The following is a 72,089-nucleotide window of genomic DNA, read 5'->3' on the forward strand; positions in this document are numbered from 1 at the left end:
TTTTTACTTAAAACGTGAATGTTAAACAGTAATGTGCTTGTTTTTGGTCTAGTGGCTAAGGTGTTGGGCTTGAGTCCAGAAGATCATGGGTTCAAATCCCCGCCTGACTGGAAAATCACTCAGGGCCCTTGGGCAAGGCTTTTAATCCCCTATTGCTCCCGGTGTGTCGTGAGCGTCTTGTAGGGCAGCACCCTGACATCGGGGTGAATGTGAGGCATAATTGTAAAGCACTTTGAGCATCTGATGCAGATGGAAACACGCTATATAAATGCAGTCCATTTTACTTTAGTAATCCTAATAATCAGTCCAGGCCATCAGAATAAGTTAAAATGTGATTGTTCTAAAAGATATATGAAATCTGGAGTTAAACTTTTTTTCCCGTTGTAGAGCGACGAAGCAGAATAATTCCTGAGCGGAAAGCTGACCGACCTGAGGCAGGATGACGCTGTGGTGATCATTTCTGTTTTGTAGTAACACTGTGCTCAATATGCAAAATACTTTGAGAAAAAAAAGGTTTTAATTATTTAAACATATGATTGCTGATTTTTCCAGACAGATTTTCTTTGTAACCTTTCATCAATAAATAACCTGTAGCATCAAAAGTAATGAAGGTTTTCGCATTTTTTTTTTCCATATTCCTGAAAAAAATTGATGAATTGATGTGATATCTTCCACTTTGTAAGACCACACAATGGCGTTATGGTGTCATGCGGGAAGTGCAGCACATTTGCAGGGGTTTTGAACATGCTTGAAGTTCTTTCTGGTCTCACCCAGATGCAGGTTTGTCATCTAACTGCTCCACACACGCTGCAATATAATCACGGGGTGAGTGGCCAGCTTCAGGATGGTGTCTTGAGCTTTGGAAATTAAACTATAAACAGCTTCACTGCAAGTAATTCAACCACACCTGCTCCTAATTTCCCACACATGAAGAGTATTCTCTACATGCCCAGACGCATCCAGCAGGTGGCAATGTTTAACAGACTGGTCTGTGACTTGCAGATGCTAAACAAAGTTGTTTTTGGCGTGATGCGGTTCATACTGGTGACCTGTATCGTGTATCTGCTGACAGCATTTATTGTTTGTGTGTGAACGTGTTAAACTGATGCAAACACATCTTCAAGAGAAACAGAGCTCATGAAGGGCTGTGAAAGAAAACATCAACACTTCCACAGTGACTGCAGACCATCAGCAGGCCGCATTCGTGTCGGTGCGGATACAACACTTGCAACATATTTACTAAAAAAAAAAAAAAAAAAACGGAGTTTAGCAAGTTCTGGAAATTCTTCAGAGTCCAAAAGGGGTTTTGTCGTCAGTGGTTTAAAGTTCAATGGCGCAGTCCAAAGACAAACGTGGAGCAGGACTTGGCCATGTTTCAGTATCCGCTCATCATGGTGGACTGAGCAAAACCATCAGGACTCATCCAGGTCAGCTGAGTCCAGTTCATTCAGGAACCTGTGGCACTTTGCCATGAGGACTTTGATGGCTTCTGCGACCAGGACGTCTGGGGGCAGGACGCCAGTGGACTCCACAGTGACTGGAAGAAAAAAAGAGGAGGACAGCTTAAAGACCAGAAGACAACACAGAGCTGTGGATGTGTTCAAGTGTCCCCGTGGTCACATCATCTCAGGTTCTTCAAACCTGTTTCACGGACAAGTGCTGAAACTGAAAACGAGATTGTCATTTTAGCTCTTTTAAGAACTACTGGATGAACACGGCCTTCATTATCAGGGTACAGAAGAGCCAGAACTCAACACTTCATCATTAGTCTAAACTAGTCAATACTCTAAATTTAAATATCTGTACTTCAGTTTTAAGATTCAAGCTGCTGTTGTCATTCATGTGTACAAGCTGTTTTAAAGTTATCTACAATTCAGCAGATATCTGCAATAAGGACTGTAAATATCTCTAATTCTATAGTAGAGAAGCTTGAATCTTCGACTGGACTGGGTTGCTTCACGGGAGGACGTTTCGCTTCAAATCACAGAAGCTTCCTCAGCTAAAATTCTTGCTCTGGCAGTCTGACTTCTTTCTTGACTCTTGTAGAGAAGAATAAACCAGAAGCCAAGAAAAGCTGGAGTTTTTAACCTAACCAGACCCCTCCTACTGAGAGGCAGACTGCTATAGGCTAGTGACTAAACAATAGCTCTAATTAACCATCCCTTAGTTATGCTGCTATAGACGTAAACTGCTGGGGGGTTCCCATGATGCACTTTCTTTCTCTTTTTGCTCTGTATGCACCACTCTGCATTTAATCATTAGTGATCGATCTCTGCTCCCCTCCACAGCATGTCTTTTTCCTGGTTCTGTCCCTCAGCCCCAACCAGTCCCAGCAGAAGACTGCCCCTCCCTGAGCCTGGTTCTGCTGGAGGTTTCTTCCTGTTAAAAGGGAGTTTTTCCTTCCCACTGTAGCCAAGTGCTTGCTCACAGGGGGTCGTTTTGACCGTTGGGGTTTTACATAATTATTGTATGGCCTTGCCTTACAATATAAAGCGCCTTGGGGCAACTGTTTGTTGTGATTTGGCGCTATATAAAAAAATTGATTGATTGATTAGCACCTATTGTGCTCTAGTTAGCACTCTCCTAATGATGGGATGGAAGCTTCTCCTGATGGCTCCCTTGACAACTCTCCTGATGACGTGAATGACTCATTACTATGAACAAAAGACTGAAACTGCTTTGACCTGAGTACCCCATTGTAAACAGGGGACAAAGCGTGTCTGAGACCTGCCCCCCCCCGGTTAAGGTTGGGTTTCAACTGTTTTACAAAGAATGCTTCCTTGACACCTCTCTCAAATCATTTCTTCTCTCTGGCTAAGATTTTAACTTCCTTGTCCTCAAACGTGTGGTTAGTGTCTTTCAGGTGGAGATGAACTGCAGACTGAGGTCCACTGGCGCCCTCTCTGCAGTGCTGGTATAGCCTCTTGTTTAAAGGTTGCTTAGTCTCACTTATGTAGTGTTCATTACAGTTTTCCTGACATCTGATATAATACACTACATTGCTCTGTTTGTAACTAGGGATCCTGTCCTTAGGGTGAACTAATTTCTGTCTCAAGGTGTTAACCGGTTTAAAGTAAACTGGGATTTTGTGCTGTCTGAAGATCCTCTGTAGTTTTTCCCCTACTCCTGCTAAATAAGGGAGAGACACTCTTCTTCTTGTCTCCGTCTCCTGTCTATCTGGTCTCTTTGTTCTCTGGGACTTCTGCACTTTGTCCAGGGACCATCGTGGGTACCCACATACTGTGAGGGCTTTCCGGACAAGTTGTTGTTCTTTAGCCCTTCCCTCTGCAGTTGTGGGCACCTGTAGGGCTCTGTGTTGAAGAGTCCTGATCACCCCGAGCTTGTGTTCAAGGGGGTGGTTTGAGCCAAAGAGCAGATATTGGTCAGTGTGTGTGGGTTTTCTGTAAACCCCTGTCTGGACCTGCCTGTTCTCTCCAATCGTAACATCACAGTCCAAGAAGGCTAAATGGTTGTTTCTGGCATCCTCATGTGTAAACTTGATATTGGAATCCACCGAATTGATGTGTACTGTAAAGTCCTCGACCTCCTGTTGCTTGATTTTAACCCATGTGTCATCGACATATCTGAACTAGTGACTGGGAGAGATGCCCGTGAACGACGTCAAGGCTGTCTTCTCCACTCGCTCCATGTACAGATTGGCCACAATGGGGGATACCGGAGACCCCATCGCACAACCATGGAGCTGCCTGTAGTAATTCCCCCTAAACAGGAAATACGTGGTGTTAAGACAGATCTCCAAGAGTTGGCAGATGTGGTCTGGTGTGAGTTTGGTCCTTTCAGGTAGAGACACATCCTCCAGCAGTCTCTGCCTCACAGCTGAGACGGCCTCAGTGGTGGGGATGCAGGTGAACAACAAAGTCACATCAAATGACACCATAGTTTCATCTGCTTCCAGCTGCCGTCAAGGGAGCCATCAGGGGAAGCTTCCATCCCATCATTAGGAGAGTGCTAACTAGAACACAATAGGTGCTAATTAGAGCTATTGTTTAGTCACTAGCCTATAGCAGTCGGCCTCTCGGTAGGAGGGGTCTGGTTAGGTTTAAAACTCCAGCTTTTGGTTTATTCTTCTCTACAAGAGTCAAGACAGAAGTCAGACTACCAGAGCAAGAATTTTAGCTGAGGAAGCTTCTGTGATTTGAAGTGAAACGTCCTCACGTCAAGGAACCCAGTCCAGTCGAAGATTCAAGCTTCTCTACTATGGAAACCACCTGGACAACTGACAGCCTACACAGAAACATCTCTAATTCTAGTTTCACATACCCACAGTTCAATTCTGATAAGTGAAAATTCAATTCAATCTTTAATTCCATTATTTTTTCTTTTTGAAGTTTTAAAATAGGTTTCAGATAAGAATGATGTTGTAGATATCTCAAACTGGAATTATATACAGTTATAATGTAACTGTAGATACCTATACCCAAGTTATTGGTATCTTGAAATAAATTTAAATTTGAGATATGTGATATGACCAGATACTACATCTTTCACTGATGTAGCATATCTAGAGTTGTCCACTGCACGTGCACACAATGCTCAAGATGAAACCATTATTCTGTGGAATTGCGCAGTGGCTGATCTGAATGCCTCTGTGGTGTGAATCTGAAGTTGTGATGGTATTTTTAACAATGTTGGCCTGGGTACATTTGGTATGTTTGTTGTGTGCGTTGTGTTCGGTGTGGTGTTGTTAATTTGTTGTGTTCGACATAAATAAAAATTTGGTCACAAAAAAAAAAAAAAAAAAAAACTTTCATTCTGTTTAGTCAACATATAATTACAGATATCGTGAATTAGAGTTTTGACAAGGCAAAATAACTTCACAGATATCTGTGATGATATCTATTCTGAAAACTGGGATTCTACTGAACATTTTGAAATGCAACACATGGGCACCACAGTAAAAAAAAAAAAGCACATTAAATGGGACATTAGTGAAAGTATGACAAAAATCAAGAATCTTCCCCTGGACCTCAGAAAGTTCAAATGGAAAATATTTGTGGATTGTTCTGTGAATAGTATTTTTTTTAAACCAAAAATGTACGACTGTGAGAGTATTATATAAATAATTATAATATAATAATGATTTAGGGGGGTCTTGTTGAGTACCACTGGGCCTGAAAAAAAATTCTTGGAGAAGCTAACCAGGTGACTGAGTGAGTCAATGCAATACAGTGGGGTAAAAAAGTATTTAGTCAGCCTCTGATGGTGCAAGTTCTCCTACTTAGAAAGATGAGAGAGGTCTGTAATTTTCATCATAGGTACACTTCAACTATGAGAGACAAAATGAGAAAAGAAAATCCAGGAAATCACACTGTAGGATATTTCAAGAATTTATTTGTAAATTATGGTGGAAAATAAGTATTTGGTCAATAACAAAAGTTCAACTCAGTACTTTGTAACATAATCTTTGTTGCAATGACAGAGGTCAAACGTTTCCTGTAAGTCTTCACCAGGCTTGCACACACTGTAGCTGGTATTTTGGTCCATTCCTCCATGCAGATCTCTAGAGCAGTGATGTTTTGGGGCTGTCGCTGGGCAACACGGACTTTCAACTCCCTCAACAAATTGTCTATGGGGTTGAGGTCTGGAGACTGGCTTGGCCACTCCAGGACCTTTAAATGCTTTTTACGGAGCCACTCCTTCGTTGCCCGAGCAGTGTGTTTGGGATCATTGTCATGCTGGAAGACCCAGCCATGTTGCATCTTCAATGCTCTCACTGAAGGAAGGAGGTTTTGGCTTAAAATCTCACAATACACGGCCACGTTCATTCTTCCCTTAACACGGATCAGTCGTCCTGTCCCCTTTGCAGAAAAACAACCCCAAAGCATGATGTTTCCACCCCCATGCTTCACAGTAGATATGGTGTTCTTGGAATGCAACTCAGCATTCTTCTTCCTCCAAACATGACTAATTGAGTTTTTACTAAAATGTTCTATTTTAGTTTCATCTGACCGCATAATATTCTCCCAATCCTCTTCTGGATCATCCATATGCTCTCTGGCAAACTTCAGACGGGCCTGGACATGTACTGGCTTAAGCAGGGGGACACGCCTGGCACTGCAGGATTTGAGTCCCTCTCTGCGTAGTGTGTAGCCTTTGTTACTTTGGTCCCAGCTCTCTGCAGGTCATTCATCAGGTCCCTTCGTGTACTTCTGTGATTTTTGTTCACTGTTCTCAGGATCATTTTGACCCCACGGGATGACATCTTGCGTGGAGCCCCAGATCGAGGGAGATTATCAATGGTCTTGTATGTCTTCCATTTTCTTACAGTTGCTCCCACAGTTGATTTATTCACACCAACCTGCTTGACTATTGTAGATTCACTCTTCCCAGCCTGGTGCACATATACAATTTTCTTCCTGGTGTCCTTTGACAGCTCTTTGGTCTTGGTCATGGCTGAGTTTGGAGTCTGTTTGAAGCTGTGGACAGGTGTCTTTTATACAGATAACAGATATATACAGATAATAAGTTCCAATAGGTGCCATTAATACAGGTAACAGGTGGAGGACAGAAGAGCTTCTTAAAGAAGAAGTTACAGGTCTTTGAGAGACAGAAATCCTGCTTATTTGTGGGTGACCAAATACTTATTTTCCACCATAATTTACAAATAAATTCTTTAAAAATCCAACAATGTGATTTCCTGGATTTTTTGTCTCATTTTGTCTCTCATAGTTGAAGTGTACCTATGATGAAAATTACAGACCTCTCTCATCTTTCTAAGTAGGAGAACTTGCACAATCAGTGGCTGACTGAATACTTTTTTACCCCACTGTAACTACAGGTCAGTGGACATTCCATCGAGTTAACATCAGCACGAATATTAAAATGAGGTGGAACGTACAGATGAAGTGGTCCCGCACTCTGCCGAGCTTCACCATGTTCTTCAGGTCATCATGACGGAGGACTTCACGACTGCACGTGTCCAGGCGACTGTTCACAACTTTAGCAATCTTCTTCCCTGCAGAGAAAAAATCTAGCACAGTTTTAAGAGTAACCACACACTGATGAAAGTTTAAAGTCCAAACCACAACATGGAAAACATGATGGCGTCACAACCGGCTGGAATTTAAATACGTTCCACACACTGTGCTGGAGTCACTGCGTTAAAAGCCAATAAAATGTCTCAATTCAAAGGTTTTTTTTTTGCTGTGTGACGTTGAAAATCAGATCAAGGTCACTTATCACTGAACTCAACAAAGATTGCAGAGGTGCAAAGTTTGTGTCCCTAAACTGAACCCGTTACCATCTGGGAACTGTTAAGTTTGAAGAGGACAGGTGGCGTTAAATGTTTCACAGTTTATTTCATAACTCGGACAAACTCGGGTCAAAAGCAACACAGGAGAGAAAAACAAAAGGCTGAGCTTCAGGATCAATCTGTGTTTATACAAAGAGTTCAATAAGTCCAAGTTCAGCTCGCAACAACAAGAACACACCCAACAGTAGCCCTTCAGAGGGATTAAGCAGACAGGACCAATGATATTCTTAGCCAAATTAGTGATGAAATGCAGAAATATCAGCTCCAGCAACATAAACAGAGGGTAAAAACTAAAACGTCACAAGATATTTGACAAAGGTCAATAGCAGCAGTCCAGAAATCTTAACACAGTCAATAGACATCAACTTACAGAGAATTACTGGCAGCTTCCAAGGGGACCAGGCAACAAGGAACAACACAGATCAGGATCATGGTAGACAACTCATCTAATGATCAAACCAGGATAACTGAGCCAGCAAACGTAAAAATGTACGTGGAAACGAGGAGGAGAAGTAAATGGCAGAGAATGTGGACAAACCGAACGTAAAATGCAGGACACCTGCTGACTGCTGTTTGCAGTGGGAGGAGGAGAACGAAGAACAACAAACCAGGATCGGGAGAAACTCACATAGACTAACCAAGGGGACGTGAAGAAGGACACCAAAGACGTGGAGCACAAAAGCACAAACATGAAAGAACAACGTAAAAGCAACAAAGTGCATCGAAACCAAAAATAAACTGAAGATAAACCATCACACTGCCCCGTGTGCAAAAGGAAAATGAACACGGACAGGACATGAGGTTGCTCTCCACATCAGTGATGAGGAAGAGAAACAAACAAACAAACAATTCAAACCAGTGCTGCAGGGAGAAACACGGGAGACGTACAACAAACGCACCGGGCCGGGGGAAACAAAACTAATCAGAAACAAAAAACAGGACCAAGACTTTCACTCACCCCATGTGAACACAGATCATGACAAAACCTGTGCAAAGGTATTGTGAGTACTGCATTTTACAGTCTTTTTGCTCTGTGACCTTGAACATGAGATCAAGGTCACTCAACATCAAACCTGAAAAAATCCTCAAGAGGTGCATTTTTGCTGCAAATTTGGTTTCCCTGTCATCAACCTGTGGAAAGTTATTCCCAGTACTCTTCTGGACTAGACGGACTGGCAGGTGCAAGCACACAGACGATAGTGTGAACGCAGCACACGAAGGAGTGTCGGACTGTGCACTCTGCTGTGCATGTGTGTGAGAGCGAGAAAAGAAGCAAGAGAATGTTGTACGTTCTTTAGAGAGCTTGTAATCTATCTGGAAATTATTACTCTGCTTTGACATTTTTTGACCTGCCCCGCCCGTGCCCACAGTATCAGGTTTACCTCTGCATCCAAATGGAATATGGGAGATCTACAGCAACCAGACTCAGAAAGTTGCTGAGGATAGAAGTGAATGGAAATTACAGTTTGTACAAATGACTGTGGGGATTCTCAGTCACCCTGGTCATGCTACTCAAGCAGGTGGAGTCAGGTCACCTGGACATGTTTGGCTCCTGGAAAACATTTCAATAGTCATAAAGAGAAGCTTCATCGGGTCGAAGTTACAGGTGTGAGAGGCTCAAATATTTATCCTCTGTTGGGTCAATGATGCAAACAAAGGTGTTAAGAGTCACCAGAGGTTACTTCAGTTCAGGTGTGAGTTACCATTGTTCTTAGCTTCAATAGAGTGGGCCAATAAAATGTTACCACTTTTTAAATTTGTACAATTTCCAAAATAAAGATTTCTTTTTCATTTTCAACATCCGTCAAGAATTTCGGAGAATCCCTCTTGAGATGTGTGGCAATGTCATCACAAACTTCAATGTGCGTGTTGCAGCTGTAATCCAAAGAGGAGGAGCGTGGACTGAACATGACATCAATTATTGAACTGTGTGGAAAACAAGAGACAAAGTGGGAAACGTCTGGTATCAATGTTAATTTGATGCTTCTGTTACAAGTCTGTAAATAAAAGTTTCGAATAAGTTCTCATTTCAAAAACTTGTGTACGATCAAAAACTGGTAACATTTTATTGGCCCACCCTGTGTGTGTATATATTTATATATGAGCTATGCCATACAAGTTCATTTGTTACCACTGACGTCGTCCAGGTGGATAACTCCCTTTGAGAAGCAGCGTTTTAGGCGCTCTGCCTTCTCCCCCTCCACTGGTTCCAGCAGGGTGATCTCCGGCAGGAGTCTGTAACTGGCCGTGGCCACAGGAGAGAACTTGGCATGGTCCTTACCTGAGCAGAGAGCAATGTTTCAGTCTCAAGTAGAAAGTATTACTACGTCAGGTATTGGTGTTGTGAAAGTTACATGCTTTCATAACGGTTATAGACTTTATATAAAAAGACACCAAATTGTCCCCTTTAAAATTGCTCCCTCCACTCGCAGTTGGCCATTAGGGACACAGCCTGTTAATTTGTTTCCCCCCTCATCATCATCTTCAACCATTTATCTGGGACTGGGTCACAGGGGCAACAGCTCCAGCAGGGGACCACAGACTTCCCTTTCCCAGGCCACATTGATCACCTCTGACTGGGGGATCCTGAGGCGTTCCCAGGACTAGGTGTGGAGATATAATCTCTCCACCTTGTCCTGGGTCTTCCCCGGGGTCTCCTCCCAGATGGGCGTGCCTGGAACACCTAGCTAGTGAGGTGCCCAGGAGGCATCCTTACCAGATGCCCAAACCACCTCAGCTGGCTCCTTTCAACATGAAGGAGCAGCAGCTCTACTCCGAGCTCCCCATGGATGACGAACTTCTCACCCTATCTCTGTTGTCAGGTGCGCTGTCCCATGGGTGGCAGTGAAAGTTGAGGGCCTCAGCGGACCAGACCTGGGCGGCAGGGGCTAGCTCTGGGGGTGTGGAACATCACCTCGCAGTGGGGAAGGAGCTGGAACTTGTGCGGGAGGTGAAGTGATACTAGTTTGATCTGGCAGGCCTCACCCCCCCACACACAGCCTCGGCTCTAGAACCACTCTCCTTGATAGGGGTTGTTAATTTGTTTCCTCAAAAACAATTTTCTGTATCATATTTAGATGAGCTTTTATGCACTAAGTAACAAAAGTGAGCTTTAAAAAAAGTTCACCCATGAGCCCATGTTTATAGTCTTATGTAAGTAAGTAAGTCCCTTCGGCTGCTCCCTTGTTTGCACTCAGGGTCGCCACAGCAAATCCAAGGTGGATCTGCATGATGAATTGGCACAAGTTTTACGCCAGATGCCCATCCTGATGCAACTCCACATTACATGGAGAAATGTGGCAGGGGTGGGATTCGAACTGGGAGCCTTCTGCACCGAAGCCAAGTGCACTAACCACTTGGCCACCACCCCTAATCTTATGTAAAACCTTTGAATAGTTTGCACAGTGCTTTCGTCTTGTATTTGTCAGACATCAGTGGTGATTAATTGTATTCATTGTTAATTAATTATATTAACTGTATTAATTGATTAGATTGTATTGATTGATTAGATTATATTGCTGAGTCATTGTGCTTATTCCCCCTTTTTCTTTATTATCCAAATGCATAGTGTAAAATTTCAAAGTTAGTAGGGATGGGTATTGATATCGATGCCATCATCGATCAGCTTCCTCATCGATTCCCTTATTGATACCTCCTGTGAATTTTCTGTGTACTAAAAACATTTGTCTTATGCCGTGCTCACACCGGGCGTGACCAGACGCCACAAATTTGCCCGGTGTGTCGCTCTGCTTTCGCTGCAAAAATTTGCCCCAGTGCGTCATCAAATAGGAGGACTTTCAATTCTGCTCGCCGGCTCCAGTTGTCAGTCAAGTTAACATGACGGAACATTACCTTGAGTTGCTGTGCTCTTAATTGTTGTCACCTGCAGCACTGTCCTCAGGTTCACAACATCCTCATGAGGCGTTCCCAATTCGGGGAGTTTCATTATTTACTGCAGGAGCTGCGTCTGGATGACGGCTGCTTTCAGCGGTCCTTCCGCCTCTGCAGGACCCAGTTTGAGGACCTCCTGTCCTGTTCATGTGCGCACATGTAAACAATAAAAATAAATAAATAAATAAAAAAAACTCCGCTGCCCCTGCCGTGGTGCTGCTCCTCGCTCTTCCCCCAAAAACTCTGTCATAATTGTGTTTATAAACCACTCACCATTTGTTTTATTATACATCTGTGTAGTTAATAAATAAAATAATCTTCACAGACGATTCGCTCACGCGCGCACGTGACAATGAAAAAAAAAAAAAAAAAAAAAACTCCACTGCCCCTGCTGCTGCTCGCTCTTCCCCCAAACTCTGAACTCTGTCATAATTGTGAAATAAAGGACAAAAGGCACATAAGTCCTGCTCACAGGCTGGTTACCAGAGACAGGACATGTTCACATCCAACTCAGTCAAACTCCAGACATCTTGACGTCACTACATATTCAGTCCCTGATTGGTCATCGTGGCGCGACAAGACGAAAAAGTTCAGATTTTTCAACTTGGGGAGGAGGGCAACGCGACATGATGCAATATTGCACCACAAACACACCAATCGCTCAAAATCGCTTCACTCGCGTCACTTTATTCACGTCCATCGCGTCACGTGGCTTGGCACCACAACACCTCCTTCCATAGGGATTATATGGCAACCTGTTGCTGCTGTCGCTCGCATCGTGCCCGGTGTGAACGTGGCATAAAAGTAAATAAATATGAAATTGGTCACTGGATCCTTAAGCTCTGGACATAAATAAAAATAAATAAAATCTAGTTTTGTCAAAAGCATTTCCTTTCAGACATTTTGGCATGAATGTTTCTCCGTACCTCTGAGCTGAGCTCAGCCGGCTGCTGCACGTCAGCACAGGACGTCTCATTTTGGGAGTAAGAAAAAAAAATTTTGATCGATTGCAGTTTGTTTGTATTACAACATTTGTAAAGAGGTGTCATTTGATTTAAACAGCGTTTCGCTTTGAAGTTATTAATTCCAACTGGACTCGATCATTCTAAGTTGACCGGGCAGAGAGCCGCGCAGCGTTTGGAGCTGTGTGAACAGAACGGAGGACGACTCTCGTTTCTTTCTCTCAACAAGAGTCCCAGTTAGTGACTTTAATCCGCACAAAAGTGACTCACGATTGACACATTCAGGGATAAAAGTGATGAAAAACAAAAAAAAGCTGAAACCCAAAATTACCCCCAACACCACCCGGATGAAAACGTTTGAATTCTAGAAGCTCTGAAATGCAATCTGGGACTATTCCAGACAATAAACTGCAGTGAGAGCAGCATCCGTTTATTGAGAAAAAAAAACAACAACTTTCCTTATTCAAATTCATTCCAGTAGTATTCTGTATAACTGCTCTCACAGTTTTCTAGTTTGGCAGAATTAACATATAACATAACATAAATTAAAAATATGGTTTGACCAAAACAAATTGTCATTAAACTTAAATAAGACAGGGATGAAGTGGAGGTGTAAGAGTCACTAGGTGTTCACAGGAAACATTTATTTCTATATTTAGTTATGTTCATTGTTAGTTGGTTTTATATTTTCTGTTGTGTTTTATCGGGTTCTTTTTCTCTCTTTCTCTAAAATTCTATTGTAACATTATTAGTTATTATTACTATTATTGTTGTTGCTATTATTAATATATAAACAAAAATACATTTAAACAATATTAGTTTGTAATACATTTGACTCTTTTACGACAACAAATGCTGAGCCATTAATTATTATACAGAAAACAAATGCACACAAACGTGCTGAGATGCGAACAGCTTAATGCTAACTTTAACACTGAAAGTGCCATAGATGGTCCCGTTTTTAAGTTATAAAATATATCTATCGACTGTTTCAGAAGACCATAACAGGTCGCTTTAACAAAAAAAGGTAAATATTACTCAGACATATGCTCTTTAGGGTTTTAGCGGGGAAAAACTAAGATAAAGCAAAACAAAACAAAGAACCAACGAAGCAGATCGAAGCACTGCTTCACTGATTCAAGGCTCAAAGCAAAGCCGCACTGCATAAACGGTTGATTACAGACCCGCTGCAGGGCCTGTAACCAATGTAGAGAAATGATCATTTTCCTGCCAAACAGCCCCAAAAACAACAGTCACTCTGAAGGACTAATAAGGGAATCGTTAAGCAAAAAGACTATTGATGCCGGTGGATCGAATCATTTCTTAACGATACCCTAAAAGAACCAGTTCCCGACCCAACCCAAACCTAGTCATGGGTGATCTTTTTCGATCAAATACACAAAAAATAAATAAATAAATAAATGAATAATAATAATAAAAAAAAAATCTTTGTTTTCTAGCAAAAGCTCATCAGAATATGAAACAGGACTATGGGGTTGCAAAAAAAGGTGTGTCCCTTGTGTCCATCCTCTTCCATCAGACTTGAAGGCTTCACCGTAAGGCTGCTAAAATCCTCCAGAACTCCTTCGTTACCCTCCATGATCTTGAGTGGGAGTGTTGTCATGGTGAGTCTTTCCCACACATGACTCTTCTTGCCCAGGATTGATCCCATGAGGTGCTGGATGATCTCCTTGTAAAAAAAAACATTGTTCTATGTGCATCTTGAAATTTTTTACTATTTTTTGTTTTTCATAACATTAATACTATACTTGTGTGATAATATGATTGTGGCATCACAGTTACATCTATGTAATAGAAAGATAAACTGAGAAATGCTTGTGCAACTAGGGACTGTTATGACAATACAGTAAAACTTGCATATACTGGATTCAGGTGGACCAGTGAATTTTGTCTGTTACAATCGAAATCCGCTATATGTATAAAATGGACAAAATTCGCTACACGTATTAAACGGACAAAACCCATTATATGTATGTAACGGATTACTTACAGTCAGGAGGCGCTGAACGATCTATGGGGAATCCCCAGCACCAGTTAGGCTTACGTTTTTTTTCCTTGATTAAATGCCTGACCTTGAATCGGGACCTGCCTCATTTAATGACCGGGTCATTAAATAAAATGAAAATAAACGCCGGCCTTAAATAAGCGCCGGATATTATGTGCATCAAAAAGATTACATTTGGTCGAGTCACTCTTTTTTCCTCAGTTGGCTATGGAGTGGTACCTTAAAATCCCAAAGCCTGATTTATGCTTCTACAACTCTGCCACCACGCAAGGACGCTAACGTGCGTGTGATCCTTTAAAGTTCTCCGTCGCATCTTTATGAAAAGTACCGCAGGAACGGTGGTTTTTTCTGGATTAATTTGTCCCACAATGAGCTCCACTTCTTCATACAATCATCAACCTCCAAACCAAGGGTACAGTACGTACAGTTTCCCTCCATGAGTTGGAGGTCATTTGAGCGTGTTTTCTGACTCTGTGTTGTAAAGTTGGTGATATTTTTGGACTTTTCTGCCAAATGTATTTGATCCTTGATCGAAATGTATTCAGCGTGCGCACTGCAAAAACTATTAAAATATGACGGGAGAGGAAGGAGTGATACTGTAAAAATGACAAATCACAGCCTGTGCAGTTTCCGTTATTTATCAGGTGCACGTCCGGGTAAGGGGAGAGTTTGTGGCCTCGCAGAGGGCTCTGATCTAAAGTGGTTTGGTTCGTCACACCCAGGGATGTGTGTACAATAACACCATATTACAGTGCAGGCAGCAAGCAGCATCTTGTTAATAACCACCGGTCTTAGGTCCCGGGTCTGAGCACAGTCTGAAAAAATATAAACAGCTGGTCTTTTAATCAAGGAAATACAGTACCTACTTTCCTCGAATCGGTGACTGTCAGTGCTGAACCTCATTTCGTACCTCTGTTACTGGGCACGTACAGACTGCTGTGTCCGGTACGTTTTATCTGATGCGAGAGAAAATCTGGTGTATAAAATCCGGTATATACTGTGTTTATTACATGGAAAACCAGACAAAAACACTGGGACGTCTGCTTTTGAGTATGAATATGTGGTTTACACAATGACGATTTGGCGAGTATTACTGCAGTTGTACAGAATTTTCAATTTCAAATTATTTTAATTTATAGAGCACCAAATCAAAACAAAGTTGCCTCAAGGCGCTTCACACAAGTTAGGTCAAAATGAAGGGGATTTGTGGGCTTCAAATGATTTTATATATATATATAATTTAAAAACAAGATCATTTCAGTGGTGTTGGGTTTGCGTCTGTTCCTCTTCTCTCCAGTTTTGTGGAAGAGCCTCTCCCCTCCCTATGTCTCCTATCCTCACACTCTCAAACACTCACTACAAACTATCACTGTTGTGTGGGCCGCTGAAGAGGAGGTACTGCTGGCCCACCACCACAAGATGGCGCCCTGCTTGAAGTGCGGGCTTCAAGCACGAGAGGGCGTCGGCTTTGCTGGAGGTGACAGCTGTCATTAATCAACACAAGCTGTCACCCATCACCACCACTACAAAGACCGGACTGCAACTCCACCTCCTCGCCGAGAAATCAACTACCATTCAGGTAATTTCTCTGCTGACTGACACTTTGTGTGTAATAACCTGAACTTCTGTTGCACCCGTTTTCCTGGAGTGTGTCCTTATCTGAGGGATTGGCGTTTGGTGTGACAGCGACGGCTTCGCCTCACACCCCAACCCAGATAAGTGGTTGACCAGGAGCTGCACGAGTGTGTGTGATTGGAGGTGGAGGTTTTCCCTCCTTTACTTAATACAGACTGTGGATTACTGAGTGTGCGAACTCACACTCATCTGGACTGTCTCTGTTCTCTGCCAGCAGTACCGGGTCTGACTGCTGAAGACAGCGGCCACCTGGGGCGCAGGGCTTGGCGGCTCCGGTGTTCTTCAGTTCCGTTGGTGTTGGAAGCTGTGTGGGGATCCAGCTCTTCTCTCTCCAGGCGTCTTCTATCGTCGAGCCTGCCCGCACGTCACCTGGTGTATGATTGACAGTCCACCATATTGTTATTGTCTGTACGTTGTTGTGCGATTCACAACATTAAATTGTTACTTTTTGGCTTATCCATTGTCCGTTCATTAACGCCCCCTGTTGTGGGTCCATGTCACGACACTTTCACAACAATCACACAAACACTGTCTAATGTTTCCACACTCACTTTACATTTATCCACTAACTAACCTATTAATCTTTCTCTGGATATGTACTTGATATGTGTCAATGTGAACAGAGCATCCAGAAAGTATTCACAGCGCTTCACTGTTTCCACACTGTTATGTTCAGCCTAATTCTAAATGGAGTAAATTCATTTTCCTCAAAACTCCACACACAATACCCCATAATGACAATGTGATTTTTTTTTTGTTGAGTGGACCAACATTCCACAGGCCACAATTGACAACCTGATCAACTCTATGCGAAGGAGATGTGTTGCACTGCATGAGGCAAATGGTGGTCACACCAGATACTGACTGGTATCCCCCCAATAAAACAAAACTGCACCTTTCAGAGTGGCCTTTTATTGTGGGCAGTCTAAGGCACACCTGTGCACTAATCATGGTGTCTAATCAGCATCTTGATATGGCACACCTGTGAGGTGGGATGGGTTATCTCAGCAAAGGAGAAGTGCTCACTATCACAGATTTAGACTGGTTTGTGAACAATATTTGAGGGAAATGGTGATATTGTGTATGTGGAAAAAGTTTTAGATCTTTGAGTTCATCTCATACAAAATGGGAGCAAAACCAAAAGTGTTGCGTTTATATTTTTGTTGAGTGTATTATAAGGGTATGTAGGAAGGAATACTATAGTAAGATATTATATAATAACAAAAATAATATCAAAGGAATATGGGATATATTAAATAGCATTATTAAAAATGGTACAAAACAGCAGAGCTATCCTCAATATTTCATTGATAACAATATCAGAAAGGAGAATATGGATGAGGTGGTTAATAGCTTTAATCATTTTTTTGTAAATGTTGGACCTAACTTGGCAGAAAAAGATTCCTGATTCATTGTTATCTGAGGACTGGAATGATAATCTTATAGAGAGGAATCCCTGTTCAATGTTCCTCACAGCAGTGGAAGAAAAAGAAATCATAGATTTTGTTAACAATTGCAAATATAAAACATCAACTGATTTAAATTAAATTGACATGATAGTTGTAAAACAGGTCATTGAAGGAATTTCAGAACCATTAACATATATTTGTAATTTGTCATTTCAAACCGGAAAATTTCCCAATGAAATGAAAATGTTGTGAAAGTGTAGGTACACGGACCCACAACAGGGGGCGCAATGAACGGACAATGGAGAAAAGTAAGAACAAGTTTTACTGTTGTGAAAATAGCACAACTGATACAACAATTAGCAATTTGTAAGCCGAAATCTGCTGGTGTCTTGTGGGCAGGCCCGAAGGTAGGAGACGTCCGTCCTAGTTGAACCGGAACCACCCAGATCTCCTCTGCCACCGAAACCCAGAAGTACTGGAACCGCCAAGTCCCGAATTCCCAGGTGGCCACTGCCTCCGCTCGTCGGATCCGGTACTGCTGGCGGGAAAGAACACAAACACACAGGTTGGGATGCGACCGCACCCAGTAGATGAGAGGGGCAAAGCCGCCTCCACCTCTTGTCACACTGAAGCAGGAAAGGTGAGTACTTATCCGAACACTTGGCCTTCCGCTGTCCTGAAAAGTTTATAATGTATCGTCACAAAGATACAGTATCTGTTGCAGAGGTGATTACCTTAAACTCAAGGTGATATCTCGGCACTGAGGTGGAGACGCTGTCCTGCTGATATACCTCCGTACTGAGTGAAGTCAGCTGTGTCCAGTAATGGTGACAGCTGTCATCCTGGCTGCTCTCATCAGGCGGCGGCGCCCTCTGGTGCCTGGAGCCCGCACTCCAGGCAGGGCGCCCTCTGGTGGTGATGGGCCAGCAGTACCTCCTCTTCAGCGGCCCACACACAACAGAAAATAGCCAAAGTTGTACCGCTGTATAAGACTGGGGATAGACACCACTTCACAAATTATAGGCCTGTTTCTCTGCTTCCACAATTTTCCAAAATATTAGAAAAATTATTCAACAATAGATTAGATAAATTTAGAAACAAATATAAATTACTGATTGACAGTCAATATAGATTTAGAGCAAATAGTTCAACATCACTGGCATTAATAGAATCAGCTGAGGAGATCACAAATGCCATAGATCATAAATTACATTCAGTTGGAATATTCATAGACCTTAAAAAGCTTTCGACACAATCAATCATGATATATTAATCAATAAACTTGAACGTGTGGGATCAGGGGATTAGTGTTGCACTGGGTGAGAAGTTATTTGAGTAACAGAAAACAATTTGTGAAGTTGGGGGAATATACATCATCATGCTTGGACATTGCTTGTCGTGTCCCACAGGGGTCAGTATTGGGTCTGAAACTCTTTTTACTTTATATAAATGATATTTTTAATGTGTCCAAGATATTAAAATTAGTATTATTTGCAGATGACAAGTATTTTTTGTTCTGGGGAGATTTGCAGAAACTACTAAGGAACATCACTACAGAAATGGGAAAGCTGAAAATGTGGTTTGACAGAAGCAAATCATCATTAAACTTAAGTAAAACAAAATATATGTTATTTTGCAATTGTAATAAAGACATACAAGTACAGTTACAAGTATGGGGGTGGATATTGAAACAGTATATTAAACTAAGTTTCTTGGGGTGATAACTGATGATAAAATAAACTGGAAATCTCATATAAAACATATACAGAGCAAACTGTCAAGAAGCATTTCAGTTATGAACAACGTTAAATACATTCTGGACCACAACTCACTCCACATTCTCTACTGATCACTGATCTCACCATATTTACACTATTGTGCAGAAGGAGTGGCAATAATTATAAATGTACAACACAACCATTATTCATACTGCAGAAAAGAGCTATAAGAATAATTCATAATACTGTTTAGAGAGACCACTCAAATTTACTATTCTTAAAATCAAAAATTTTTAAATTTACTGATCTGGTTCATTTTCAATCAGCACAAATCATGTATAAAGCAATAAACAATTTACTTCCTGGAAATATTAAAAACATGTTCTTTAATAGAGTAGGGGATTATAATCTGAGGGGGGAGTTTAACTTAAAACATCAGTGGGCACGTACGACATTAAAAGGTTTTTGTATTTCTGTTTGTGGAGTGAGGATGTGGAACAGATTGAGGGTGGAGCTCAAGCAATGTCCAAGCATGAACCAGTTTAAGCAGCGGTATAGACACATGGTTTTTTCTAGGTATAAGGAGGAGGAAGGGTGTTGAGGGTTAGGGTGTTTTGTTGATCATTGTTTAGTTGTGTGCACTTTGTTTTTCTATCTTGTAAATATGTAGTATAAAATCACACGCATTGCATATGTATGTAGGTATGTGTGTATGTAGGTATGTGTGTGTATATGTATATATGTATGTATCTACACTGGAGATGTTTATGATGACGGGACTTGAGTTTGTGTTGTGTTAAATGTGTTTGTATCATGGCCCAAGCAGAGGGTCACCCCTTAGAGTCTGGGCTGCTTGATGTTTTTTCCTCAATACATCAGAGGGAGTTTTTCCTTACCACCGTCGCCTGTGTGCTTGCTCTGGGGGTTGGTAATGAGTATATATGTATGTTTGTATGTAAATAAGGGGTGGGCATTTATAAGCTTTGCTTCTGCTCACCCCCTTTTGGTCACACATGTCACGGTGGAATTGTCTTGTGTATCAGTTTTTTGTTACTGTTGAGTTTGTGTGCCAAATAAATTCATTCATTCATTCATTTTGGAGCCGCCATGGCTTGCTCATGCCGGACGGCCTTCACCCAACTGGGGAAGGCGCTGCCATCTCGTCTGCAAACATAGATAGAGCTCTACAGGGAGGGTAACATTAGTATTTTACATCAGGCCACAGAGCAGGTGATTAGAGACCCTGCAAGGCTTATGACAAATGTGGGTGTGGAATCCATTAGCTTAGCAGGGAAATTAGTGCAGAAGATCCACTATGGTGATGGTGCAGCTTATGTAGCAGGGAGGGAAATTTGTCCAGCTGAGATTGTGGCCTGTTTCCGCAGACATGTGCATAAAAATCAGAGGGATATGCTTTGCAAACTTAATACCCATTACTACATTGGATGACACTGAAATTGAAGATGGCCCACTGGCTGTTCCAGCAATATCAAATATTTTGCGTTTGCTACATACAACCTGCATGGACTGTCTCAAACCTAAACCTACTTTCAGGCATCTTATATATACTACTCTGGAACCACCCTGAAATCCAAACAGTCTGTCAACCCCACTGAGGTCCTTAGTCTGGGTCTCATTAACATAAGATCACTGTTCTCAAAACCACTGCCGAATAATGATCTAATTATGGATCATCACTTAGATATGTTTGGGTTATGTGAAACCTGGCTTAAACCTACAGCTGTCCTCCCCTTAAATGAGGCCTGCTCACTGGCGTACACACTGAGTCACATCCCGCATGATGCGAAACAAGGTGAGGATGTTACTCTTATTAATAAATCTAGGTTTAGTTTATTAGCTGTTGGGGACATAAATATAATTTGTTTGAACATCTGATTCTCCGCTCTGCCCACGATGCCAAGGTCACAAGAATAAAAATCAGCCATATTACTTTGTCACTATATATACGCCCCCTGGCCCATACTCTGAATTCTGAGATGAATTTGGTGAGTTCATCTCTAACTTGTCAACTAGCGCATATAACATTCTGATTATCGGTGACTTCAACATTCATATAAATAAGACATCTGATCCCCTCTGCAAATAATTTATGGAAATTATGGATGTATTAGGATTCCAGCAATACATTCAGGATTTGATGCACATTTGTGGAAATATCCTGGATTTGGTTCTCGCACGTGGTATTGCTGTCACAAATATTACCATCATGCCTCTTGCATCGGTGGTCTCTGATTAGGTTTACAGTTTCGCTGCTGTGTTTAGTGGAACAACAACCTTATTTATCACTGTGGCGAAGCATCAACTCCTCAACTATAACTGAACTCTAAGCCAGACTGCCTGATATCTTAGCTTCACGTTCGGAAAATGCCCAATCAGTAGACAGTTTTGCGGATAGCTTAAACTCAGCGCCCAAAAGTACACTTGACATGACTGTGCCACCTATATTAAAACCATGCCCCCCCACAAAAAACACAGTCACCTTGGTTCAATGATTACTTGCGTGACCTCAAGCATAAGGCTAGAGGTCTAGAACAGAAATGGCGTAGTTTAAAATTAGAAGTATTCCACCTTGCCTGCCTTGATGATATCTTAGACAATAAGCATGCACTACTGGCTACAAAGTGGACCGATTACTCTGATGTGATCAACAAAAACAAGCATAACTCAAAGTTCTTGTCCGACATAGTAGCAATACTTATTCGTGGACAACCACCTGTCAGTCGCTCTCCTTTTACAGCACAAGATTTCTTGGATTACTTCGAGGAAAAAATAGACGGCATTAGGTTAAACATATCCCAGCATGCCTTAACCCAGCCACAACACCCTGCTATTGAGATGGGTGTTATTACTGAGTTATTACCTTGATTTACAGAATTTGATAGTATCTCACTAGGCATGCTGATGAAACTCATAACGTCTATAAAAAGCATAATCTGCTTATTTGATCCTATACCAACAAAACTGTTTAAGGACCTGTGGCCCACTCTTGGGCCGACTGTGCTGGAAATTATTAATCTCTCATTAACTTCTGCATCTGTTCCTAAATGTTTCAAATCTGCAGTGATTAAAACATTACTTAAGAAATCTAATCTTGACCCAAGTGTATTGAAAAACTATCGGCCGATATCAAATCTATCATTTGGCTGTAAAACTCTGGAAAAAGTGGTGTCACGGCAGCTCGTAGACTATCTTATTGAGAATAATCTTTTTGATTATTCAGTCTATTTGATTATTCAGTCTATTTTCAGGGTTACCACAGTCCAGCATTAGGGGTCTTCAGCTGGTTCAGAACGCTGCCGCCAGACTTCTGACACGTAGCAGAAGGTCTGAACATATCACACCCATTTTGGCATCTTTGCACTGGCTCCCTGTCTCTGTGAGAGCAGATTTTAAGGTTTTGCTATTGATTTATAAGGTTGTTCATGGACTGGCGTCATCTTATTTGGCTGATCTGGTGGAACTCTACGTGCCGGCCCGGGCTTTGCGGTCACAGGATGCAGGACTTCTCTGTGTTCCCAGGGTGAAGACGAAGTCAGCAGGTCAAAGAGCCTTTTCGTATCGTGCACTCACCCTGTGGAACAGTCTTCCTGCGACCGTGAGGCAGTCTGAGTCCGTGGACATTTTTAAGTCAAGACTCAAAACCTATTTTTATTCTCTTTCTTATGGATAGTTTTTATTTTTATTTGTTTTATTCTTTTACTTCTGTTTTTATTTATGTATTTGAATTTTTTTTATTCATTTTTAATTATTTATTCAATTTTATGTTTACTTGTTTTATGTAAGGCGCCTTGAGACGGCTTTTGCTGTGATTTGGCACATTATAAGCTAATTAAATTAAATTAATTAAATTTTTCTTTTATCTGCTGGTATGGGTTTTTAAATTTGAAAAACAAAAACCGCCTGGATCGTACTGTAAATGAGTGCAACAAGATTGCTGGTGTTTCCTTAAACGACCCGCCATCTATATATAAAAACAGATTAATTAAGAAGGTGAGGTCGATCTTGGACGATTCCAGTCACCCCCTGTACCCTGAGTTCACAATGCTTCCATCTGGTAGTAGATTTATGTCTAAGAAATGTAAGACCAATAGGTACAAGAACTCTTTTATTCCCACTGTTATTAGATTTTTAAACACTATCACACAAGTGGTTTTTAACTAGGTTTTCTTATTATTGAGTTATTATGTTTACTGTGTGGTGAGTTTTCATGGTGAGTTTTTATGCCATATTTTAGATCATGTTTATGTATGTCCGAATGTGTTCTACTGCTGGCTGCACAACAAATTGCCCCTGGGGGGCTAATAAAGTCTACTTGATAATGTTGGACTGCGGTAAACCAGAAAATAGAACACTGCAGTAGTCCAATCTAGAAGAGATAAATGCATGGATCAGGGTCTCAGTATCAGCCATAGACAGGATGGGACGAATCTTCGCTATATTTCGCAAGTGGAAGAAAGCAGTCCTCGTAATAACGTGAAGCACCTTGAGTTGCCTCAAGGCGCTTCACACAAGTAACGAGGTAATGTCACCAGAATGTTCTGGCAACCAAAAAGAAACTGCCCTTAGAAACATTCCCAGAACATTACGCCTAATGTTCTGGGAATGTTTATGCTAACATGACTGATTTCATGAAGAAAAAAACAAAACTTTCCTCTGAAACATTCTGAGAACTTTACAGCTAACATTCTGATAATAATTCTTATAACATTTTAGGAAGTTTATTTTGTTAGCTGTGTAGGGACCTTATTTGTGTGTAATGTTCTGGAGAACACTTTGAGACTTCTGCATAGTATGAAAGCTTGTTATTATCATAATCGCTTTGCAATTTTAAAGTTACAGCATATATAGGAAGATGTCACTGAACAATAAGCTAATTTTATTATTTTAGATGATAATATAATGAACTTTGTGATAGAATTCAGTGAATGCTATTTTGAGTTATACAACCACTGGCAAAAATTATGGAATCACCGGCCTCGGAGGATGTTCATTCAGTTGTTTAATTTTGTAGAAAAAAAGCAGATCACAGACATGACACAAAACTAAAGTCATTTCAAATGGCAACTTTCTGGCTTTAAGAAACACTATAAGAAATCAGGAAAAAAAAAAAATTGTGGCAGTCAGTAACGGTTACTTTTTTAGACCAAGCAGAGGGGAAAAAAAAAAAAAAGGAATCACTCAATTCTGAGGAATAAATTATGGAATCACCCTGTAAATTTTTATCCCTAAAACTAACACCTGCATCAAATCAGATCTGCTCGTTAGTCTGCATCTAAAAAGGAGTGATCACACCTTGGAGAGCTGTTGCACCAAGTGGACTGACATGAATCATGGCTCCAATACGAGAGATGTCAATTGAAACAAAGGAGAGGATTATCAAACTCTTAAGAGGGTAAATCATCACGCAATGTTGCAAAAGATGTTGGTTGTTCACAGTCAGCTGTGTCTAAACTCTGGACCAAATACAAACAACATGGGAAGGTTGTTAAAGGCAAACATACTGGTAGACCAAGGAAGACATCAAAGCGTCAAGACAGAAAACTTAAAGCAATATGTCTCAAAAATCGAAAATGCACAAGAAAACAAATGAGGAACGAATGGGAGGAAACTGGAGTCAACGTCTGTGACCAAACTGTAAGAAACCGACTAAAGGAAATGGGATTTACATACAGAAAAGCTAAACGAAAGCCATCATTAACACCTAAACAGAAAAAAACAAGGTTACAATGGGCTAAGGAAAAGCAATCGTGGACTGTGGATGACTGGATGAAAGTCATATTCAGTGATGAATCTCGAATCTGCATTGGGCAAGGTGATGATGCTGGAACTTTTGTTTGGTGCCGTTCCAATGAGATTTATAAAGATGACTGCCTGAAGAGAACATGTAAATTTCCACAGTCATTGATGATATGGGGCTGCATGTCAGGTAAAGGCACTGGGGAGATGGCTGTCATTACATCATCAATAAATGCACAAGTTTACGTTGATATTTTGGACACTTTTCTTATCCCATCAATTGAAAGGATGTTTGGGGATGATGAAATCATTTTTCAAGATGATAATGCATCTTGCCACAGAGCAAAAACTGTGAAAACATTCCTTGCAAAAAGACACATAGGGTCAATGTCATGGCATAGGGTCAATGTCATGGCCTGCAAATAGTCCGGATCTTAATCCAATTGAAAATCTTTGGTGGAAGTTGAAGAAAGTTGGAGCCAGATTGATGAAGAGTACTGTTTGTCACTCATTAAGTCCATGCCTCAGAGACTGCAAGCTGTTAGAAAAGCCAGAGGTGGTGCAACAAAATACTAGTGAAGTGTTGGAGCGTTCTTTTGTTTTTCATGATTCCATCATTTTTTCCTCAGAATTGAGTGATTCCATATTTTTTTCCCTCTGCTTGGTCTAAAAAAGTAACCGTTACTGACTGCCACAATTTTTTTCCTTATTTCTTATAGTGTTTCTTAAAGCCAGAAAGTTGCCATTTGAAATGACTTTAGTTTTGTGTCATGTCTGTGATCTGCTTTTTTTTTTTACAAAATTAAACAACTGAATGAACATCCTCCGAGGCCGGTGATTCCATCATTTTTGCCAGGGGTTGTATATATGTGTGTGTGTGTGTGTGTATATATATATACAAACTAGCAGGGGTGGTGGCCAAGTGGTTAGTGTGCTTGGTTTCATTGCGGAAGGTTCAAGCCCCACCACTGCCATATGTCTCCATGTAATGTGGAGTTGCATCAGGAAGGGCGTCCGGTCTAAAACTTATGCCAAATCAGCATGAAGACCGACCTTGGATCTGCTGTGGTGACCCCTAATGAAAAGGGAGTAGCTGAAGGGACTTTCTTTACCTATATATAGTCCAAGCACAAACATTCTGCAAATGTTTGGCTGAACATTCTCAAAATGTTTCTACTAATGTTACATCAAATGTTCTGGGAAACAAAAAGAAACTTGCCAACGTTCTGATAACATTTGACAAACATTCTGATAACATCTTGGGAACTTTATTTTGTTACCTGGGTTCTTTTGCACATTTTAAATGGTAAATGGACTGCATTCATATAGCGCATTTCCATCTGCATCAGACACTCAAAGCGCTTTACAATAATGACTCACATTCACCCCGATGTCAGGGTGCTGCCATACAAGGTGCTCACTACACACGGGGAACAACTAGGGGATTAAGGACCAGGCTGGGATTTGAACCGAGGATCCTCTAGTCTCAAGCCCAATGCTTAACCACTAGACCATCACCTCCTCTATGATAAGTCATTTTCATCTTTTCTTTGCCTTTAAAGCTCTTGAACGTTTCAAATTTCACAAAACTGAGAAAATGTGGGCTCTACCAAAATCCAAGCATTATAATGTCGGGTTATTTTTACATAAAGCAAAAGTACAGCTCATTTTAATGAAGAGCACATATTCATCTGGGGGGAAATTCCATAGTGAATATTGTCTTTTCCTTCATTGCCATCATGCAGATCAAGTACAGGAGGAAGGTGGACAGGTGTGGACATGGGTGAGTTTTAGAAATTACCTGTGACCCATCTTATATTAACATGCGTAAGACTTCTTATAAATCACTTCAAAAATTGCCAAATGTTGGTCATAGCATCTGCTCCTTTGAATTTCTGCCCCTCAGGGGTTGAAATTCTAAATGGTTTCCAGACAGCATGAATTTTTGATTATGAATCCCTTATCTAAAGAATAAAAGTGGTGCCAAAGAAAATTCTTATCATATCACAACCTACATATTTGTTTGATCATATTACTAACCACAAGAGCTGCAATCATTTTCTTATTTTTGGCTTCCCTCATCCTAACTGAACTGATTGATTTTAAAGCAGGAACTCCAAACAGACCCAGTAATGCTGAGCTTAGACATTACATTATAAAAAGATATTGCTTCACACTGAAGACAGTTCCTAAAGAGAAGAAGTCTTTTCTTGGGAGACAGACTCTTACCGATCCCTTTCACACAGTGCATGACGATGTCCAGCTCCTGTCCCGGTCGTAGCTGAGCTATCAGGATGTCGTCGTGCACGGGTCCAATGCTGGTATCCGCAAACACATCTGCCTGGTTCCTGATGGGCACCCATTTTATGTCTCCCGAATAAACTGAGAGGAGATGGACGATAAGTCAGAACAAAAACATGCAGATTGGTTTTTACTGTGGAAATGTGTTCCACAGTTCTAGTTCAGGTTCCTGTCTTTGTGCTGTGACTCGGAAAACTCCAACAGGACGTCCTGGTCTGGTTAAGATCTGTACATGTCAGTAATCTGATATCAGAATATTCCACGTGCCTTAATTAGATTGTTGCCAACTCCGATTATGACTATAGATGCACCGATCTGATCCCTGAATTTGGATATCTGCTGATACGGACACTATTCTGATACCACAGCTCTGTTTGCATTAATATTATTATTGTTGATTTTATGAGGATATGTTGTATCTACAGTTATTCAGCTTCATGAAGTGTTTAGAGCAGGATTTCCTTCAAAAGAACACCTGAAAGTTCAGCTACAATTTACCAGAAGGTAAATCTGAGATGCAAGCCTAGATTTGATGTTTTAGTGAAAGAATTAAGTATTTTTATTTATTTTTTTGGCAGTTTCTTGTGGCATTTTGGAAATGTACCTTCCTCAAAACAGTGCATGTACTTGTATGCAATTTTCTGGGGTGCCCCTGTGAAAAAAAACAAATCAATCAACTCTTGATTGATGAAAAATGGCAGGTCTTGAAAAAAGACTTTATAGAGAAAAGACACCACCAGACAGAGGGCGTGGACGACATCAGGACATCCTATCAATGGTGAGACAAGACGGGACAACAGAGGGGCCAGAGCTCCAGACAAAGCTGTTTTTAGGAGGAGCTCTGTCGCCTCCTACTGGAAATTTTGGGAACACAAAATTTAGGGGCCTCAACATTAAATCATCCTGCAACTTAATTATTCACATTTTACCACTTTAACTGCATGACTGATAAATGCAGAGGTAATAAATAAACTCCCATCAGCCAATTCTGTTGGAAACATTGTTTTCTTGTGACCGTAATTAACATATTCAAACATGACATTTACATGTGCAAAAACAAGAAGTTGTAAGTTATCTAACTGAATATCCAGCTGTGCTCGTCTCCGTCCTTCTGGGCAGCTTTACTATCTTAAAACTCAAGAACTGTAAAACTGCATGTCTCCGCCGCAGGGACGCCATCTGAATTCAGGCTCAGGAAAGTCCTTAAGTGACGCTGGGCGGAGCTCAAACGCACAGAGGAAGGCAACAACACAATCATTTTAAGGCCCCGCCCCCTGAACACATTCAGTCACTTGAAATAAAAAAAAAAATAAATGAGTGAAAAATCCGCAGTTTCAGACTGTTATTGTTCTGCCAACAGAGGCACACAAAAGGCATCCTGATCTTCAGACGGAGGTGTGAAGATGATCTGTCTGATCCGTGTGTCCGGTCCGCGCATCTGATCCAAGTGTGAAGTGTGAGAAAGTAACTAAATGAACACTGGTGCCGGGTTTCAGCCGTCTGATGCTAATAAACCTCTGATGTGGTTCAAAATGAAGAAAACAAAGTTTAACAGCATTTTTCCATTAACCTTATTTCTGTCTGAATGTGAAACCAACTTCACCATAAACGGTGAACTGATCATTCAAACACACCTGATGTTTACAACCACTGATATTTTCTTTTCTTTTTTGTCAGGTGGCGTTCTGTGAATTGAGCCTCTTTTTAAACAGAAGCTGCAGCGCGGTGACCAACGCCTCTGACAATATTTTCACATTCGCCGCCATCCCTCCAATATCTGGGACGTGAATAACATCGATATCAGAGCCGGTACAGATACCGGATCAGATCGGGTCAGCGTGCGGGCCGAGCAGTTAGTGCGCTTGTTTACAGGGTGAAGACTTCCTGGTTGAAGCCCACCTCTGCCCGTTCTGCACATAATGTGGAGTTTCATCGTGAAAGGCATCCGGTGTAAAACTTGTGCCAAATCAACATGCAGATCCACGTCGGACCTGCTGTGGCGACTGAAAAAAGGAGAAGCCGAAAGACGTTACGATGATGTGCTGGATATAAAGTAAACTGAAGTCAGACGCGGTCTTCATTTATGAGTGATGCTGGATGTAAATTATAATGACAGTTTAATAACATAATCTGATTTATGTGAGAATCATAAAATGAAATTCATAAAATAAGCATGTACGAGGTCTATTAGAAAAGTATCCGACCTTTTTTTTTTTTTTCAAAAACCATATGGATTTGAATCACGTGTGATTGCGTCAGACAAGCTTGAACCCTCGTGCGCATGCGTGAGTTTTTCCACACCTGTCGGTTGCAGGCTTCGAGTGAGGAGTGGTCCAGGCCCCTCGTCGGATTTTCATTGTCCGGAAATGGCGGAATGATTTGGGCTTTTTTTCCATCAGAATTTTTTCAGAAACTGTTAGAGACTGGCAGCTGGAAACCATTAGAAAAATGTATCTGGCTTTCGGTGAAAATGTTACGGGCTTGGTAGAGAATAAGGAGTGTTACTGTCGCTTTAAGGACGGCCCCCAGCGGCTGTGGGGCGTGCCGCGCTCCAAAGCCGCCATCGACAGGCTGAACAACTATTTCATTTCTAAACGGATGGCTGTCTGGATCCGTGACCATCGTGTCCCATTTCTCTGGTTATCACAAGAGCTGGACATCAACCATTTTCTGGCAGATTTCACTTTTAACAAGAGAATTTGTCATGGAAAGCCGAGCGGAGGCTTCGCGCATCACGATGGATTCGCTACTGGAGCGAGACAAAACCACCTCCGTTTTGGTCTCACAGGACGGCTTTGAGATGGCGTTCAGACAGCTGTCGGTGGTTTTTCCATCGAGTGATTATCCGAGAAATTGTGGATGTGCCTGGACATGCCAGAACATGTCCCGTGAGGCTTCATCACGGCGTTGCTGTGCGCCATGCGGCACCGCTGCGATGCACGGAATTCCTCTGCACGTCTGTCTCAATGTGCAGATGTCCACGTCTTTTCACAATTCCTGTGCTAGTCAGACGATGTCCCGAATAAAACACAGCGTCCAGTTTGGAAATGAACAGCACATTCCACTGTTACAGGAGTTTTTGTCATGGAAAGAGGAGCGGACGCTTCGCGCGTTGCGGCGGTGCCGCATGGCGCACAGCAACGCCGTGATGAAGCCTCACAGGACATGTTCTGGCATGTCCAGGCACATCCACAATTTCTCGGATAATCACCCGATGGAAAAACCACCAACAGCTGTCTGAACGCCATCTCAAAGCCGTCCTGTGAGACAAAAACGAAGGTGGTTTTGTCTCGCTCCAGTAGCAAATCCATCGTGACGCGCGAAGCCTCCGCTCGGCTTTCCATGACAAAATCTCTTGTTAAAAGTGAAATCTGCTGGAAAATGGTTGATGTCCAGCTCTTGTGATAACCAGAGAAATGGCACATGATGGTCACGGATCCAGACAGCCATCCGTTTAGAAATGAAATGGTCATTCAACCTCTCGATGGCGGCTTTGGAGCACGACGCGCCCCACAGCCGCTGGGGGCCATCCTTAAAGCAACAGTAACAGTCCTTATTCTCTGTGGAGCCCGTAAAATTTTCACCGAAAGCCAGATAAATTTTTCTAATGGTTTCCAGCTGCCAGTCTCTAACAGTTTCTGAAAAAATTCTGATGGAAAAAAAGCCCAAATCATTCCGCCATTTCCTGACAATGAAAATCCGCCGAGGGGCTGGACCACTCCTCACTCAAAGCCTGCTCACAGGCGAATGACGCAACCAACAGGCATGGAAAAACTCACGCATGCGCACGAGGGTTCAAGCTTGTCTGACGCAATCACACGTGATTCAAATCCATATGGTTTTTGAAAAAAATAATAACGTTGGATACTTTTCTAATAGACCTCGTATTTAAAAAAATACTCTATAATGTCTGGACTTTGGTATGAACTTGTGCAGCTTGAAGCACCTCAGTGCTGTAGTGTGTCACTCCAAGAATTCAACGGGCCCATCTGGTGCCCCACAAAATATTTTCTCAAGCCGCCACTGGTCAAAGGTAGAGTTGCAGTAGTATTGTGTGATACTTACCTGCGGGGTTGAGGTAGAGCTCCTGTGGGTCCGAGGAGTCTTTGCTGGCTTTGGGGTTTCGACTGCATTTGATCTTCAACTGGAGCTGAATTGTGTCTATTTCAGAGACGCCCTCCTCTCCAGAGTCGTCCCCTAAAACACCAAAAGCAACACTCTGCTGACGTCCCCGAGGCACCCAGCTTTACCAACACATCAAATATACACTGCTGGTTTCCACACTCAGGCTCCAAAGTAACTGGACAGTCTGGAGTTGTGTAATGTTGCCTCGCGGTATGACCATAAACAGCCGGTGCGTGTGCGCGTTTCACGTGTTGCAGTGGATCAGGAACCCTATACTCCCACAGCAACCCCCACTGTCCCCCCAATATCCTTGCAAACATAAAGAGCTGGTCCACTGTTCCACGACCAGGACGGAATGCACACTGTTCCACCTGTATCTGAGGTTGGACTAACGGTCTAAGTTTCCTCTCTTGTACCCTGGCAGAGGTTTTCACATGCAGGTTGAGAAGTGCGACTCCTCCATAACTGGAACACAGTCTCTGGGCTCCTTTTTTGAAGATGGGGTCCACCACCCTAGTTTGCTAATCCAGTAGTACTGCCTCCAACTTCCACGCAACATTGTATAGCTGTGTCACAGAAGACAGCCCAACAATATCCAGAGAACTCAGCATCTCAGGGCAAAACTCCTCCACCCCTGGCAACTTGCTAATGATGAGGATTTTTTTTTTGACTACCTCAGTGACATCTGCTAGGGTGATGGCACCAGACCCGCCCCCAGTTTTCCATCCCTGCCTTTTCAACTTCAGTGTGGTTTGAGGAGATGTTCAACATGTTCTTTCTACCGCCTGATGAGATCTTTAGTCCAGGTTAGCAGCTCTTCACGCTTACTGAACACAGCCTGGGAAAACAGCTGGCTCCCTTTCCCGAGTCAACTGACAGTTTGCCAAAACCTCTTTGTGGCTGATCGAAAGTCATTCACCATGGCCTCTCCAAACTCCTCCAACACACACACACACACACACACACACACACACACACACACACACACACACACACACGAGTCTTTGCCTCAGCCACCACTAAGGCTGCAGTCTGGCCTGCTGGTACATGTCGGTTCTGTGCCAACCAAACATGAAAGGTCTCCTTCTTCAGGCTGACTGCTTGCCTCATCGCAGGTGTCCACCAGTATGTTCTTGGGTTTCCACCACAACAAGCAACGACAACCATCTGGCCACACCTCAAAGCAGCTGCTTCAACAATGGGAACCTTGAACATTCCATTCCAGGTCCTCAACCTCCCTCGGGATGGTGACGAGGTTTCTTCAGAGGTCTAAGCTGAAGGCCAGCTGGACAAGCTCTTCCACCAAATGTTCCCATAAAAACCTCACAATGCATTTAGACCTTCCAGGTCCATTTGATGCTGATCAGCTGACAGCTCTGTATCTCTCTTCACCTGAGTGTCCAAGACACAGTCACAGGTCTGACAGCACCATTAACAAAACCTCTGAGCTAGGGTGGTCTGGTACCAAGGGTACATAGGACTAATAAACAAGATAGGGCCTAGTTCAAAAATAATGAAGCCAAAGTGTGACATAAGCATCAAAATTTAAAAGTGGTCTTTTTTGTGAAATGTTATTTTAGGCATGGTTATACAACCCCTGGCAAAAATTATGGAATCACCGGCCTCGGAGGATGTTCAGTCAGTTGTTTAATTTTGTAGAAAAAAAAAGCAGATCACAGACATGACACAAAACTAAAGTCATTTCAAATGGGAACTTTCTGGCTTTAAGAAACACTATAAGAAATCAAGAAAAAAAATTGTGGCAGTCAGTAACGGTTACTTTTTTAGACCATGCAGAGGGAAAAAAAAAAAAATATGGACTCACTCAATTCTGAGGAAAAAATTATGGAATCACCCTGTAAATTTTCATCCCCAAAACTAACACCTGCATCAAATCAGATCTGCTCGTTAGTCTGCATCTAAAAAGGAGTGATCACACCTTGGAGAGCTGTTGCACCAAGTGGACTGACATGAATCATGGCTCCAACATGAGAGATGTCAATTGAAACAAAGGAGAGGATTATCAAACTCTTAAAAGAGGGTAAATCATCACGCAATGTTGCAAAAGATGTTGGTTGTACACAGTCAGCTGTGTCTAAACTCTGAACCAAATACAAACAACAGGGAAGGTTGTTAAAGGCAAACATACTGGTAGACCAAGGAAGACATCAAAGCATCAAGACAGAAAACTTAAAGCAATATGTCTCAAAAATTGAAAATGCACAACAAAACAAATGAGGAAAGAACGGGAGGAAACTGGAGTCAACGTCTGTGACCGAACTGTAAGAAACCGCCTAAAGGAAATGGGATTTACATACAGAAAAGCTAAACGAAAGGCATCATTAACAACTAAACAGAAAAAAAACAAGGTTACAATGGGCTAAGGAAAAGCAATTGTGGACTGTGGATGACATATTCAGTGATGAATCTGGAATCTGCATTGGGCAAGGTGATGATGCTGGAACTTTTGTTTGGTGCCGTTCCAATGAGATTTATAAAGATGACTGCCTGAAGAGAACATGTAAATTTCTACAGTCATTGATGATATGGGGCTGCATGTCAGGTAAAGGCACTGGGGAGATGGCTGTCATTACATCATCAATAAATGCACAAGTTTATGTTGATATTTTGGACACTTTTCTTATCCCATCAATTGAAAGGATGTTTGGGGATGATGAAATCATTTTTCAAGATGATAATGCATCTTGCCACAGAGCAAAAACTGAAAACATTCCTTGCAAAAAGACACATAGGGTCAAAATCATGGCCTGCAAATAGTCCGGATCTTAATCCAACTGAAAATCTTTGGTGGAAGTTGAAGAAAATGGTCCATGACAAGGCTCCAACCTGCAAAGCTGATCTGGCAACAGCAATCAGAGAAAGTTGGAGCCAGATTGATGAAGAGTACTGTGTGTCACTCATTAAGTCCATGCCTCAGAGACTGCAAGCTGTTATAAAAGCCAGAGGGGGTGCAACAAAATACTAGTGATGTGTTGGAGCGTTCTTTTGTTTTTCATGATTCCATCATTTTTTCCTCAGAATTGAGTGATTCCATATTTTTTTTTCTCTCTGCTTGGTCTAAAAAAGTAATCGTTACTGACTGCCACAGTTTTTTTTTCCTGATTTCTTATACTGTTTCTTAAAGCCAGAAAGTTGCCATTTGAAATGACTTTAGTTTTGTGTCATGTCTGTGATCTGCTTTTTTTCTACAAAATTAAACAACTGAATGAACATCCTCCGAGGCCGGTGATTCCATAATTTTTGCCAGGGGTTGTACTATATATGTGCTAGAGCGTAACGCTTGTGACAACAGTTAGAGGTATCTTCTTTAGTCTGCAGAAGCCTGAAACAAAGAAATTCTGTCCATTAGTTCCTGGTATTATTGAACAAGTAATATAATTATTCTATTGAAGCAGAGTAGGAGATATAGCTAAGGTTCTGACACAAATAAATCAAGGGCTTATTCTCAGTGTTACGCTTGTGACAGTTTTACCTTGCTTTAGAAACATGATGTTTTTCCTAGGAAATGACATTTCTACCTTTACAAAAATGTATTACTCTGTGTTAGTATGAAGCACAAACAAACTGACAAAATACAAGGTGATTTCTTTAACATTCAACTTTAAATGATAATGCTAAACATTAATGTCACACAAAACTGATGAAAAAAGTGCTACTTTTGCGGTAAATTTCGTGCATATCTCTGGAACCGAGCAGAATTTTTCCATGAAGTTTTCAGTACCTGTCAAACAGACTATAGGCAACTCACAGATAAATCTGGATGGTGCTAAATAAAATAATGGCTTGTTCATGACAAATGCAATGCAAATCAGCAGTTAGGCTTCATTATTTTTGAACTAGGCCATAGATGTTATGGACAATTCATGACCAGCACAGAAGTCTAACAGCAAAACATCACTCTGATTCACTCACCTACAAATTTCCCCACAGTTACCCTTGTGAGCACTGAAGTTCTCTGGCAGAACTAAGGAGTCTCTAGCAGGAACCTTTTCCAGGATCCCACTAACAGTCTCCAAGAAGGCTCAGTACTCTAAACTGCTGTTTGGTGCTTCTGCACAAACAACAGTCAGATTCCTCTGTGACACACAGCTGCATCAAGGCAGCCCCCTTGTTCACTGGGCAAAACTCCAAAATAACAGCAATCAGCCAGTAACTTGTGATTATTCCCACACTCACCCACCACAACTCTAGAGAGAGTCCAGCACCCCGTGAGGAGTTTGGGTTCAGAGCCCATGCTGTGCATGTAGGTGAGCCCAACTATTTCTAGTTGGCATGGCTCAACCTCCCAGAGAAGCTCAGGTTCTTTCCCCACCAGAGAGGTGATGTTCCAAGAGTTAAGTACATTAACCGACTGTCAGTCCATGTGGACCTTGGACCCTGTCACAACACACCAGACTCTTTACACTCTCCTTGAATGTGGTAAGTCCACATAGAGGCAGAAACATGTTTTTTTTTTTCAGGCTGAACCTGACTGAGCCTCAACTTTTAACAATCATCCTCATGGTTATAATTATGTTACTTTGTCCTTTCACTTGAGGGCTCTAGACACTGAAAACATCTGGAATCCCTCAATGGTAAATGTGATATTTTTGTTTAACCCCTTGAAATGAAGCTGACGGTCTGAGTTTTAACTCCATGTTGGTGGTATACAGAAAAAAAAAAAACTGTCACTGTCCAAATACATATGGACCTGAGTGCATGCAGCAGCAGACAGACATGGACAGGATGAAGGTGAGGGAGTACATACAAAATGAGGCACAGGGAAGCAAACATATGTTGGCAGAGGTGAAATGTACCACTTTACCAGCATTTCTGTACTCAAAGAGGCGAGGATCAGCTTTGATGGGGATCAGGCCCAGTCGGTGTGCAAGGACCTCATCCTGGATGATCGAAGTGTTGTTATAGACAAACACCTTCTCCACAGCCATAGTAGGAACCTGGAGGGAACAGCACAGACATGTCAGAAGACAATCATCTCAAAGTGTCCATGTGTGAACCTTCATACAGTGAGGAAAATAAGTATTTGAACACCCTGCGATTTTGCAAGTTCTCCCACTTAGAAATCATGGAGGGGTCTGAGATTTTCATCTTAGGTGCATGTCCACTGTGAGAGACATAATCTAAAAAAAAAAAATAATAATAATAATAATAAAAAATCCAGAAATCACAATGTATGATGATTTTTTTTAATAATTTATTTGTATGTTACTGCTGCAAATAAGTATTTGAACACCTGCGAAAATCAATGTTAATATTTGGTACAGTAGCCTTTGTTTGCAATTACAGAGGACAAACGTTTCCTGTAGTTTTTCACCAGGTTTTCACACACTGCAGCAGGGATTTTGGTCCACTCCTCCATACAGATCTTCTCTAGATCTTTCAGGTTTGGAGTTTCAGCTCCCTCTAAAGATTTTCTATTGAGTTCAGGTCTGGAGACTGGCCAGGCCACTCCAGGACCTTGAAATGCTTCTTACGGAGCCCCTCCTTAGTTGCCCTGGCTGTGTATTTGGGGTCATTGTCATGCTGAAGACCCAGCCATGACCCATCTTCAATGCTCTTACTGAAGGAAGGAGGTTGTTTGCCAAAATCTCACAATACATGACCCCATCCATCCTCCCTTCAATACGGTGCAGTCGTCCTGTCCCCTTTGCAGAAGAGCACCCCCAGAGTATGATGTTTCCACCCCCATGCTTCACGGTTGGGATGGTTTTCTTGGGGTTGTTCTCATCCTCTAAACATGGTAAGTGGAGTTGATTCCAAAAAGCTCTATTCTGGTCTCATCTGACCACATGACCTTCTCCCATGCCTCCTCTGGATCATCCAGATGGTCACTGGTGAACTTCAAATGGGCCTGGACATGTGCTGGCTTGAGCAGGGGGACCTTGCTTCCCTGCAGGATTTTAAACCATGACAGCATCATGTGTTACTTATGTAATCTTTGTGACTGTGGTCCCAGCTCTCTTCAGGTCATTGACCAGGTCCTCCTGTGTAGTTCTGAGCTTTCTCAGAATCATCCTTACCCCACAAAGTGAGCTCTCGCATGGAATCCCAGACCGAGGGAGATTGACAGTCATCTTGTGTTTCTTCCACTTTCTAATAAATAATCATAACAGTTGTTGTCTTCTACCAAGCTGCTTGCCTGTTGTCCTGTAGTCCATCCAGGTAAAGAGTGCAGAATAAGAGGGCTTCTTAAAGAAAAATTAACAGGTCTGTGAGAGACAGAATTCTTGCTGGTTGGTAGGTGATCAAATACTTATTTGCAGCAGTAACACATAAATAAATAAATCACACATTGTGATTTCTGGATTTTTTTTTTTTAGATTATGTCTCTCACAGTGGACATGCACCTAAGATGAAAATTTCAGACCCCTCCATGATTTCTAAGGGGAGAACTTGCAAAATCGCAGGGTGTTCAAATACTTATTTTCCCCACTGTACAACAGAAGCAAAGTCCAAACCCTCGTACCTCTGAGAGTAAGATCCTTCTGAAGGCATTGGCAATGGCAGCATCTATGCCCACCATGTCAAACTCCAGGCAGCTCTCATCCAGATGGACCACATCAATTCGAAAGTTCTGCAGGGACAAAGAAGAACTTGAGTTAAAAAGTGTCATGAAAACCTGATGAAAGTTTAAAATACATATGAAGACAGTTTTCCCAGTCAGGTTTCTGTTGCTCTGTGAAGCTCACAGACTAAACTCTGAGAAACTGTTTGGTTTGTTTCAGAGCTCTGGGGTCTAAATCTCTGTCATGTTCTCAAACCCCAGCATGCCGTGATACGCAAAGATCAAAACTGCTGCCATCACCGCCGAAGTGCACCCACATGCTCAACACCGTTACAATACATGAGGTTGGACACTAAAGTTTAAGATGTGTTTTTGTTTGTTTTTCATAGAGGCACACTTTAAACTGGTAGATTAGCAGTTAGCACTGTTGCCTCACAGAAAGAAGGTCATGGGATGAATTAGCGCCTGCTCCTTTCTGTGTGGAGTTTGCATGTTCTCCCCGTGTTTGTGTGGGTTTCCTCCGGGTGCTCTGGCTTCCTCCCACATCCACAGACATGCAAGTTCGGTGGACTGGAAACTTTAAATTGTCTGTAGGTATGAATGCGTTTGTTTGTCTGTATTTGACCCTGTGACAGATGGGTGTGCTGTCCAGGGTGAACCCGCCTCACGCCCTATGCCTGCTGGGATAGACTCCAGCCCTCTGTGACCCTTAACTGGAGTAAGTGAGTGAGCACATTTTACACTTTTGTCCTTCGAGGCGAGCCACAGACGGCAGTCGACCGTCTATTTTTCTGTTATTAGCAGCACACAAGACCTTAATGTCATTTTTGTTTTATGTTACTTTGTTTTGAGATGTTGGAGCTCCCGGAGATCACCTGACCTGCATGATTTCTAACTCTATCTGCTCCACCCACTGCCATTAACTCAGCCAATCAGGAGCTGGGTGTGAGTGGAGCAGGTGGACAGGACCAGGTCCTCCAGGAGAGGATCTGGTGAACTCTGGATGGATCTACTGTATGTGTACGTGCTGATCAGCTAACATCTGCCACCTTCTTCTGGCTGAAGGTAAAACTGAAGAGTTACCTTAATGTCTAAACAAGAAAAAAAAGATGTCTTACCTTCTGAAATGTCTGCATGTCCCAGGTGTCGTCATAACCGTGGTAGTTTCCAGGAAAATCTGTTGTGTGAACCTAAAGGAATAAATACGATAAATAAACTTATTGTGTTTAAAGTGAAGGAGTGTGTTGGTGTATTTTTAATGAACACATGGCGCTATGTTTCAGTCTGCTGGCTGCTCTCCACCTTGCAGACGAAGCCAAAAGACGCACACTTTATAAAAAAAAAAAAAAAAAAAGAAATTTGTGACGTTTGACGCAGAAAGTTAAAAACACTCAGCCCAAAACAATCATCTTTTAAAGAAACACTTCCTGACACTGATCAACTCAAGCGCCACACTTACAACAACGTTTAACGACAAAAAACTCCCTGAAGAACACAAACTGAACTTACATTTTTCACGTTAAATTCCTGTAAAATCACTCGATGACGGACTTCATCCACGTTACTCAGAGAGGTCGCCATGCTGCTCTTCTTCTACCGCTGAGGTCAGGCGGCGAGCACAGAACTTCACCGCGCCTTACCGCCACCTTCTGGCCTGGAGTCAATCTTTTAAAATTGCACACGCGCAAAACTGTGACATCTGGCAGTATTAAATGTGACGTCAAGACCAAACGGTTTTACGGGAGTCGGTGCCTAACCTGGCAGGGGGACTTGCAGACTTGGACACGACTGGGGATCAAAGCCAGTTTTGAGTTTAAGTGCCACAGGGGCTGCTGGGTAAGTTGAAAGGTCAACTCACATAAACACTGCGCATTCCAGGGCCTTGGCGGTGAATTACGGACAAATTGTGCCTGTGGAAATGGGAAAGATTACAACGGTTCCTTTGTGAAAGGGGTTTGGCAGTGAGAGGGAGAGCGGAGGGGTTTGAGCTCTAGAGTTAAGGGCTCAGTTCTTCAGCGCACCACGAAAACCCACAGCAAAAGAGTAGAACCAACTCTGAGCAGATCAGGATCAGAGTTTACTTACAGTCAAAGGTGTCATCTTACCCGAACTGTCTGCCGACCTCCCGTACGGTTGGTCAGGTAAGTTATTATTAGAGACAGATGAAGGTTATCAGGTGTGTAGATGATTAGGAAGATTCTTTGATTGATGATTTAGAAGAAGATGATTTGAAGGTCCAGTTCTGATAAACTGGTCCTTCAAATCTCGGTTGTCGTCCTGCGTCCTTGTTTTGTCTGTGTGATTATTGTTTTTCTGTGCTGATGGGGTTTTTTTTCCTCATTGCTGCTGTGTAACGCAGCGGCTATGAGGGGGTTTTTTTTCTCCTTTTTCCCTCGTGTTTGCTTTTCAATATATGTTTATGTACCGGGCCGGCCTATGTGTGTTGTGTGTTATGTGTGTGTCGTTTGTTATGGGTCGGTCTTGGGTTGCTCAGCCCTGCTGTTCACCAAGGCAGGGATGTACATCTGGAGCTGGTCCCCGGGCGCCTAATGGCGACTTCTGCTCCTAATTGGCAATTAGGATGGTTAAATGCAGTAGACACATTTCATTGTGCAGGGAACATGTTCTTTTGTGCATATGACAATAAAATTCTTTTGAATCCTTTGAGAAGATAGAAGATTCCAAAACCTCACACGCATGTCGTGGCCGATGAAACACAGAAAACTACACACCAGGACACGGCTGTCTCTTTTACTGGGAAGGTCATCAACTCACAGACATTTTCAGTTTCAGTTGGGGGAGGTGATGGTCTTGTGGTTAAGCGTTGGGCTTGAGACCAGAAGATCCTCGGTTCAAACCCCAGCCTCAGTGGAAAATCACTAAGTGCCCTTGGGCAAGGTCCCAGTTGCTCCCGATGTGTAGTGAGCACTTGCATGGCAGCACCCTGACATCAGTGTGTATGGGTGAATGTGAGGCATCATTGTAAAGCACTGTGAGCGTCTGATGCAGATGGCGAAGCACTTTATAAATGCAGTCCATTTACCAACATCTTCTGAAATCAAAGATCGTAACAGTCACTGTTCAGTTTGCATCTGAGCCAGACCGTACGTACACGGTGACAAACACCAGACTTCAGTTCATCCTTTCATATGTGGACTGATAAATCAGTGTTTCTGAAAACATTCATAAGCTATATCGTGTGTATATATATATATATATAGATAGATAGATATATCATCTATATATAGATAGATGATAAATCAGTGTTTCTGAAAACAATCATTGTTTTAATCATGTTCATTACTTAGTGACTCAAAATTTAATAAGCAGTATCGTGTGTATATATATATACACCCCAGTGTCATCACATGCACCCCACTGCAACTCCCACTCCCCCCAATGGGCTGTGGCACTCTGGGCCCCACAAGCCCCAGAGTAAGGCCACGAGACCACAGCAGAACCGGACAGACAGACCACCCCGACCACACATGCCACACTCACCCTACCTAACAAACCACCCTTGTTATTATAATTACTCTCCCTCGATGTGTGTGACCCCCTGAGTGAGCAAGGATAAAGTGTTGCATTAAAACCAGGGCAGGAACGGCAGGTGGCAGGCTGCCATGGGAGGCCGTGGTACACTGCTGCACCACAGCCTGCCCTGCAAACCCACCACCGCCAAGTGACCCCGACTCTAAATTGGTGAATGTGTTTACTAAATGTGTAGGAATAAAGTGTGTGCATTAAAATGGCAGGGGAGGAGCGGCAGATGGTGGCTGCTGTAGGAGGCTGCAGCTCACTGCTGCACCACAGACTGCCCTGCAAACCCATCACCAATACCTGACTGCAAACCTATATGAACCCTATAATGTGCTACTTAAAACCCAATATAATGTGCATGCAAGTATTGAGCTAGTGAAGTGCATTAAAATCGTGTGACACATGAGGCCTAACCCCAAGCAGCTGGCGGAAGGGAGAGGGACGGTGCAGGGAGCGAGGCGCACACCAGCCCCACCCCCAGACCCAAGGGAGGCGCCAGGGCAACCACGAGATGGGGAGGAGGCAGGCATTCCCGGAGGAGCACCGGAAGCCCAGGGGGAGAACAAACCAACAGGGGGAACTGGAGGCCAGGCAACTAGAGAAGGATGAGCCACCCCGCAGGTCGGTCCCCCAGTGGAAGGTGTGAGATGACCCTCAAGAGCAGCAGGGGCAACTGAGGAGCCAGAGGGAGGCAGGCGGGCCCTACAAACCAGAAGGGAGAGCCAGGGCCATGGAGGGCCATATATGCGCTGAGCTCCGGGGAGAGGCCCCACCCCCATCCAGGCACCAGACCCAAGCCCTCCCACGGCAGAGCGTACAAAACCCCCACACGAGAAGGAACGCTGGCCACCAAATTGCAATTCAAATTTAACAAGTTGATAAATAAGGATTATGTTTTGTTAAATTGTGGTAATTGGTTTCTTAATGAAGCGGATATTTTTCATGGAGCCTCTAAACAACTCTCAAATGACCTGAAAACAAAGATTGTTCAACATCATGGTTTAGGGGAAGGATACAAAAACCTATCTCTGTTGTGTGGGCCGCTGAAGAGGAGGTACTGCTGGCCCACCACCACCAGAGGGCGCCCTGCTTGGAGTGCGGGCTCCAAGCACGAGAGGGCGCCAGACCCAGAAGAAGTGACAGCTGTCACTCATCCTCTGCACCAGCTGTCACTCGTTCATCATCACCACCATAAAAGCCGGACTGCAACTCCACCTCCCTGCCGAGAAATCCCCGCCTTGGTAATTACCATTACCAAGGTAATTTCTCTGTGAACTTAAGACTGTGTATCTGTCTAAACTCTTCTTTACAGCTGTTTTCCTGTCGGTGAGACTCGTCTGTGGAGGTGGCGTTTGAGGTGTTCAGCGACGGCTTCGCAACACCTCCCACCCAGATAAGTGCTCAAACAGGAGCTGCACGAGTGTGTGCTTGGAGGTGGAGGCGCTTCCTCCCTCGTTAACTGTGGATTTACTGAGTGTGCGGACTCACACTCACTCATCATATTTCTGCTTTCTGCCAGCAGTACCAGGGTCGACAGCCGAAGACAGAGGCCACCTGGGGACTCGGGACTTGGCGGCTCCGGTGTTCTTCAGACCGTTGGTGGTGGAAGCCGTGTGGGACGCAGCTTCTCTCTCGTCGGGGGTCTTCTATCTTCGAGCCTGCCCACACGTCACCTGGTGTTAAATTGACTGTGCAGATTACAGTACGTTTCGTTGTGTATTATCGCAACATTAAATTGTTACCTTTTTGGCTTATTCATTGTCCGTTCATTTGCGCCCCCTGTTGTGGGTCCGTGCTACGACACCTTCCCAACAGGATTTCTCGGCCATCGTCACGGATTCCGAGGGGCGTCAACCCGAGCTTGAACGGCCAATGGAAGAGCCAGGAGCGCAGGCGTCAGCGGGAGGCGTGTTGAGTGAGCTGCAGCATATCTTAACCGCCTTCATGGCTCGGTTAGATTTAGTGACCGAGCAGAGTGTCCTCCTTAATCGGAGGGTGGAGGCTCTCACCGCCAGGGTGGAAGCGCGCGATCAGGGCGCTGCTGCAGCCACTCCTCTGGCTGGTCCTGGGCCTGTATCAGACGTTCCACTGGTCGTTTAACGAACCCCCCCACCGTCCCCTGAAGCATACATAAGCCCTCCGGAACCGTACGGGGGCTGTGTCGAGACGTGCGCGGACTTCCTCATGCAGTGTTCGCTCGTCTTTTCACAGCGCCCTGTCATGTACGCATCAGATGCTAGCCGGGTGGCTTATGTTATTAATTTGCTTCGAGGAGAGGCACGCGCATGGGCTACGGTGCTTTGGGAGCAGAATTCACGGCTCCTAACGTCTTATACTGGGTTTGTACGGGAGTTCAAACAAGTGTTTGATCATCCCAACAGAGGCGAGACCGCTTCGAACGTGCTGCTGTCGATGAGACAGGGGCGCCGTAGCGCAGCCGAGTATGCAGTCGACTTCCGCATCGCGGCGGCGAGGTCCGGCTGGAATAACGTTGCGCTCCGCGCCGCCTTTGTAAATGGACTGTCCCCGGTCCTTAAGGAGCACCTACTGGCTAAGGAGGAACCGCGGGATTTTGACAGGCTTGTCGATTTTAGTTATACGCTTAGACAACCGTTCAAACGAGCATCATCGGGAGCAGGCCGGGGGGCGTGACCGGGCACGAGCCGTCCCTCCCCCTTCTGGTTCCGACAAGGTGACGTCGTCCCCACGCTTCACTGCCAGAGAGCTCCGTGTGGCTACAGCTCCCCCTGCTGAGGAGGCTAGGGACACGAGCAGGGCCAAATTAAGATCAAATATCAGACAAAGGAGGCTGGCCCGCGGGGAGTGTTTTGTCTGCGGCTCTTGCGAGCACATGCAGAGGGACTGCCCCCAAACGGTCACACTACAATGCCCGTCCTTAGAAACTGGGCTAAGGGTGGGCCATAACACGCACGCGGGAAAACCCCGCAAATCTGCATGAATCCCAGTAACAATCCTTTGTGGGGATTTAACCCTTCACGCCCCAGCACTGGTAGACACGGGGTCTGAAGGGAATCTGCTGGACAGCAGATGGGTAAAGGAAGTAGGGCTCCCTCTGGTGGCTCTGCCGACACCATTGCGGGTGCGAGCACTAGATGGCACCCTGCTTCCATTAATCACACATCAGACACAACCAGTGACTTTGGTTGTGTCTGGGAATCACAGGGAGGAGATAGTGTTCCATGTAACACCTTCTACCTCCCGAGTGATTTTGGGCTTTCCATGGATGGTGAAGCACAATCCCCGGATAGATTGGCCGTCCGGGGTTGTCACGCAGTGGAGCGAAACCTGCCACCGGGAGTGTTTAGGATCCTCGGTCCCTCCCGGCACTACGGCTAATGAGGAGGTCAAAGTCCCCCCCAATCTATCGGTGGTGCCAAAGGAGTACCATGATCTTGCTGACGTTTTCAGCAAGGATCTGGCGCTCACTCTTCCCCCGCACCGACTGTATGATTGTGCCATCGATTTGGTCCCGGGCGCTGAGTACCCGTCCAGTAGGTTGTACAACCTCTCACGTCCGGAACGCGAATCAATGGAGACCTACATCCGGGACTCCCTAGCTGCCGGGCTGATCCGGAACTCCACCTCCCGATGGGTGCTGGTTTCTTTTTTGTGGGTAAAAAAGACGGCGGACTCCGTCCATGCATTGATTACAGAGGGCTGAACGAGATCACGGTTCGCAACCGATACCCGTTACCTCTGTTGGATTCAGTGTTCACGCCCCTGCATGGAGCCCAAATTTTCACTAAATTGGATCTTAGAAACGCGTACCACCTGGTTCGGATCCGGAAGGGAGACGAATGGAAGATGGCATTCAACACCCCGTTAGGTCATTTTGAGTACCTGGTCATGCCGTTTGGCCTCACTAACGCCCCCGCGACGTTCAAAGCTTTGGTAAATGACGTCTTGCGGGACTTCCTGCATCGGTTCGTCTTCGTATATCTGGACGATATACTCATCTTTTCCCCGGACCCTGAGACCCATGTGCAGCATGTACGTCAGGTCCTACAGCGGCTGTTGGAGAACCGGCTGTTTGTGAAGGGCGAGATGTGCGAGTTTCACCGCACTTCTTTGTCCTTCCTGGGGTTCATCATCTCCTCCAACTCCGTCGCCCCTGATCCGGCTAAGGTTGCGGCGGTGAGAGATTGGCCCCAACCAACAAGCCGCAGGAAACTACAGCAGTTCCTAGGCTTTGCAAATTTCTACAGGAGGTTCATTAAAGGTTACAGTCAGGTAGTTAGCCCCCTGACTGCCCTGACCTCCACCAAGGTCCCCTTCGCCTGGTCGGATCGGTGCGAAGCCGCGTTACAGGAGTTGAAACGCCGGTTCTCGACTGCACCAGTTCTGGTGCAGCCTGATCCTGATCGCCAGTACATACTAGAAGTGGACGCCTCTGACTCAGGGATAGGAGCCGTGCTGTCCCAGAGCGTGGAGGCTGATAAGGTTCTCCATCCTTGTGCCTTTTATTCCCGGAGGTTGACCCCCGCTGAACGGAACTACGACGTCGGCAATCGGGAACTTCTTGCGGTGAAGGAGGCTCTTGAAGAGTGGAGACACCTGCTGGAGGGGGCATCGTTGCCCTTCACGGTTTTCACGGACCATCGGAACCTGGAGTACATCCGGACCGCCAAGCGGCTGAACCCCAGGCAAGCCCGCTGGTCTCTGTTCTTTGGGCGCTTTGACTTCCAGATCACGTATCGCCCCGGGACCAAGAACCAAAAACCAGATGCATTGTCCCGGGTGCACGAAGAAGAAGCCAAAGCGGGGCTGTCGAACCCCACCGAGACCATCATCCCCAAGTCCACTGTCGTGGCCACCCTCACCTGGGACGTGGAGAAGACCATCCGGGAGGCCCTGACAAGGAGCCCGGACCCGGGGACTGGCCCCAAGAACTGACTGTACGTCCCACCAGAGACAAGAGCTGCCGTATTGGACTTCTGTCACGGGTCCAAGCTGTCCTGTCATCCCGGAGTGCGTAGGACTGTGGCAGTAGTCCAGCAGCACTTCTGGTGGGCGTCCCTGGAAACCGACGTCCGGGACTACGTCCAGGCCTGTACCATCTGCGCCAGGGGCAAGGCAGACCATCGGAGGACCTCGGGACTCCTCCAACCCCTGCCGGTGCCTCATCGCCCCTGGTCTCACATCGGCCTGGATTTCATCACGGGCCTCCCGCCGTCCCAGGGCAATACCGTGATTCTCACGATAGTGGACCGGTTCTCCAAGGCGGCCCACTTCGTGGCCCTCCCGAAGCTCCCGACGACCCAGGAGACGGCAGACCTCCTGGTCCACCACGTCATGCGGCTGCATGGGATACCATCGGACGTTGTATCAGATCGTGGTCCCCAGTTCTCTTCACAGGTGTGGAAGAGTTTCTGCAAGGAGCTGGGGGCCACCGTGAGTCTCTCGTCCGGGTACCACCCCCAGACCAACGGCCAGGCAGAGCGGGCCAACCAGGAGTTGGAGCAGGCCCTTCGGTGTGTCACCTCCGCGCATCCGGTGGCCTGGAGTCACCATCTGGCCTGGCTCGAGTATGCCCACAACAGCCAAGTTTCGTCTGCTACCGGCCTCTCCCCTTTTGAGGCATGTTTGGGGTACCAGCCCCCATTGTTCCCGCTGGTGGAGGGAGAGGTCGGTGTGCCCTCGGTCCAGGCCCACCTCAGGAGGTGCCGCCGGGTGTGGCGGGCCGCCCGCTCTGCCCTGTTAAAGGCCTGGACGAGGGCCAAGGCCCATGCGGACCGCCGGCATTCCCCGGCCCCCACATACCAGCCCGGGCAGGAGGTGTGGCTCTCGACCAAGGACATCCCTTTGTGTGTCAATTCCCCAAAGCTGAAAGACAGATTCATTGGACCTTTCAAAATCCTCAAGATCATCAACCCGGCCGCAGTGAAGCTTCAACTCCCGGCTTCACTGCGGATTCACCCTGTCTTTCATGTTTCCCGTCTCAAACCACACCACACCTCGCCCCTCTGTACTCCGGGACCTACGCCGCCTCCTGCCCGGCTCATTGACGGGGAGCCTGCCTGGACAGTCCGCAGGCTCCTGGACGTCCGTCGTAAGGGCCGGGTGGACTGGGAGGGGTATGGACCTGAAGAATGCTCCTGGGTGAAGAGGAGCTTCATCCTGGACCCGGCCCTCCTGGCCGAGTTCTAAGCGAGACATCCGGACAAGCCTGGTCGGACGCCAGGAGGCGCCCGTTGAGGGGGGGGTCCTGTTGTGTGGGCCGCTGAAGAGGAGGTACTGCTGGCCCACCACCACCAGAGGGCGCCCTGCTTGGAGTGCGGGCTCCAAGCACGAGAGGGCGCCAGACCCAGAAGAAGTGACAGCTGTCACTCATCCTCTGCACCAGCTGTCACTCGTTCATCATCACCACCATAAAAGCCGGACTGCAACTCCACCTCCCCGCCGAGAAATCGACTACCATTACCAAGGTAATTTCTCTGTGAACTTAAGACTGTGTATCTGTCTAAACGCTTCTTTACAGCCGTTTTCCTGTTGGTGAGACTCGTCTGTGGAGGTGGCATTTGAGGTGTTCAGCGACGGCTTCGCAACACCTCCCACCCAGATAAGTGCTCAAACAGGAGCTGCACGAGTGTGTGCTTGGAGGTGGAGGCGCTTCCTCCCTCGTTAACTGTGGATTTACTGAGTGTGCGGACTCACACTCACTCATCATATTTCTGCTTTCTGCCAGCAGTACCAGGGTCGACAGCCGAAGACAGAGGCCACCTGGGGACTCGGGACTTGGCGGCTCCGGTGTTCTTCAGACCGTTGGTGGTGGAAGCCGTGTGGGACGCAGCTTCTCTCTCGTCGGGGGTCTTCTATCTTCGAGCCTGCCCACACGTCACCTGGTGTTAAATTGACTGTGCAGATTACAGTACGTTTCGTTGTGTATTATCGCAACATTAAATTGTTACCTTTTTGGCTTATTCATTGTCCGTTCATTTGCGCCCCCTGTTGTGGGTCCGTGCTACGACACCTTCCCAACAATCTCAGAGATTCCAGCTGTCGGTTTCCACTGTGAGGAACATAGTGAGGAAATGGAAGACCACAGGCACAGTTCTAGTTAAGGCCTGAAGTGGCAGGCCAAGAAAAATCTTAGATAAGCTGAAGCAAAGGATGGTGAAAACAGTCATAGTCAAGCCACAGACCTGCTCCAAAGACCTACAACATGATCTTACTGCAGATCGTGTCTCTGTGCATCGTTCAACTATACAGCGCACTTTGCACAAAGAGATGCTGTATGATTCTGTAATGCAGAGGAAGCTTTTTCTGCGTACATGCCACAGAATCTGTTAAGGTATGCTAAAGCACCTTTGGACAAGCCAGCTTCATTTTGGAATAAGGTGCTGTGGACTGATTAAACTAAAATTGAGTTATATGGACATAACAAGGGGCAGTATGCATGGCTGAAAAAGAACACAGAATTCCAAGAAAAACACTTGCTACCTACAGTAAAATTTGGAGGTGGTTCCATCATGCTGCGGGGCTGTGTGGCCAGTGCCAGTACTGGGAATCTTGTTAAAGTTGAAGGTCACATGGATTCCAGTCAATATCAGCAGATTCTTGAGAACAATGTTCATGAATCAGTGATAAAGTTGAAGTTGTGCCGGGGCTGGATCTTTCAACAAGACAATGACCCTAAACACTGCTCAAAATCTACTAAGGAATTCATGCAGAGGAACAAGTACAACGTTCTGGAATGACCATCTCAGTCCCCAGACCTGAATATTATTGAAAATCTGTGGTGTGATTTTAAGCGGGTTGTCCATGCTCAGAAACCAACAAACCTGAGATGTTTTGTAAAGAAGAATGGTCCAAAATACCTTCAACCAGACTCCAGACTCTCACTGGAAGCTATAGGAAGCATTTATAGGCTGTTATTTCTGCAAAAGGAGGATCTACTAAATATTGATGTATTTTTTCTGTTGGGGTGCCCAGATTTATGCACCTGCCTAATTTTGTTTAAAGAATTATTGCACACTTTCTGTAAATCCTATAAACTTCATTTCACTTCTCAAATATCAGTGTGTTTGTCTGCTATATGATATATTTAACTGAAATTTCTGATCCAGACAAACAATGATTTATAAAGGAAAATCATGGAAATCATCAGGGGGGCCCAAACTTTTACATACAACCGTAGCACTATAACTGTAAAACCTCCAATTTGTAGCCTACATTGTTTATAAATGTAAGTTTTAAATTCTTTCTAACATTTTTGTAACATTTAAATTGTTAGATATAGTTGTGTGTTTATATACCATTTTATTATTTTGTATTTTTTTTCTATTTGTTTTAGTATTATGTAATTACTTTATATAAATGGTTATATTCTTAGGTTGGTATATTTTTAGTCTGTTATTTGTCTAAACGTGCATGTTGAACTGGACAAAATTGGTTTTACCACTTAGAACAAAGAGATTCAAGTTACAATATAAATCATATGTCCTGTTATTGCGCAGGTTATGGGCAGGGGGCTGGACCTCCCTTGACTGCTCATGGGGAACAGTAAGGGAAGGATTTTGGGATGTAGGGAACCACATCCCTCCCCCCATGCCACCTTTCCATCTGGATTTGCCACTGGTTTGTAGTCTGACCAGGAATGTGTATTTATGCAGAAAACATGAACACGAGATTAACAAGTAAGAATGTTTTTTCAGCATTTTTTACGTAATGATGTCCTCAGAAAGAGACTTTTGGTGCATTTGGGTGGAAAAAGTGTAGAAAAAGTGTGTGTGCAGTATTTGTTATTAATGCATCGTGGATCTTCAGGTGATTTTAGTGAGGAGACACACAGAGCAGCACATGGTTTTAAAGAAAAAAAGTGTAAAAATCTCTTTGTAAAGCCCAGTGCAGGAGTGCTGCTGTCACCACGCTTTAAGAGACGACAACTGTTTTTTTCAACTCGGAGCTGCTACACAAAACTGCAGATGAACAGCTCGCAGCATCAAACGCTAAAAGTGGGTGAAGTGGGCAGCTCAGCCAAACCCCTGACCTCCCCCTGCCCACAGGCCAGTTTCAATGCTGCAATCAACCCACAATACAAAAATAACAGTAATGCACAGTGACTTGGAGAAGTATCTTAAATCTAATTACTGCTTTGGAAATTATGCATTACTGAAAAGAGCGGTCAGATTAGGTAAAGGGTTACTCTTGGTAACTCCTAGGTACTGGGTGTGACATCTGGAAAGTGGAAGGAAGACAAGGAGACTTGGTGGTGGAACAAAGATGTCCAGGAAAGCATAAGGAGAAAGAGGTTGGCGGAAAAGAATTGGGATAGTTGGAGAGATGAAGAAAGTAAACAGGAATACAAGGAGATGTGGCATAAGGTGAAAAGAGAAGTGGTAAAAGCTAAGGAAAAGGCTTATTGTGAGCTGTACAAGACGTTGAATAGCAAGGAAGGAGAAAAGGACTTGTACCGATTGGCCAGACAAATGGTCAGAGCTGGAAAGGATGTACCATGGAAATATAGACTGGAATGGACGTGTGCACCTCAATCTATTAGCGTCGCTCGGGACAGGAAGGCACCATTACTAAGGGTGGAGATGTGCAGATCATCAGTAATAAACTGATTGCTTTTTTTGCACTAGCGTCACTATTTCTTAACAGATTTTAATAAATGTAGGCTTGTTTTAAAGCCATTTGAAAGCTCTTTCCAATGAACCTATGCATGTGTGGGTGAAAAAAAAAACTTTTATGTAAAATGCAGAAATTTGGGGAAATTATGACAAACTGTGCTGCTTTTCTCTCTCTATTGTCACTATTTGTTAACAGATTTTAATAAAAGTAGGCTTGTTTTAAAGCCCTGTAATTGCTCTTTCTAATGAATCCACACATGCCTGGGTAGAAAAAAAAAATGTTTTATGTAATGTGTGGAAAATTGGGGGAAAATATTCCATTCTGTTCATTTACTATGATGGTTTTTTTTTCCTGTCATCATAATTCTCGATGGATTTCTATAAATGAAGCCTTGTAAGTTGTATTCAAGCTGATTAAATGAACCCATACATGTCTGGATAAACAATCCTTATGTATTAAAATATAAATCTGAAGTATGCCTTGACATTGTGCTCATTTATCTTGCTGCTTTTTCCACTGTAATATTACTGCAAGTCTTTTAATGACAACAACATATATATGATTTTTACTAACATTTTATTACAAGTAGATATAAAGCCATTCAGAATTTATGACTTTTGACCCTCAGTCAGGGTAAAAAGTACCTCCTCCATCCCCTCCAACCACACTGTTCAAATTTAAATGCTGCCTGTGACCACCATGTACACATCATATTAAACAACACTGCAAGTATATATATAGACATAAATATATTTAAACATTTTTGTTTCCATATCTGTATGCATGTGAACGCAGCTTAATGAAAAGAACTTAGGCGTTGAGTTATAGTCTCAGTATATCGATATTAAATTGCAACATAACGACTTTAAAATAGACATTTATTTTACATTAAGGCTCTTGTTCATTTTAGTTTTGGAGAATTTGATTTGTAGTTGGTGCAGTTGATGGTGAAGCACTGGCTGCCTTTTTTCCTCTCATTTCACTTCTTATTAACTAGCTCAAGGTCTCTCTCCACCCTTAGTATTGGCCGCCGTGCGGCACGCCGCTAGTCACGTGATGTCCATTCCAGTCTATATTTCCATGGGATGTACAGCAGGTTAGGGTGGTAATAGATGCAGATGGTAATGTGCTGACAAGTGAGGAGAGTGTGTTGAGAAGGTGGAGGGAATATTTTGAGGAGCTGATGGATGAAGAAAATGAGAGAGAGAAAAGGCTGGATAATGTGGAGAGAATAAATCAGGACGTACAAGGGATAATTAAAGATGAAGAGAGGGCAGCTATGAAAAGGATGAAGAGTGGAAAGGCAGTTTGTCCAGATGACATTCCAGTGGAGGCATGGAAATGTCTAGGAGAGATGGCAGTGGAATTTCTAACCAGAATGTTTAATAAAATTTTGGAATGTGAGAGGATGCCTGAGGAGTGGCGACAACGTGTGCTGGTTCCTATTTTCAAGAACAAGGGTGATGTGCAGAGCTGCAGTAACTACAAAGACATAAAGCTGATCAGCCACAGCATGAAGTTATGGGAAAGAGTAGTAGAAGCTAGGCTTAGAAAGCAGGTGAAGATCTGTGAGCAGCAATATGGGTTCATGCTGAGAAAGAGCACTACAGATGCAATGTTTGCTTTGAGAATACTGATGAAGTATAGAGAAGGCCAGAAGGAGTTACATTGTGTATTTGTGGATTTGGAGAAAGCTTATGACAGGGTACCAAGAGAAGAGTTGTATTGCATGAGGAATCTGGAGTGGCAGAGAAGTACTGTATGTTAGGGTAGCGCAGGATATGTACAAGGATAGTGTGACAGCGGTGAGATATGCGGTAAGAATGACAGATTCGTTCAAGGTGGAGGTGGGATTACACCAAGGATCAGCTCTGAGTCCTCTCTTGTTTGCAGTGGTAATGGACAGGTTGACAGATGAGATCAGACAGGAGTCTCCATGGACTATGATGTTTGCAGATGACCTTGTGATCTGTAGTGAGAGTACAGAGCTATCATTTTGGCCTGATCTGGGCGTTGAGCCCATTTTTCCCCCTTTCTGTTCTCTTTCTGCCCCAGCTTTGAGTTATTAGTTGTTTGTTTTCATCCCGGTTTATTGTCTGTTATGTTGTTACTTTTTACTTTGGCCTTTCGTCCTGTTCTAGTTTTCTTCAGTCAGTTGTGTTTTCATTAATTTATCATTTCATTATCAACTGCTTATTTTTGCTGTTCCCATTTCTGTTATCTGTAATGTTTTCAGTCTCTTTTACTTATAGTTTATTTCTCAGTCTGTTCCAGTTTAGTTTTGTCTTAGTGTTTTATTTTCTTTCAGTTTTTGTGCAGTTTATCTTCTGTGTGTTGTGAAAGTGTCGTGACACGGACCCGCAACAGGGGGCGTAAATGAACGGACAATGGATAAACCAAAAGTAACAATTTAATGTTGTGATTCACACAACGACGTACAGACAATAACAATATAGTGACTGTCAATCATACACCAGGTGACGTGTGGGCAGGCTCGACGATAGAAGACGCCTGGCAAGAGAAGAGCCAGATCCACACAGCTTCCACTGCCAACGAAGCTGAAGAACACCGGAGCCGCCAAGCCCTGCGCCCCAGGTGGCCGCTGTCTTCAGCAGTCAGACCCGGTACTGCTGGCAGAGAACAGAGACAGTCCTGATGAGTGTGAGGTCGCACACTCAGTAATCCCACAGTCTGTATTCAGTTAGGAGGGAGCACCTCCACCTCCAATCACACACTCGTACAGCTCCTGTCTAACCACTTATCTGGTTGGGGTGTGAAGCGAAGCTGTCGCTGATCACACCAAACGCCAATCCCACAGATAAGGACACACCACAGGAAAACGGCTGCAAAGAAGTTCAGATTATTACTCAATGTTTTGAGTCAGCAGAGAAAATGACCTGATTGGTAGTTGATTTCTCGGCGAGGAGGTAGAGTCGCAGTCCGGCCTTTATGGAGATGGTGATGAGTTGGCTGAGTGACAGCTGCTGCTGATGAAGAGTGACAGCTGTCACTCCCAGTGGCTCCGGCGCCCTCTCGTGCTTGAAGCCCGCACTCCAAGCAGGGCGCCATCTGGTGGTGGTGGGCCAGCAGTACCTCCTCTTCAGCGGCCCACACAACAGGACCCCCCCCTCAACGGGCGCCTCCTGGCGTCCGACCAGGCTTGTCCGGATGTCTCGTGTAGAAGTCGGCCAGGAGGGCCAGGTCCAGGATGAAGCTCCTCTTCACCCAGGAGCGTTCTTTGGGTCCATACCCCTCCCAGTCCACCAGATACTGGAACCCCCGGCCCTTTCGACGGACATCCAGGAGCCTGCGCACGGTCCAGGCAGGCTCTCCATCTATGATCCGGGCAGGAGGCGGCGCCGGTCCGGGGGTGCAGAGAGTCGATGTGTGGTAGGGTTTGATCCGTGAGGTATGGAACACTGGATGAATCCACAGTGAAGCTGGTAGCTTCAGCTTCACTGCGGCCGGACTGAGGACTTTGGTTATGGCAAAAGGTCCTATGTACCTGTCCTTGAGCTTCTGGGATTCCACCTGCAGGGGGATGTCCTTTGTGGATAGCCAAACCTCCTGCCCGGGCTGGCATGCAGGGGCCGGGGAACGCCGGCGGTCTGCATGGGCTTTAGCCCTCGTCCGGGCTCTGAGCAGGGCAGAGCGGGCGGTATGCCACACCCGACGGCACTTCCTCAGATGGGCCTGGACCGAGGGCACCCCGACCTCTCCCTCCACTAGCGGAAACAATGGGGGCTGGTACCCCAAACACACCTCAAACGGGGAGAAGCTGGTGGCAGATGAAACTTGGCTATTATGAGCGTACTCGATCCAGGCCAGATGGTCACTCCAGGTCGATGGGTGCGCGGAGGTCACGCAGCGGAGGGCCTGCTCCAGTTCCTGGTTCGTCCGCTCTGCCTGCCCGTTCGTTTGGGGGTGGTACCCAGACGAGAGACTGACGGTGGCCCCCAGTTCCCTGCAGAAACTCCTCCAGACCTGGGAGGAGAACTGAGGACCACGATCCGAGACAATGTCTGCTGGAATCCCATGCAGACGCACGACGTGGTGGACGAGGAGGTCTGCAGTCTCCTGGGCCGTCGGGAGCTTCGGGAGGGCCACGAAGTGGGCCGCCTTGGAGAACCGGTCCACTATCGTTAAGATGGTGGTGTTGCCCTGGGACAGCGGGAGGCCCGTGACAAAGTCCAGGCCAATATGAGACCAGAGGCGACGAGGCACGGGCAGAGGCTGGAGGAGGCCTTGGGCCTTGTGGTGGTTGGCTTTGCCCCTGGCACAGGTGGTGCAGGCCTGGACATATTCCCGGACGTCGGCTTCCATAGACGCCCACCAGAAGCGCTGCCGGACCACTGCCACGGTCCTTCGCACCCCTGGATGACAGGAGAGCTTGGAACCGTGACAGAAGTCAAGGACTGCAGCCCTGGCCTCTGGTGGGACGTACAGCTTGTCCTTCGGACCTGTCCCCGTGTCCGGGCTCCGTGTCAGGGCCTCCCGGACGGTCTTCTCCACGTCCCAGGTAAGGGTGGCCACGACAGTGGACTCGGGGATGATGGTGTCAGGGGGGTCTGACGGCTCGGTCTTGACCTCCTCTTCATGCACCCGGGACAGGGCGTCAGACCGTTGGTTCTTTGTCCCGGGGCGGTAGGTGATCCGGAAGTCAAAACGCCCGAAGAACAGCGACCAGCGGGCTTGCCTGGGGTTCAGACGTTTCGCGGTCCAGATGTACTCCAGGTTCCGATGGTCCGTGAAAACCGTAAATGGTACTGATGCTCCCTCCAACAGGTGTCTCCACTCCTCAAGAGCCTCCTTCACCGCAAGAATTTCCCGATTGCCGGCGTCATAGTTCCGTTCAGCTGGGGTCAACCTGCGGGAAAAGTAGGCACACGGATGGAGAACCTTGTCGGACTCCCCGCTCTGGGACAGCACGGCTCCTATCCCTGAGTCAGAGGCATCCACTTCAACAACAAACTGGCGCTTTGGATCGGGCTGCACCAGAACCGGTGCAGTCGAGAACTGGCGTTTCAACTCCCTAAACGCGGCTTCGCACCGATCCGACCAGGTGAAGGGGACTTTTGTGGAGGTCAGGGCTGTCAGGGGGCTAACTACCTGACTGTAGCCCTTGATGAACCTCCGGTAGAAATTTGCAAAACCGAGGAACTGTTGTAGTTTCCTACGGTTCGTTGGTTGGGGCCAATCTCTCACCGCCGCAACCTTGGCCGGATCAGGGGCGACGGAGTTGGAGGAGATTATGAACCCCAGGAAAGACAAAGAAGTGCGGTGGAACTCACACTTCTCGCCCTTCACAAACAGCCGGTTCTCCAACAACCGCTGTAGGACCTGACGTACATGCTTGACATGGGTCTCAGGATCCGGAGAAAAGATGAGTATATCGTCTAGATATACGAAGACAAACCGATGCAGGAAGTCCCGCAAGACGTCATTAACCAATGCTTGGAACGTCGCGGGTGCATTGGTGAGGCCGAACGGCATGACCAGGTACTCAAAGTGACCTAACGGGGTGTTAAATGCCGTCTTCCACTCGTCTCCCTCCCGGATCCGAACCAGGTGATAAGCATTCCTAAGATCCAATTTTGTGAAAATTTGGGCTCCATGCAGGGGCGTGAACACTGAATCCAACAGAGGTAACGGGTATCAGTTGCGAACCGTGATCTCGTTCAGCCCTCTGTAATCAATGCATGGATGGAGACCGCCGTCCTTCTTGCCCACAAAAAAGAAACCAGCACCCATCAGGGAGGTGGAGTTCCGGATCAACCCGGCAGCTAACGAGTCCCGGATGTAGGTCTCCATTGATTCGCGTTCCGGACGTGAGAGGTTGTACAGCCTGCTGGACGGGTACTCAGCGCCTGGTATCAAATCAATGGCACAATCGTACGGACGGTGCGGGGGCAGCGTGAGTGCCAGATCCTTGCTGAAGATGTCAGCAAGGTCATGGTACTCGGCTGGCACCGCCGCCAGATTGGGGGGGACAAAAACCTCCTCCTTAGCTGTCACACCGGGTGGAACCGAGGATCCTAAACACTCCCGGTGGCAGGTTTCGCTCCACTGAACCACAGCCCCAGACGGCCAATCAATCCGGGGATTGTGTTTTAACACCCATGGAAAACCCCAAATTACTCGGGAGGTAGAAGGTGTTACATAAAACACAATCTCCTCCCTGTGATTCCCAGACACCACCAATGTCACTGGCTGTGTCTGGTGTGTGATTAGTGGAAGAAGGGTGCCATCTAGCGCCCGCACCGACAATGGTGACGGTAAGGCCACTAGAGGGAGCCCAACCTCCTTTGCCCATCTGCTATCCAGCAGATTCCCCTCCGACCCCGTGTCCACCAGTGCTGGGGCATGAAGGGTTAGATCCCCACTCAGGATCATGACTGGGATTCGTGCAGATCGTCGGGGTTTCCCCACATGGGTGTTGTGACCCACCCTTAGCCCAGTCTCTAAGGACGAGTGCTGCTGTTTTGACCGTTTGGGGCATTCTCTCTGTGTGTGCTCGGTAGAGCTACAGAGAAAACACTCTCCACGGATCAGCCTCCTTTGTCTCTGATCTGATCGTTTTTTGGCCCTGCTCGTTTCCATAGCAACGTCAGCAGGGGGAGCTGTTGTCACGTGGAGAGCCCTGGCAGTGGAGCGTGGGGAAGTCGGCTTCCTTTCGGACCCGGGAGGAAGAGGGACGGCTTGTGCCTGACCACGCCCCTCGTCTCGCTCCCGTCGGTGTTCCGTTAATCGGTTGTCTAACCATATAACCAGGTCGATAAGCCCATCTAAATCCCGCGGCTCGTCCTTCGCCACCAGGTGCTCCTTAAGGACCAGAGACAGTCCGTTTACAAAGGCGGCGCGGAGCGCAACAGCATTCCAGCCGGCTCGCACTGCCGTGATGCGGAAGTCGACTGCATACTTCGCTGTGCTCCAACGCCCCTGCCATATCGACAGCAGCACACTTGAAGCGGTCTCACCTCTATGAGGGTGGTCGAACACCTGTCGGAACTCCCTCACAAACTCAGTATAAACCGTTAGGAGCCGTGAATTCTGCTCCCAAAGCGCCGTAGCCCAGGCGCGTGCCTCTCCTCGAAGCAAATTGATCACATAAGCCACCCGGCTGGCGTCTGCTGCTTACATGACGGGACGCTGTGAAAAGACGAGCGAGCACTGCATGAAGAAGTCCACGCACGTCTCCACACAGCCTCCGTACGGCTCCGGAGGGCTTATGTATGCTTCAGGGGAAGGTGGGGGGGTTCGTTGAACGACCAGCGGAATGTCTGTTTCTGGCACACGGTCAGCAGGAGGAGGTGCTGCAGCAGCGCCCTGAGCACGCGCTTCCACCTGGGCGGTGAGAGCCTCCATCCTACGATTGAGAACACTGCTCTGCTCGGTAACTAAATCCAACCGAGCGGTAAAGGTGGTTAAGATGTGCTGCAGCTCACCCAACACGCCTCCTGCTGGCGCCTGTGCACCTCGCTCTTCCATTGGCTGTTCAAGCAATGGTTGACGCCCCTCAGGATCCATGACGCTGGCCGAGAAATCCTGTTGTGAAAGTGTCGTGACACGGACCCACAACAGGGGGCGTAAATGAACGGACAATGGATAAGCCAAAAGTAACAATTTAATGTTGTGAATCACACAACGACGTACAGACAATAACAATATAGTGACTGTCAATCATACACCAGGTGACGTGTGGGCAGGCTCGACGATAGAAGACGCCTGGCGAGAGAAGAGCCAGATCCACACAGCTTCCACTGCCAACGGAGCTGAAGAACACCGGAGCCGCCAAGCCCTGTGCCCCAGGTGGCCGCTGTCTTCAGCAGTCAGACCCGGTACTGCTGGCAGAGAACAGAGACAGTCCTGATGAGTGTGAGGTCGCACACTCAGTAATCCCACAGTCTGTATTCAGTTAGGAGGGAGCACCTCCACCTCCAATCACACACTCGTGCAGCTCCTGTCTAACCACTTATCTGGTTGGGGTGTGAAGCGAAGCCGTCGCTGATCACACCAAATGCCAATCCCACAGATAAGGACACACCACAGGAAAATGGCTGCAAAGAAGTTCAGATTATTACTCAATGTTTTGAGTCAGCAGAGAAAATTACCTGATTGGTAGTTGATTTCTCGGCGAGGAGGTGGAGAAGCAGTCCGGCCTTTATGGAGATGGTGATGAGTTGGCTGAGTGACAGCTGGTGCTGATGAAGAGTGACAGCTGTCACTCCCAGTGGCTCCGGCGCCCTCTCGTGCTTGAAGCCCGCACTCCAAGCAGGGCGCCATCTGGTGGTGGTGGGCCAGCAGTACCTCCTCTTCAGCGGCCCACACAACACTGTGTTTAGTATCTTCTGGTTTGCTTCTCAGTCCTGTTCAAGTCTTTATTACCTGTTCATGTTTCCTTTGTATAATCATTACTTGTCATGTCAGTAATTCTTTTCCTTCCTCACTTACACCTGTCTGTCTCATCCTGTCTTCGTCTACACTCATCTCAATTGTCATATACGTAACTCAAAATCCGAATAACTTTTATTTGCCAAGTATCCACAGAATACAAGGAATTTAACATTTTTGACATTACAAATTGACAGTGACAATTTGAACTCTGTTTGTTACGTATTCATCCTGCAGAAGGGAGAGAAATTAGAGTTTGAATGCCACAGGTAGGAAAGACCTGTCAGAACCTGAAACATCAAATCAAATCAAATCAAATCAATTTTATTTATATAGCACCAAATCACAACAAACAGTTGCCCCAAGGCGCTTTATATTGTAAGGCAAAAGCCATACAATAATTACAGAAAAACCCCAATGGTCAAAACGACCCCCTGTGAGCAAGCACTTGGCAACAGTGGGAAGGAAAAACTCCCTCTTAACAGGAAGAAACCTCCAGCAGAACCAGGCTCAGGGAGGGGCAGTCTTCTGCTGGGACTGGTTGGGGCTGAGGGGAGAGAATTAGGAAAAAGACATGCTGTGGAGGGGAGCAGAGATCGATCACTAATGATTAAATGCAGAGTGGTGCATACAGAGCAAAAAGAGAAAGAAACACTCAGTGCATCATGGGAACCCCCCAGCAGTCTACGTCTATAGCAGCATAACTAAGGGATGGTTCAGGGTCACCTGATCCAGCCCTAACTATAAGCTTTAGCAAAAAGGAAAGTTTTAAGCCTAATCTTAAAAGTAGAGAGGGTGTCTGTCTCCCTGATCTGAATTGGGAGCTGGTTCCACAGGAGAGGAGCCTGAAAGCTGAAGGCTCTGCCTCCCATTCTACTCTTACAAACCCTAGGAACTACAAGTAAGCCTGCAGTCTGAGAGCGAAGCGCTCTATTGGGGTGATATGGTACTATGAGGTCCCTAAGATAAGATGGGACCTGATTATTCAAAACCCTATAAGTAAGAAGAAGAATTTTAAATTCTATTCTAAGTTGGCTATGTACCACAGGCTTTTAAGGTGGCAGTAATTAAACCATTACTTAAAAAGCCATCACTTGACCCAGCTATCTTAGCTAATTATAGGCCAATCTCCAACCTTCCTTTTCTCTCAAAAATTCTTGAAAGGGTAGTTGTAAAACAGCTAACTGATCATCTGCAGAGGAATGGTCTATTTGAAGAGGTTCAGTCAGGTTTTAGAATTCATCATAGTACAGAAACAGCATTAGTGAAGGTTACAAATGATCTTCTTATGGCCTCAGACAGTGGACTCATCTCTGTGCTTGTTCTGTTAGACCTCAGTGCTGCTTTTGATACTGTTGACCATAAAATTTTATTACAGAGATTAGAGCATGCCATAGGTATTAAAGGCACTGCGCTGTGGTGGTTTGAATCATATTTATCTAATAGATTTCAATTTGTTCATGTAAATGGGGAATCTTCTTCACAGACTAAGGTTAATTATGGAGTTCCACAAGGTTCTGTGCTAGGACCAATTTTATTCACTTTATACATGCTTCCCTTAGGCAGTATTATTAGACGGTATTGCTTAAATTTTCATTGTTACGCAGATGATACCCAGCTTTATCTATCCATGAAGCCAGAGGACACACACCAAATAGCTAAACTGCAGGATTGTCTTACAGACATAAAGACATGGATGACCTCTAATTTCCTGCTTTGAAACTCAGATAAAACTGAAGTTATTGTACTTGGCCCCACAAATCTTAGAAACATGGTGTCTAACCAGATCCTTACTCTGGATGGCATTACCCTGACCTCTAGTAATGCTGTGAGAAATCTTGGAGTCATTTTTGATCAGGATATGTCATTCAAAGCGCATATTAAACAAATATGTAGGACTGCTTTTTTGCATTTGCGCAATATCTCTAAAGTTAGAAAGGTCTTGTCTCAGAGTGATGCTGAAAAACTAATTCATGTATTTATTTCCTCTAGGCTGGACTATTGTAATTCATTATTATCAGGTTGTCCTGAAAGTTCCCTGAAAAGCCTTCAGTTAATTCAAAATGCTGCAGCTAGAGTACTAACGGGGACTAGAAGGAGAGAGCATATCTCACCCATATTGGCCTCTCTTCATTGGCTTCCTGTTAATTCTAGAATAGAATTTAAAATTCTTCTTCTTACTTATAAGGGTTTGAATAATCAGGTTCCATCTTATCGTAGGGACCTCATAGTACCATATCACCCCAATAGAGCGCTTCACTCTCAGACTGCAGGCTTACTTGTAGTTCCTAGGGTTTGTAAGAGTAGAATGGGAGGCAGAGCCTTCAGCTTTCAGGCTCCTCTCCTGTGGAACCAGCTCCCAATTCAGATCAGGGAGACAGACACCCTCTCTACTTTTAAGATTAGGCTTAAAACTTTCCTTTTTGCTAAAGCTTATAGTTAGGGCTGGATCAGGTGACCCTGAACCATCCCTTAGTTATGCTGCTATAGACTTAGACTACTGGTGGGTTCCCATGATGCACTGTTTCTTTCTCTTTTTGCTCTGTATGCACCACTCTGCATTTAATCATTAGTGATCGATCTCTGCTCCCCTCCACAGCATGTCTTTTTCCTGGTTCTCTCCCTCAGCCCCAACCAGTCCCAGCAGAAGACTGCCCCTCCCTGAGCCTGGTTCTGCTGGAGGTTTCTTCCTGTTAAAAGGGAGTTTTTCCTTCCCACTGTCGCCAAGTGCTTCCTCACAGGGGGTCGTTTTGACCGTTGGGGTTTTTACGTAATTATTGTATGGCCTTGCCTTACAATATAAAGCACCTTGGGGCAACTGTTTGTTGTGATTTGGCGCTATATAAATAAAATTGATTTGATTTGATTTGAATTAACAGGAAGCCAATGAAGAGAGGCCAATATGGGTGAGATATGCTCTCTCCTTCTAGTCCCCGTCAGTACTCTAGCTGCAGCATTTTGAATTAACTGAAAGCTTTTCAGGGAACTTTTAGGACAACCTGATAATAATGAATTACAATAGTCCAGCCTAGAGGAAATAAATGCATGAATTAGTTTTTCAGCATCACTCTGAGACAAGACCTTTCTAATTTTAGAGATATTGCGCAAATGCAAAAAAGCAGTCCTACATATTTGCCTAATATGCGCATTGAAGGACATATCCTGATCAAAAATGACTCCAAGATTTCTCACAGTATTACTAGAGGTCAGGGTAATGCCATCCAGAGTAGGGATCTGGTTAGACACCATGTTTCTAAGATTTGTGGGGCCAAGTACAATAACTTCAGTTTTATCTGAGTTTAAAAGCAGGAAATTAGAGGTCATCCATGTCTTTATGTCTGTAAGACAATCCTGCAGTTTAGCTAATTGGTGTGTGTCCTCTGGCTTCATGGATAGATATTTCTGCAGACAGTGAAAGGTCAGAGCCTCCTGAGGAAGTACAGTCGGCTCTGACCTTTCTTATATACACAGCATCTGTGTTTACCTGTCCAGTTTGTTGTCTATGTGGACATCCAGGTACTTGTAGTAGTCCACAATATCCACCTCAGTTCCACTGATAATAGCTGGGTTTGAACAGGTCTTTCATCTTCTGAAGTCCACCACCAGCTCCTTTGTCTTAGATATGTTGAGCTGCAGGTGATTGAGTCCACACCACTCCACAAACCTGCCCACCATACTCCTGTACTCAACCTCCTGGTCACTGCTAATGCAGTCCACAATGGCAGAGTCGTCCAAAAACTTCTGCAGGTGGCAGGACTGTGACCAGAACCTGAAGTCTGAGGTGTAGAGTGTGAAGAGGAAGGGAGACAGGACCGTTCCCTGTGGTGCCCCCTTCCTGCTCCTGATGGTGTTGGATGTAATGTCTGAAGCCTCACATACTGTGGACAGCCTGTGAGGTAGTAAATAATTCAGGACACCAGTGGAGCCTCCACCTTCATGTCATGTAGTTTATTACTTAGTAAGTCAGTCCGGATGGTGTTAAACGCACTGGAGAAGTTAAAGAACATGACTCTCACAGAGCTTACTCTCATCTGCCTCCTCCAGGTGAGAGTAAGCTCTGTCCAGCATGAACATGATGGCATCCTCCGAGTGGAGGATCCATCAATCAGTCAGTCATATTTTATACCATACCAGCTTTATTTATAAAGATGCCAGCCTGTTGGACTGGTACATGAACTGTAGGGGGTCCAGTGATGATTCAGTGACTGTGTGGAGGTGCCTCAGGATGAGCCTCTCCAGTGACTTCATAACATGTGATGTTTGGGCCACAGGTCTGTAGTCACTAACTGTATTGGGGTTCTTCTTCTTGAGCACAGGGACCAGACATGAGGTTTTTCATCACTCAGGAAAAACCATCAGGCTCAGGCTCAAGTTGAAGATGTGCTGGAAAATCCCACACAACTGGACAGCACATACTTTCAGCACTCTGGGGCTGAGGCCACCAGGACTCACAGCCTTTCCTGGACACAGCGACTGAATCCTCTTCTCACATCCTGTGGAGGTGTTGAAGAGGATGAGGGAGTGGTGGAGGGAGGGGGTGGTAATAATTGGAGTGTGAGTTAAGTGCACAGGGGAGGGGGAGCAATGCTGCACATTAAAATACATTAAACTATACATTAAAACATACATTAAACTATACACTAAAACATACATTAAAACATACATTAAACTATACATTAAAACATACATTAAACTGTACACTAAAACATACATTAAAGCATACATTAAAACATTAAACTATACATTAAAACATACATTAAACTATACACTAAAACATACATTAAAACATACATTAAACTATACATTAAAACATACATTAAACTGTACACTAAAACATACATTAAAGCATACATTAAAACATTAAACTATACATTAAAACATACATTAAACTATACACTAAAACATACATTAAAGCATACATTAAAACAAACTATACATTAAAACATACATTAAACTATACACTAAAACATACATTAAACTATACACTAAAACATACATTAAAGCATACATTAAAACATTAAACTATACATTAAAACATACATTAAAACATTAAACTATACATTAAAACATTAAACTATACATTAAAACATACATTAAAACATTAAACTATACATTAAAACATACATTAAACTATACATTAAAACATTAAACTATACATTAAAACATACATTAAACTATACACTAAAACATACATTAAAACATTAAACTATACATTAAAACATACATTAAAACATTAAACTATACATTAAAACATACATTAAATTATTCACTAAAACATACATTAAAACATACATTAAAACATTAAACTATACATTAAAACATACATTAAACTATACATTAAAACATTAAACTATACATTAAAACATACATTAAACTATACACTAAAACATACATTAAAACATTAAACTATACATTAAAACATACATTAAACTATACACTAAAACATTAAACTATACATTAAAATATTAAAACATACATTAAAATATACATTAAAGTATTAAACATACATTAAACTATACATTAAAATATTAAAACATACATTAAAATATACATTAAAGTATTAAACATACATTAAACTATACATTAAAACATACATTAAATTATACATTAAAACATACATTAAAACATTAAACTATACATTAAAACATACATTTAAATAAATGAATAAGAACAACAATTTAAAACTAAGGATCACTGGGGCCAAAAGACAAGGAGAAAAAAATAGTTTTTAAACAATCTTTAAAACTTTTTTATGTATCTCTCCACTTGCTAAATAATACAAAACATTCAGTTATCTGTATGACAACAGTGTGATGTCATCTCTTCTATGGATTATTCTTCCAAACTTTAGATGGAGATTGTTAAAAAGTGTGTGTGTGTGTGTGTGTGTGTGTGTGTGTGTGTGTGTGTGTGTGTGTGTGTGTGTGTGTGTGTGTGTGTGTGTGTGTGTGTGTAATAGTTTTCAGTGGAACACGTCTGATGTGTGAACACTTGCCTCTTAAGCCCCTTTCACACTGGTGTATTCGTAGAGCTGCTCATTGCAGTGTATCGTCTACGATGAGTTGAGCAGCTCTACGTCCACTTTTAGCAGCTCTACCTCAAGTTTTTTCTCCCTGCGCAGCAGTATGTTGAGAGCTACGCATGTAGGATGGAAGAAATTAAACATGTTTAATTTTCTTTGGCGTAGAGCGCTGGACACTGGACGCAGGTCTGCGCAGCATAGTGTTACTGCAAGCAAGTCTGTGCAACACGGCACTCCTGTACACTTCAGACTTCAGACAACTTTATTGATCCCAAAAAAGGGAAATTACGTTTACACTCCAATTACCTAAGACAAGATACAGCAATTAATCCACAATTATTACTTGTTTACCGTAATAATGGCACACATCAAAATTAAAGACACACATATACATTTGACATTGTTTATGTGCACTGAACTTGAAGTAGTCCGTCTTCCGAATTGAGGCAAAGTGGGTGAAGGCCGCAGCAGGAGGGGCCCGCGCCACCCAGCCTGGGGGTTGAAGGCTGCAGCAGTAAAAACTGTGCTGCCTTCGAGGTGGCAAGAAGGAAGCCAGGGTGGGGGGAGTGGAGAGACACGGGGGGGGCATCGTGTGCAGATGAGTTAGATTTCTGTCGATTTCCGTCCGTGTGTGTGTAAAGTCTGATGGGGGGGGCGAATTCCTTCACCAAGGCTGTAGATCCTTCTGGGGAAAGAACAGAGAATTTGGCCTTCAGGAGCCGATAAGGCTGCCATGTTGATGTTTGGCGGAGAGATACAGAATTCTGTTTACTGCACCCCTGACCGTCGAGAGTCCAAACTTATGAAGAATATTCTCTGGTCCTCAGCAGTACAATTCCTTTGCAATGCAGTGATTTGTTCCGAGATTGAATTGCATTTGAGTTCAAGACTTCACGCAGTCTGAGATTACACAGCATTGCCCAACTCATTAATTATGACGGACTGCTGAGGGGACAAAATTCTGGAAGCAGCCGTCTTGCTAATACTCCTGTGGGTCAGGGCAGCACACAAACCAATCAGCACCAAACCTCCCACCATAAAGCAAATAGGAATGAATCCTCAACGTCTTCCACAGAGAGTGGAGCCACATGTCACACTCCATTCTCTCTGCCGTCGAGAGCAAAGCCCGCTACACAACCAAAAACTGAGTGCTGCATCCAGAGGAATCAGCTGGAGAACATGAGAACAGGATCACACAGCCCACAGTACCAGTGTGTACTCAGAACAGGGAATCGAACCTCAACTCAGAAACACAACAGAAACAGTAGGTTGGTCACAGTTGGTCCCTCTCTCTCTCTCTCTCTCTCTGTCTGATCAAACAATAAACACTGTGACTCTTTAAAATAAAAGCTTTGTTGCTGCATGTCGGTGCGCTCATCAGACGTCCTGATCGATCAGGTCTGATCAAATCAGTGGACCTGATCTGAGCAACCGGAGCATTAAAAGTTTAGAGTCACAGCGCTTCATTCACAGCAGCCTTTACCACAGTCAGAGTCAACAGCATCAGTACACAATGAAAATGAACCACCAAGACAAAAAATAATAATGTTAAATGACTCTGACATGCACCACACCATGCAGTAGAGGACAGAGCACACTTCCACAGAGGCAGAAAATAGCAGCTTTGTCTACATACGTGGCAGTAATTCAACTGTAAACCCTCGTGATACAGTCCACTGTTTTCCAAGTGCAGTGATGTTGTTCTGCACAGCCGACAGGAGGGAACTGGGTTTAAATAGTGGCAACATGCGACTGTGTGCACACATTAAAAAGCAAACACACGCAGCTGCAAGCAGATCTACGAACACGGAAAAAGGCTGAGTACACGCGCATTTCGGGTGTATTTAAATGAAACACAACGCCGCAATACGCAGCTCTACGAGTATGCCAATGTGAAAGGGGCTTTAGAGAAATAAAGGAGGTGATTAATCAGTGAGCCGTGACCTCCTGACCCCCACACACACCGTGATCAAAGGCACACTCAGACAGCGTGGATCAAGGTCTGTGCTCTGATTTCTCTTCTAGTTTATATTTCTTCCTGTGACCACGGAGCTGCAGCCGGCATTCACCCACACGCGAACCATCTCTGAGTGGACGTGGAGATGTCCGGAGTTGTACTGGATGTGGATATGTCCTGTCTCTGGCAATCAGTCTGTGAGCAGGACTTTTATGGACTTTATTTAACACAATCGTGAGAGAACCTGAGGTGAGCGCGAGGAGCTGCAGTCAGCCTGTAATGAGCGTTTTTTTCTTTTTTAATTGTTCACATGTGCTCTTTGAGCGGTGTAGTTTTACTGCATTGTCTACACGGTATAAAAAGTTCAACAACAATCCTGTGTGATTTATAGCTCAGCAACAATGGAGCACAGCAGGAATCATAAACTGGCATCAGGTAACATTATGTGGGTGTGGCATCCAGTCATGTTAAGTACCGTTAAGTTCTCTCAACTTGCAGGAAAACTACTGCCTTTCTGCGTCCTGTGCTCAACGCAGAAAAAATTAAACATGTTTGCATCCCTCACGATGTTGTGGTGTTGCGTTACATCAACTTGGCACAAGGTTACATCAACGTGGCATCATCATGACGTCGCATGACGCAACTTGAAGCAGCCCCAGTGTGAAGGGGCTTTACATGAAACAACTTTGGGTGCACAGACAGAGAGAAAGTGATTGTTTGCCATGAGAGGCATGAATGAACCCTGAGACTTTTGTCTGGAAGGAACACACTTTGCACCTCAGTGTGCCAGTGTCAGTTGCATAGAGTGCCCACTGTAAGGCGAGGACGAGCACTGATACACATGTGACACATTGTCTGCCGAAGATGAGAGAGAGCCCACTGAGGCTGTTTATGGTGAATTATAGCACAGAGGCTAATGGTGCCCTGACACTCTGTCGTGCAGGAGAGTAAACCTGTCTCAACCTCATTGTAAGCCGTTGTAAACTGTGCGTGGCTTCATGCACATGCGCAATGACAATTTTGAAATGTTCAAATCTCCATCATACATTAATGATGTGAACTTCAAGTGAACACTGTGCAAACAAGTCAAAACTCTTTGTGTGAGTGCAAGTGTTTGTGTCACCACATCAGAGCGCAGCTCATCTGAACAATTATAAGGAGATGTTAAATCTCTCATAAACACACTTTTACAGCTGCACACAAGAAGGAAAGAACATATAACTGTTTTACCAAACCATTACAACATAAGCATGATAAATAATTCCCTTTTTAGATGGCTCCAAATACATTCTCCACCTCATTAATTGCATGCACACGAGAAAAGCAGCAGCTGGAGTGCTCCTCTGTGATTACGGAAGTGATTAGAGGCATTTTCAACAGCAAACTCGCAGAGAAAATGATTAATCCGCTACAAAATAATTATTTTATATACGTAGTGTCCAGCACACAACACGTGGCAGCCAGTGGAAAAAAGCACGGCATCCAGCTGGGAACACAGCAGGTGGGATCATCACGACGATACGTGTGCAAGTGTGTGGATCAAAGTCATACAAGTGTCAGGGCACCTTAAGAGTGGCTATTACACTATCTTTATTACTTTCAACATTACTGTTAACCTCGGCTGTGGAGGGAGTGGACTGTTGGTTACCCATTTTAATACTCAGCACACTCTCCCATTAGTCAGACACACAACAACAGACAATCCGATTCACTAATTCCCACGGCATCATCTGAAATATTTTACTGTCTTTAAAATTTCACCAGTAACTGCACAGTTTGAGACAAAGAGTGAATAATATGCAGCTTATTTCATTCATAATTGGCACCAGCATTTCTGTGCCAGTAGTAAAACAGAAAACAACTGTCCCCACTGGCAGGTACTCATCAGACAGGTCTTGATTAACAGAAATAAGAGTTTTTATTCTTACCCCGACACACCTCCCCTTGTCTTAACCTCACTTCAGACTCTAGTATTCACGTGGTCGGTCCTGTCACACTTTGATGATTTAGCCAGCGTATGCCAACCATATTAAAAAACACTGGCATAAGTTCAGTAAGTTAAGGGTAAGTTTTTTATACGTTAAGAGCAAATTGAAGCACGTTGAAACACACTGACACTCGCTGATGTTCGTCCTGATAAGCTGAGCTCCTCAAAAAATTTTGGACATACTGAAAATTTTGGACATACTGCACCCGCAATGCAGACTACCAGATCAGGTGTCAGGGTCTGACGGTTTATCTAGTCTGCTGGTTGGTTTTTGGTTTGTTTTTGTTGTTCTCATTTTGCTCATGTATTGCTTTTCTGTGTATTATTTTCTTGTGGGGATTTTACTGCTGGGGTCTGTCTGCAGTTCTCTCTCTCTCTCCCTTTCTGGCCACACCTTGCTTCTGGTTTCTTCCACGCACACCTGTTCGTGATCTGATGATTGACACCTGGGGTTTTATTAGCTCATGGGTTGTGTTGGTTCTTTGCCAGTTTGTTACGCCCTGTGCCTTCATACCAGCTCTCATGCTCATGTTTCCTAGATCTGCCTGCTTCATTGAGTACTCGACCTCCTGCCTGTTTATTCCGACCTTGATTAGCCTGATGATCCTTGTACTGTTGCTGTGCTTTTTGGACTGCTTTCCTGTGTACTGACCATTGCATTCCTTCTCACTAAAGCATTTTTCCAACCAGAGCTGTGTCAGTGAGCCTTGCATTTGTCTCCTACCAAACCAGCCTGTCATCAGATTTATGTGTAAAAGAAGTCGGCATCTTTATTTCAGGCTGAGGTACGTACACAGGTGATCAAGCAGTGGAGCAGAGGTAAAAATGGGGTCAGGCAAACCGCAGTCATATTCAAGCAGGGTTCAGAGCCACAAGCAAACACTGACATCAGGGATGATGCAAAAAGCGTAGTCAAAAACACAGAGCAAATTTCAAGGAACAACACGGCTAGGCAAAACAGGACTAGATACAAGAGCTAGGAGGTGTACAAACAACAACAAACTGGTGGGGAAGTGGTGCCTGGGAGGTGGTGAAATAGGACAGGAGTTAACAAGGTGCACATGAGGAACAGTCTAGAAAAGGGATGTGGTTAGTGACCAAAGATAATGCATGGTGCAAAAAGGTGAGGAAGGCCAGCAAAGAAAGGATTTAAACAGAACAGGTGGTGATTAGGAAACGAGACACAGGTGTGAGAGAACAATCAGGAAGGGCCGTGACAAACAGGCGGGACAAGACACACCCATACCAAACCCTGAGCACCAGATAAGAGCATGCAGTTAGACAAAACCAAAGATGAACAAAAAAACAAAACCCAAGGCCTAATGAATGAGAAATAAAATAAATAAGACCCAACACCACGGAGCGAGGAATTAAACCAGGATACAACTGTAAGAATTGAAAAGGGATCAACAAGAAAATAAAGGCTAAGACAAAACTAGAACGGAACTCACATATGGCAAAAGTTAGTTAGTCCCTTCAGCTGCTCCCTTGTTTTCACTCAGGGTCGCCACAGCAGATCCAAGGTGGATTGCATGTCAATTTTGGCACAGGTTTTATGCCGGATGCCGTGGTGATCACTGTTTCACTAATTCGCTAATTATCAAAGCTAATATTTTCATTATCAGATTTGCTTTTCAGATCATTTTGAAAACCATCAGCGGACTAATTATCTTTCAATAGGCCACTTATTTTTGCAGGAGTGGTGAACAAAGCTTAACAGTCACAAACATTTATGAAGTCTGATATCAAAGATTTGAGTACCTACCTGTTAAATGTTTTGTAGTAGATGTACAGTTCTATCCTCTGCAAACAGAAGAGAGCTAGTTCCAGGAAAAACACTCTATCCTCTGCAGGCAAAGGAGAACTGGTCACAGAAAAGAAAGAAAGCAAAAGGAAAAAGATCTTCTTCTTTTTTTTTACCCCATACTGACTCACTGGCAATATCACCCAAGTCATCCAGAGGCATACAGTTTTAACTTATGGTTAAAATTTTAGCCAAACTAATTTCTGACAAGTTATACATATATGATTTAGTTTTAAAGTAATGCACTAATTTTGAAGGTTTCAGTGTGGACATGGTGTATCCACAGTGCATTATGGGTAACCTCAGTACATTCTTGACAGGAGAAATGCATTTGAGACACTGTGATCAGGCTCCACACGGACAGAAGCATTAAACTCTTTGTATATTGTGCCTAAAACTCTCGTGAATATATTCTATGGGTTTATAGACATTGTTATTGTGTTTGTTTTATGTAAAAATGCCAGAAGAAGCTCAGGTTGCTTCTCCATTATTTTCAGTTGGAATCATTGTGAGCTGCAATCGATTCCTGTTTGTTCTTTAATGTTATGGTTATGTCAAACAGTCTGTCAACTTAGTTCCAGAGTAATATATATATAAGATGTCTAAAATTCACTTTGCGTTTATTAAATCCCATGCAGCTTAAACGTAGCAGACACAGATTATTTATTTGGAATATTTGTTTTAACATGTTTTTAGGATCTCTACTGCCATCTACTGGCCAGGAGTTTTTATGGCAGTATTCGCCCTAAGTATTGAGATATCCCATAATCCTTTGCCCGCCAGAGAGTTGTTGCAGCCTCTTACTGCAGCTGATGAAAATAAATAAAAATGTACATTTTAGTTGTATAATGTTCATTTACAATTGTCGTCGTGTTTTCTCTCTGTGCTGTTTAAACCGCAGCAACTCTCTGGCATGCAAAGAATTATGGGTTAGGGTCTGAGCGTCTGGGTGCCAGTAGATGGCAGTGTTCTATGCATTTTGACCCCAGTCATATCAGACGGTTGTCTAATCATAACTTGACTTTTGGCTTCTTTTTTTTTTAAGAAATAAAAAAATGACAAATTTTACAAAAGCACATTAACGTGTTGGTTTTTACATAGAATGAATGAGTCAACCAATCAGTGGTAGCAGAGGCTCATTTTACCCATAAGTCCTTTGGCATCTGTGTGT

The 72,089-nt window shown here is 44.3% G+C and overlaps 1 protein-coding gene across 1 annotated transcript; it reads right to left on the reverse strand.

Moving 5' to 3' along the window:
* Nucleotides 1-660: 660 nt before the first annotated feature.
* On the reverse strand, nt 661-39,232 carry polr1c (RNA polymerase I and III subunit C). The gene is made up of 9 exons (XM_034185279.1): nt 39,133-39,232; nt 38,742-38,813; nt 37,585-37,692; nt 35,923-36,055; nt 31,038-31,169; nt 26,901-27,053; nt 9,405-9,554; nt 6,860-6,976; nt 661-1,537 (listed from the first exon to the last, which is right to left on the reverse strand). Exons 1-9 carry the CDS (start codon nt 39,202-39,204, stop codon nt 1,413-1,415), a joined length of 1,062 nt encoding a protein of 353 aa, XP_034041170.1. The 5' UTR covers nt 39,205-39,232; the 3' UTR covers nt 661-1,412.
* Nucleotides 39,233-72,089: the final 32,857 nt, after the last annotated feature.

Source organism: Thalassophryne amazonica, chromosome 13 (assembly GCF_902500255.1).
Source record: "Thalassophryne amazonica chromosome 13, fThaAma1.1, whole genome shotgun sequence".
NCBI classification, from domain to species: Eukaryota; Metazoa; Chordata; class Actinopteri; order Batrachoidiformes; family Batrachoididae; genus Thalassophryne; species Thalassophryne amazonica.

Coding starts and splice junctions, on each gene's coding strand:
- polr1c (XM_034185279.1), bottom strand. CDS start 39,204: ATGGCGACCTCTCTGAGTAACGTGGATGAAGTCCGTCATCGAGTGATT. Junction 6,977..9,404: donor CCACCTGGACGACGTCAGTG/GTAACAAATGAA, acceptor TTTTCTCTGCAG/GGAAGAAGATTGCTAAAGTT. Junction 1,538..6,859: donor AGTGCGGGACCACTTCATCT/GTACGTTCCACC, acceptor TTTTTCTTCCAG/TCACTGTGGAGTCCACTGGC.